This window comes from Trachypithecus francoisi, unplaced genomic scaffold (genome assembly GCF_009764315.1).
Source record: "Trachypithecus francoisi isolate TF-2019V2 unplaced genomic scaffold, Tfra_2.0 Lachesis_group19, whole genome shotgun sequence".
NCBI classification, from domain to species: domain Eukaryota; kingdom Metazoa; phylum Chordata; class Mammalia; order Primates; family Cercopithecidae; genus Trachypithecus; species Trachypithecus francoisi.
Window position 1 is genome coordinate 16657571 of NW_022681464.1, and position 72089 is coordinate 16729659.

General features: G+C 36.7%; 1 long non-coding RNA gene across 2 annotated transcripts; it reads right to left on the minus strand.

The window, feature by feature from the left end:
- Positions 1-28768: 28768 nt before the first annotated feature.
- On the minus strand, positions 28769-40357 carry LOC117063961. Of its 2 annotated transcripts, XR_004429183.1 has the most exons (8): positions 40255-40357; positions 38472-38609; positions 37235-37305; positions 36305-36427; positions 36032-36152; positions 31742-31820; positions 31008-31064; positions 28769-29044 (listed from the first exon to the last, which is right to left on the minus strand). It is a non-coding gene; the product is annotated as an uncharacterized LOC117063961 (long non-coding RNA). The 2 variants fall into 2 exon arrangements; XR_004429184.1 differs by lacking the exon at positions 38472-38609 and having other exon boundaries at positions 40255-40348.
- Positions 40358-72089: the final 31732 nt, after the last annotated feature.

The window sequence follows — 72089 nt, forward strand, 5'->3', positions numbered from 1 at the left end:
AGACTTTAAAAGTTTACTATAATGTGCCATGAAAAACATCTTTTTGAATTGTATCTACTTGGAGATTTTTGAACTTCCTGTATCTGGCTGTCTAAATCTCTTGCTAGACTTGAAAATGTTTTAGCTATTATTTTGTTCAATAAAGTTTCAGTCTTTTTATTTTCTCTTTACCATTTGGAAAACTGGTAATTGTTTCAAAATACCTGTCTTAAAGTTCTGAAAATCTTTTTTCTGTTTGTTCTAGTTTACTGTTGAAGCTTTTGAATGTATTTGTATTTAAAGTAATTAATTTTTCAGTTACAGGATTTCGGTTTGGCTCTTCTTAATGATGTATATCTAATAAATTTCTTATTCATATCCTGAATTGTTTTCCTGATGTCTTTCTATTATTTATCTGTGTTCTCTTATATATCATTTAGTTTCTTTGATATCATCATTTTAAATTATTTTTCTGGGATTTCACAAATTTAATTTTCCTTTGAATCTGTTGCTGGAGAATTATTGTGTTCCTTTGCAGTATCATATTTCCTTGCCTTTTTATATTTCCTGAGTTTTTACATTGACATCAGTGCATCTGGTGTAATAGTTACTTGTTCCAATTTAATGTATTTACTTTTAAGGGGAGGAGTTTTTTCTGAAAATATATTTTGTATTGGTTTGGTGGAGTACTTTGGCTTTGATTTTGGATACATGGAGTAATATAGTCTCTATATAATTTCTTTGGCTGAAAACAGTGTTATTGGTGTTTAATTTCCTCAGCGGTATAGGGCGTGGTTGTTAGTAGAGGCTGTGGCATACTTTTGGTGGGGATAGGAATGCTAAGTGGACCAGTCCTTAAGCCTCAGTGGTGGCAATGTCAAGCTGAGTGTGTCTGGCCTTGGGCTTTAGGAAGGTATATGCTGGCACTGGTGTTAGCAGGACAGGCAGGCCAATTCTTGAGTGTTTAGTTGGCTTGCTTGTGTGCCAGTAGTGATAGCATTTGGCTGGGCGAGCATGTTCTTGGGCTCCTTGGAAGCAGGCATGTTGTGGCAATGACAGGAGCAGTGGAAGGACAAACTTCTGACTCCCAAGTGGTTCTTGCTAGCATTGGAAGTGGCTGTGATAGGTTGGAGAAGGTGGGGAGTGGTGGGAGACAAGTCCATTGGCCTACAGGTGGCACATGAGGGTGAGTACCAGCTGTGGTGGTAGCAGCAGGTCACGTGGGCCCAACCCTTTCCCTCCAGGCAGAGTGCTCAAGTGCCAATTGTGGTTGGGGCTAGGGAATCCCCAGACCTGCAGATGGCATGCTCAGGCACTAGAGACATAGAAGCCAGGACAGGTAATCATGTTCCCCAGCCTCTTTATGGTGCATGCAGTCACTGATAGGCAGGAGGAGTGTGATCCCCAGGCTCCCAGAGAAATGTTTGAATGGAGGGGCAACCACTCTGCTTCTTCCCAGCTAATTAGGTGGGTAGGGTTGTTTCAGTGGCAGCAGCTGTAGAAAGATATCTTGGGAGCACATGCTTTGATCCCAGAGAGTGGCTGTGGCAGTTTAGCCTGTCCTCACTGTGCTTGTAAATATATGGTAGCTCCACTGCTGGGAGCAGCAGGATTGTTGCCAGGGTCTTGTGCTTTGACTTACTTTTCAGGGCTGCATTTTTCTCTATGTCTATAAGCATGAATGGGAGAAAGAAACTTCTTTCAATTACTTCTTGGTGACTGCTGTGGGTAGGAAAGCTTATCTTCAGGGCACAAGAAATATGCAGCAGGGCTCCACTGCTGGGGTAGTGGACTTGCTGCTAATGGTAACACTTTGACCTTGGCAGTATCAATTAGCTGTAAGTGGAGAATGCCAATTGGAGATGCAGGAGCTGCTGGGTCTCATAGAAGGATGTAGTCTGATGGGGGCTGAACTTTCAAAATTGTGCCTTGCTGTAGCTACTTAGGACTTGGAGGGAGTGTGGGACACAGCATGAGCTCCCTCTCTGAGTAAGTCTCCAGGCAGCTCTCTCTGTTAGTCTCAGGGTCCACAGGGGTTGAGAGGTGCTTTTGTGGCTAGAATTACAGGAGTCTCTGGTGGGAATGTGAACCAGTGGATCTCTCACTTACCTTTTTCTCAAATTAGGGAGCCTCTCCAAAGGTCCCTGCTGATCCCAGCCAAGCAGGCTGCCTCACTTCCCTCTCCTTCCTTGCTTTAGATAGTTTCTGTCACTGTTCTTTTGAATGCTATTGTTCTCTCATAGATAATCTATTCAAAATGGAATTATCTTCTCAAAATTTTGGTTTTTCTTTGTGGAAGAGGAAAGTAGAAGACATCAGATACTTCCAGTCAACCATCTTGAGCTAAGCCTATTTACATCATTCTGCTTTTCGTTTGGTTGGTTGGTTTTCCTTTTTCTTCCCCCACTTCTCTCTGTCTCTCTCTTTATTTTATTTTATTTTATTTTAGGTGACATGGTCTTGCTCTGTCTCGCAGGCTGGACTGTAGTGGTGTGATCATGGTTCACTGTAACCTCAAACTACTTGGCTCAAGTGATCCTCCCACTTCAGCCTCCCAAGTAGCTGGGACCACAAGTGTGCTCCATCATACCTGGCTAATTTTTAAATTCTTTCGTAAAGACAGAGTTTCAATATGTCACTCAGGCTGGTCTCAAATTTCTGGCCTTAAGTGATCCACCCATATAGGCCTCCCAAAGTGCTGAGGTTACAAGTATGAGCCACCATGCCCAGCCCCTCTTTACATTCTTATTATTGAGTTATAATAGTTCTGTAGAAGTTCTTTGTTTAAAAGTTCTTTATCAGGGATATACTTTGCAAGTATTTTCTTTCAAGAGAAAATTGAATTTGTCTTTATGTTGTCAGTAGTGTCTGTCAAAGAGTGTAAGTTTTTCATTTTGATCAAGTTTAATTTATCAATTTTTCTTCTATATGTGGTTCTTTTGGTATTAAATCATAAAATTTTTATGTTGCCTAATCTCAAACTATAAGAATTTTGCATTTAACTCTGTAATTAATTGTGAGTTAATTTTTGTGTATGGTATGAGATAGGATTAAAATTAATTTGTTTGCATGTAACAACCAAATTTTTCAGCACCACTCTTTGAAAAGACTCTACTTCCTCTGCTAAATTGCCTTTATGCTTTTGGTGACAGTCAATTCTGCATATATTTATGGGTCTAGTTGTGGATTATATTTTGATCATTAAACCTGTCTATCTACCAATACCACAATCTCTTAGTTGTATAAGTCTTAAATTCATTTTGTGTTAGCCCTCTCACTTTATTTATTTTTTTTTTGAAAGTTGTTTTGGCTATTCTAAGGTCTCTGAATTTTTAAGATTTTGATTTAGCTTGCCAATTACTGCTAAGATTCTAATTCGAATTGTATTGAACCTACAAATTAATTCATAGAAAATTGATTTTGAAACAATATTAAGTTTTATGAACTATGAGTGAAACATACCTATCTTTTATTTAGGTGTTCTTTAATTTTGCTCAGCAATATTTTGTAGCTTTCAATTTGCAGTTCTTACATATCTTTTGTTAGATTTACCTGTAAGTATTTCACATTTTTTGATGATATGGTAAGTGGTAATTTTTAAAATTTAAATTACCACATCTTCATTGTAGGTATATAAAATAAAGTTGATTTTGGGGTATTAATGTTGTGCATAACAGCCGTATTAAACATACCCATTAGTTCTAGTGACATTTTATAGATTTCATCAGAATTTCTTCATATTTATTAAATAAAGTTTTTGCTTTTTAAATCTGGATTAATTTTATTCCCCTTTCTTGCTTGATTGCACCGGCTATAACCTCCAATACAATGTACAATAGATGTTAAGAGGTTACATTTCTGTCTTGTTCTTTATCCTAAAAGAAAAGCAGTCCATCTTTTACCTGTAAATATGAGATTGTTCATAGATGTCTTATATCAGGATAAAGAAGATTTATTCCATTTCCAATCTCGACAGTTTTTATAAGAACCTGAAGTTGGATTTTGTCAACTTAATTTGTTAAATACGCATATGAGCTTTTATTTAATTTATTAATTTGGTGAATTAAATGGTTGATTTCCAAATATTAAACCAACCATTAATTATTGGTAAAAACACCCACTTTATCATGATGTATTGTCATTTTTATATATTGTAACCTTTGCTATAATTTTGTCTTAAGTCTTTACATTTATAAGGGATTTTTATGTGGTTTTTATTTATTTATTTGTGATGTCTTAACTTATTTTAGCTTTAAAGTACTACTGAAAATATTGTCACTCTCAATTTTCTGAAAGATGTGTAAAATTGTTATTAATTCTTCCTTAAATGTTACAGAATTCACCAATGCGGTCATCTGGGCCTATAGCATTTTTTGTGAGAAATGTTCAACCTGCAGGTTTAATTTTTATTAGAAATGGGATTATTTACTTTTTCTCTTTGATTTTCAAAATCTTTTGTACTCTGTGTCTTTCTAGGAATTTTTGCACTTCATCTAAGTTTATAGGCATTAAGTTGTTTATAATAGCCTCTTACTATTTTTAAAATAACTATAAACTCTGTATTGATGTTCTTATTTCTCCGATTGGTAATTTGTATCTCTTTGTCTTTCTTTCTTCCTCTTTCTCTATCTCCTAATACGTCTCAATAGAATTTAATTCATTTTATTGATATTCCCAGAGAAACAGCTCTGGTTTGTTGTTATTGCTGTTGATTTTTTCCACTTTCTCAGATTTGTAAGTTCATGGCTATTGTTTTATTTTTCTGCTTATTTTAAAAATAATTTCTCTTTTCCTATGTTTTTAAGGTAGAAGCTGAGATCATGAATGTAAGAGCTTTCTTTCTATTAATATGATTTTTTAGTACTCTAAATTTCCCCTAAAATACTGTACTAGTGACATCATGCAAATTTTGATATGCTGTAATTTATCATTTCGATAAAATTACTTAATGATTTTCATTTTTTTTCTTTATTCTCAAAAACTAGTTTTGGGTTTAAGAGAAGAAGACTACAGAAGTAAAGTGCCATTTTCATCACATCATATCAGCGATACAAAAACTGTCACCAGTACTCACGGTTGTTGATGCTAACCTTGATCGTTGGCTGAAATAATGTTGTTTATTCAATATAAAGTTATTATTTTTTTCTATACTGTACTCTTTGGAAGGAAATCACTATGCATAACCAACACTTATATGGAGTGCGAAGTTATACTCCACCTCTTTGGAGGTAATCTACCTAAACTATTTAGAGTTATGTTTGACAAAAGATATTTCTGTGCCCTGATCACAAATTTATTTATTAAATTATTAATTTATACCAGTATGGACTTATGGATAATTATTGTATTCCCTGAGGTATAACCAAATATATTTGATTTTTTTTTCACTCAATCATTTTGAATTCTGCCAGTTTTTTTTTTTTTTTCACTTTGTTATTCTGGTCTGACAGATTCTGCTACTGAAAACTCTTTTTAGTTTGTTCCTGTGTCTCTTTGACATAGCCCACTGCCAAAATGATTACTTTTTAATTTGCATGCTTAAGATTCACTCTTTGTGCTATAAAGGATTGTGGGTTTAGAAAAATGTATAGTGTCATCCACAATTACAATATCACAGAAGATACTTTTACAACCTAAAATATCACCTGTACTACACCTATTCAAGCTTACATACCTTCCCACATCTTCCTGGCAACCACTAATCTTGGAATCCTGTAACCTTTTACATAACAATAGGTATTTAAGATTTAGTCACGTGTTTTCATAGCTTGATAGTTCATGGCTTTTTATCATTAGATAATATTCTATTTTATGGGTATATCATAGTTTTCTTATTCATCACTTACTGAAAGACATCTTGGCTGCTTCCAGATTATGGTGGGGATGAATAAAGCTACTACGAACTCTCACATGCAGGTTTTTGTGAGGATATATGTTTTCACTTCAGTTGGTTAAATACTTAGAAGAGCATCAACTGGATGGCATAATAAGACAATGTTTAGTTCTGTAAGAAATTGCCAAATTGTCTTTGAAAATGGCTATGAATTTTTACATTTCCACCAGCAATAATTGAGAATTTCTGTTGCTCTGCATCCTCACAAGAAATTAGTATTGTGAGTTTGTGTGTGTGTGTGTGTGTTGTGTGCATGTGTTTTCGTGTTTTGGCTATTCCGAAAGATGGGTAGTGGCATCTCATTGTTGTTCTGATACCCAATTTTCCAATTACAAACAACTTTGAGCATCTTTTAATAAGTTTATGTACTATCTGTGTATTTTGTTTGGTGAGGTCTCTGTTCTAATTTTTGTCCATATCTTATGGGGTTGTATGTCTTCTCATTGTTGAGTTTAAGGAGTTTGGATATAAATCCTTACTCACATGTACAATCCAAAAATATTGTCTCCCAGTATGTGGCTTGTCTATTTATTCTGTTAGTAATCTCTTTCACAGAGCAAAAGTTTTTATTTGTAGTGAAGTCCAAATCTACATTTTAAAATTTTATAGATCATACTTTTGGTTTTCTTTCTAAAAACTATCGCCACATGCAAGATCATGTAGATTTTCTACTAAGTTTTCTTTTAAGTATTTCATAATTTTGCATTTACATTTATGTCTACAATCTATTTTTGGTTAATTTTTTGAAAGATGCAAGATTTGTGTCTAGGTTCATTTTTTTCACATAAACATATAGTGATTCCAGTTCTATTTGTTGGAAACACTGTATCCTTTCTCCATTGAATTACTATTTCGTGTGTGTGTGTGTCAAACATCAGTTGACTATATTTGTGTGGGTTTATTTCTGGGCACTCTATTCCATTCCACTGACATATGAGTCAATTCTTTTATCAATAAGGTGGTGTTTTGATTACTATGGCTTTACAATAAATAATGAAATTGGGTAGTGTGAGTCTTTTATGTTTGTTTCCTTCAGTATTGTGTTGGCTATTCTAACGTCTTTTTGACTCTTCATTCAAACTTCGTAATCAGTTTACAAAAATTCACAAAATATCCGATTTGGATGTTGATTGTGATTACATTGAAACTATGGATCAAGTAGGAAAAACTCATATGTTAACAATATTGTCATCTAATTCATGAACATGGAATATATCTCTAGCTTATGTCTTTGATTTTTTTCATCACAATTTTGTATTATTCACATGTAGATATTATACATATTTTGTTAGTCTTATATCTAAGTATTTCCTTTATTTGGTATTGTAAATGACATGTTTCAATTTAATTGTTTATTACTACAATTTAGAAAAGCAATTAAATTTTGTATATTAATTTTGTATCCTGTGACCTTGCTATAATTGCTTAAAAGTTACAGAACTTTTGTGTTCATTTGCATCAAATATCAGTTAACTAAAATTGTTTGTTTGTGTTTTTTCTTTGTCAATTCTGTAGAATTTTCTATATAGATGAGTATGTCATTTGTAAACAAGATAGTTTTATTTTTCCTTCCCAGTGTGCATACCTTTATTTTTTCTTATTTGTTGCACTACCTAGTACTTCCCATATGTTGTTAAACATGAATGATAATATGTGCATTTTGCCTTCTTTCCAGTCCTAAGGAGAAAGATTCTAGTTTCTCACCATTAAATATAATGTTGGCTATAGTTTTTATGTAGGTTTTTTTTTATTAAGCTAATGAAGTTCTTCAGTATTCCTAGTTTTCTAAGATTTTTTTTTAGAACAGGAAAGTATGTCAGATTTGCCAAATGCTGTTACTCATCTATTGACATAATTATTTCATTGTTCTTCTTAATCTGTTGATGTGGTAAATTACATTGATTGTCTTTTGATATCATTGATGTATTCAAAAATATCTTTCTTATGATTCATCCAGGACCTTGGTGTTTTCCAGTCACAAGTTTTTAATATATCAAGTCTCCTATATTCTCTGAAGTAGATTGTTTTAATAACAGGTATTTGTCTATTTTCTTCACTTCGATTATTTCACTGTGCTTGAATTCTTACATTTTGGTATTTCAGTATTATTCTCTCTGGCTTATGAACTTCTTCAGATGGGCAAATATTTAGATCTGTTGGATTACTGGAGATTACATCTAGAGATTGCAGTGGAGATTCTGCAGATGATGAAAAGCCAACTGAAGAAAATTTCTCTTAGAGGTCACATATACAGAAACTGAAAATAAATATATTATTTACCCATGAATAAATTATAGTATAATAGGAGAGACCAATAGGTAAGAAAATTATTATAATACAGTCTATAAGAAATCTTAAACCTGAGTCGCTGACCACTTTATAATTTATTTATTGTTCTTACAAGAGTGTATATTGAAGAACATAAATTTATATTTCTACTACCAGGAAAATAAAGACTTAAAACATATCTTTTACTCATGAAACTATTCATTTAGTAAATCTTTCCAGATCATCTACATGGCACAATCAACGTCCCATGGAAAACAGATTGTAGTATGTAAGACTCTGGATAGAAAATCAAAGGAGTTACCAGAGACCCAGTATTTACTGTATAAAATGAGGTAGTCTGAAGTCATATTCACTAAAGTATACTTTACCTTTAGTACATAAGAATAGCAACATTCAAAGGCATTTCTAGCTGTAACATGATTAACTGCAGTTCAAAGACTAATGCTAGACCATACACATATTAATAAATAGTCTTTCTGTATATAAACTGGGAAATGTGTGACCTAAGTAAACAATTCTATTGCTTTCAGCATTATAAACAAACCAATAAACAAACAGATCAAAGCAGCACATAGCTGGTACTGTTCTATACCTGGCCAATCCTTTGCTCACATTCTGGGCGACACCATCGCTATTACAGAAAGAGGATGCCAAGAATCACCTTTTCTCATTGTATCCTATTGAAAGAGTGTATTCGTGAACAAAGACATAAAACTCTTCTGAGAGGGTATGCCTTGGGGAATTTTTTACCTACTAGGTGGACTTAATACCATAAGAAGCATTGATAATATATTCAGGATAGAAGTTAAAAAGTGAATAAAATACTCTAAAAACCATTGAATATTAATCAGGAGGCCACAATTAATCTTGGTCTGTCTTTAACTGGTTTGAGGACTTTGAACAATCATTAAATTTTCTGGGTCTCAGTTTCTTCATCTGTAAAATGATATGCTTGTGTTAGATCATTAAAATCCCTCTACACTTATTCTATTATTTCATGAAAATTAGTCCAATAGGCCAACATTTATTTTGATCAAAGGAAAGATGACCTTAGAAAAGCAGAGTGATAAGGGAGAGGTCGGGGCTTAGTTCTAGATGTGTTAATCTACAGCAGAACAGGCTCAGGCTGCAACTATTGTCAGGGAGGTAGAACTGGGAGCGTATGTGGCATGTCCTTGTTGTGTAACAAGTGCTGATGTTAACAGTAAGCAAAAAGCCTGAATGAGAGATTTCTAATTGAGTTCCAATATTTTATTTTAAAAAAGGTGACATGAAAACGGTATCAGAAATGGTCAATTTAGGAAATTGTATACTCACAAAACTGTAGAGCTGGGATTTAGAGACTAGTGTTCAAATTATTTTATGTCTATGAGTTAACTGAAGCTCAAAGAAGTAAAATAGCTTGCCCAAATTTACTAGGCTAACAGTGGGCGATTAAATGGGCTACCATGTAAAGTTTCAGGATTTTCTCATTTAAAAGTGGGGTGTTAATTCCTAGGAGAAGGGAAATCTCAGAAATTAATATACAATTTACATTTCATACACATGCAGATAATCTCATGAAATCAGCAATGAATTATGGTGCCTCTGTAGGTCTACCCGATGTGTGTTTTGTGCTGCTGATGCAATAAGATTGAAAACAAAATCAGAGAAATAGTATTTCATATCTGCTCCTTTGTATCTTGTAATATCCTTTCTGGTCAAGCACCCTATCTCAGGAGCAGGTATTGATTTTTTTCCAGCTTTAGTACAATGCTTCACCCTTACCACCTCATTCCAATAGCTTCTAGCTTGTAATTATAAAATGTTAAAGGCACAGTAAGTTATGTAGTTTCTTGTACCTGTTTAGTATATTGAAAAGCTACCCACAGTTTATTAGGAAAATCACATTACTAATAATAATGCATTTGGGGAGAGAAGCAGTACCACTTGCTTGTATAAACCATGTCATGCCTGCCACAAAGAAAAAGGTGTTTGTTTTTTTTTTTTTTTTAAAGACAGGAGCTGGGCATTACTCACCACTCAATGCATAAAATCCCATTTCTTCTGCTCTCAGTTCTGTGCTGCTAAGATTCTTTGAACCTGTGTCTCAAGGTGGGAAATCTAAAAATTCACCCTATGGAACACCCTGTTTTTTATGTCAAATTTTCTATTTCCTACTCCTAGGTCTGTAACCAAGTGGTACAGTTACTATTTTTCCTATCTGTGAAATGGGAAAAAATTTTTTCTCTAATCATCTCTAAAAGCTTTTATCAGGGGAAAATTTGAATGCCTGGAAAGAATGCAGAATTTGGTATTGTTTTTTCTAAGACATGATTTACAAACGTATGTTGTATTACATGGAGGGACATTTTACAAATAACTTTAAAAAAAACATGAATATTATTCCTGCTGCTTTGTCTGAATAAGAGAAATAGACTGATGTTTTTGTATTTTTGTAAGAGGTAATTCTATGGTTAAGAAAATGGAAGCATGATTCAGAAATTATGAGCTGGTCTTTCCTAACTAAAAACTCTGCTAACTTCTCTATGTGGGCTTTCTGTGAGTAGGTTTCCATTCTATCGAGAACACAGGGAACTAAATCTCAAGGATGGTTTTATCTATTAATAGTGCTCATTTACATTCTAGGGAAACCTGGATTCTTGACATTTTGTTGGGGAATCACACCATTTACAAATAATAGCAAGCTAAGAGAAAATAAATGTACAATCTCACTACGGCAAAAAAAGAGAAGCTTTGCCTATGTTGTGAAAGCATCTGAACAAAAAAGTTAAAAAAATACATTTGATTATCCAGATATTTACTGTACATTTCAATGTGTGTGTGAAAATCAGAAATATGTAGATGACATTCTGTTTTCTTTTTTTCATCCAGGCTGTGTTTCAGGACTTTCTGCCATGATGGAAATGATCTGTATCCATGCTTTCTAATATGCCAGCCACTAGCCAAAGGTGACCATATGACACTTGAAATGTGGCTACTGCAGCTTAGGAACTGAGTGTGTAGTTTCAGTATTTTATTTATTTTATTTTTAAAAATTTTGATTATTTTATTATTTTTTGTTGTGATAAGACCACCACCTTAGATCTATCCTCAACAAATGTTTATGTATGCAATGCAGCATTGTTAACTATAGGCACAGTGTTTTACAGATCTCAAGAACCTATTCCTCTTGCAAAATAAATACTTTGTACCCATTGAATAGCAACTCTCCATTTCTCCCTCCACCCAGCCCCTGACAGTCATCATTCTGCTCTCTGCTTCTATGAGTTTGCCCATTTTAAATAGTGCATATATGTGGAATCCTACACTCTTTGTCTTTTTGTTACTGACTCATTTCACCTAGTGTAGTATTCTCAGGGTTCATCTGTGTTGTAAAATATTACAAGATTTTTTTAAGGCTAAATAATATTCCATTGTGTAAGTTTATGCCAATTTTCTTTATTCATACATCTTTTGATAGACATTGAATTTGTTTTTCTATTCTATGTTGGCTATTGTGAATAGTACAGCAATGAACATGGGAGTGCTAGTATCTCTTTAAGATCCTAGTTTCAATTCTTTTGCATAAATACTCAGAAGTGGGATTCCTGGATCATCAGGTAATTTTATTTTCAATTGTAGGAGAACCTACATATTATTTTCCATAGCAGTTACACCATTTTTCATTCCTACCAAGGATTCAAGAGTTCCAATTTCTATACATCCTCATCAAATGTAGTTGTCTTTTTTCATAACCATCCTAACAGATGTTAGATGATATCTTGTGGCTTCAATTTGAATTTCTCTGATAATTAGCAACGTTGAGAATTTTTTTCATAGACCTGTTGGCCATTTGTATGCTTTTTTAGAGAAATGTTTAAGTTCTTGACCCATTTATAAATTAAATTTAATAACCCAGCTTCACTCTGTTTTTGTGTTTTTTTTCTATTGAGTTGTACAAGTTTCTTATATATTTTGGAAATTAACCTCATATCAAATATATGATTTGCAAATGTATTTTCCAATTTTATAAGCTGTCAATTCACTCTCTTTGTGATTCCCTTTACTATACAGAATATTTTGGTTTGATGTAGTCCCACTTGTTCATTTTTGCTTTTATTCCCTGAAAGCATTGCCAAGACCACTGCAGTCTTTCCCTATATTTTCTTCTAGAATTTTTAAAGTATTAGTTCTTATTCTTGTCTTTAATTCATGCTTAGTTGACTTTTGTGCAAGTTGTAAGATAAGGGCCCAATTCCATTCTTTTGCATGTTGATATCCAGTTTCAGAACTATTCACTGAAGAGACTGTCTTTTCCCAAGTATGTATTCTTGGCACCTTTGTTGAAAATTAGGTGACCTTATATGGCCCGGATTGATTTACTTTTAAATAGCCTCATGTGATTAGTGGCAACCATATTGTTCAGGTCACATCTAGATGCTTGGTTTCAGCCTGTATTAAAACTTCAAAAAACTTCTTGAAAATAATCCTACCTAATGGCTGATTAGACAGTTGTTGCTTTCTCTTAATGATCTTTCTAATTTCAAATTCAGGAAACAAATTACTGTAAGAATGAACCCCTCTCTGATGTTAGTTTTGTCATCTAATCTGATTATGAAACACTAATCCCTTTGAAAGTAGCTACTTTTATTTACTTAATGATTATAATATTTATTATTTTCAGGATAAAATTACTATTATGCTTCACCAATGAAAATAAAATGAAACTTGACAGAAAGACTCTCTCAGCATGTACATAATCTTACCATTAAATATTTGTGATATGCAATGGGAAATTCATCCATGACTTCACAGACATGTAGCACACTAGAAGTCCCTACTTCCCACACCAGACGCCTTTCAAAGCGAGCCTCTCTTCGGAATGCAATTTATCACAGTTATCCCAGGTCACCTCATGTTCCTCTGTGTCATTTCACAGGGGAACACGACATGACATGGTGTAATTAAAGGAACGCAACGTGGTGGCTCCCATTAGAAAGAAAGGACGTATTTTCCAGATCAGCTCATAGGTCTTCACTCCAGCTGCCACGGAGAGGCTCAGAAGCTTTTGCGATGAAAGCTGGCCAATCTTGTGTGTTCAAATGCACAAGGTCTCTACATTTCTGCCCATTTCTATTAAAAGTCAAGTCAACCACTGTCAGAGAGTGTTACAGACCTTCTCCCTCAAGCTGTGATCTTGTCAGATCTCATAAGCCAAACAGGGTTGGGGCTGGGTGCATACTTAGATAAGAGACCTATTAGGGGAAAATAAAGGTATTCTGGGTTGAGGACAGGGAGCTGTTTTACCTTACCGGTCCAAGCAGGATTACCCTGTGGCTAATTCACTCCTGTTCTAGTACCTTGGCCTGTGAGCCTAGACTAGAAATGTGCTCATGTATCACACATTGCACTCTCCTTCCCAAAGTTGGAGAGAATCTTGCCTTGCTTTCCTGGCTCTGTTCCAGTTCAGCTAATTGCTTCCTCTCGCTTTAAATTCCCCCTGCAGTGTCTATTGAAGGCTGTCTTCTTCATTTATGATTCTGAACTGTTGTGCCATGTTGCCGTGTGCTGGCAAGCAGCTGTTGCTCTCTACTCCAGCTGTGGTAGAATTTTTGTAGTGGCCAGAGTGAATTGTACACATGCCATACTCAATTGAGTAGAGGGAAGTCGTAAAGTCCTGGAGCTCATCCCAATGATGCATGCCATTTCAGTGAAAAATTATTCTATATAATCATATAGATGCAAATGCAGATATATACTCCTACAGTCTAGACTTGTTAACTCACTACCATCTGTCTGAGACGAATTCTCAAATGGAAGCCAGGGTGATGAGGCAAAGCGTGGGTTGGAAGTTGTGAAGTTGGAAATCCTTATTTTCATGAGTTTTATTCTTATTTTTTGGTTTAGCAAGAAGACTCTAATTTAAATCAGTCATTGAAAAAACTTACCCATGTTGGTTTGTAGAATTTTCTTTAAACATCATTTCTCTATTTATTGATTTTAAAAAGGAGGCACTGCTTTGCCATTGATGAAAATAACTTTTAACACACAAAGGACTGCAGAGAATAAAATGTTTTAATCGGACACATACATGAAGACCTGGGAAATCATTTGAAATGATTCTGTTTTGGACATGGGTTTTCTTTAGCCCCTTCCCATTCCCTTTTATACCCCATTCCCCAAATAATCATACAATATTTGGATCATTGGAAATTTCCCACTCTGTTACCCCCTTATTCTAATCTGCACTTCCTTGCCCCACCACAGCACCACATGCCCTGAAGTAATTTGTTTATCCATAAACTTTTCCTATTTTTAAAACCTCCATTTTCTCATTGACAGACAGTTTAAGAAGAAACAGTCTACTTAAAATAATTTTTACTAAAATGAGTATAATTGTGTTTGTCTTCCTAGTCTGTGGTCTTTAATTCAGTTTAACACCACCAGGCAAGGACTTGGGGCCACTATTGCAGTTACTTCATTACCCTCTTCTTTGTTCCAGATCTGTTCTCTGTCAAATCAAATGCAATGTTCACCAGACTCTGAAATCCAGGTGCAGGATGCCTCACTGTAATTACATCTCAGGCAGTTTAGACTTGTGTTTCAGCTCCTTGGCTGTTGAGTCTTGGGTTTCCACTTGTTAAGGCTGGACTTGGTTAACTCCTCTGATTCTCCTCACATCAAGAAGACAGTTTCTTTCTGTAGAAAGCTGCCCTTACCATGAGCCACGTGGGAAGGGCTGAGAAAGGCCACTTTTGAAAGCCTCCTATTGAAGTACGCAGCAAAGGGAGAGAGAGAGGAATAGATTCAGATGGAATTGCTTTAAACTCCTCCATGCATATTTACATTTGAAAAAAAGTGCTTGGAACTAAAAGTCAAGAAATCTATTTTCTACTACAAAATTTTATTTATTTTCTGTGACTTTAGGTAAGTCAGCAATCCCTTTAAATGAAAAATTTTTAATTGATTTAAAAACTAAAATTTGGCATTACTAGAAGTTATTTGATAGTTCTTACTACATGCAGAAATTTGGGGGCCATAACAGAGACAGATGCTTATCCAGATATGAATGTTTATGAGAAGTCAGAAACTTAATGAGCTCCATGTCCTCTATTTTTAAGACACTCACTCAATTGCTCAATTCCTTCTTTGGAATTAACCAATTCCAAAGCAGGGAGCCTGGTAATATTTACGAAACATCTAGTATTGATAGGTTCTTTGTATATGTTATATCACTTTATCTCACCACAATCTGTTACAGTAAATATCATTTGTTGATGCTGAAGCTGAGGCAGAGATTTTAAGTAACTTGCTCATGGGAGTTCGTAAGTGTGAGGAGAATGTTTGAATCTCAGTCTGTGAGTCTAATGTCCTTTCTCATTCAGGTATGCCACACCACATCTTGGAAATTTCTCTTCCTCTTCAGACATGAATCTACAAGGAACACTGTACTTGTTTATATTGATACTTATTTGACTAGTGTCATTCACATATTAGAGAATCATAGAATTCTAGGATTGCAAAGTTCTTTAAATGCCATTTGGTTCTGCATTCTTTCAAGGTTTACATACTTTATATAATCATGCTACATAAAATGAACTTATAAGTCTAAATAAGAGTATTCTTTATCAATAAATAATGTCTTCTTTGCCAAGTTACCTGACCAGCAGGAAACAGAGAACATGTGGCTACCATGCTCCCTGAAACTCACATAGAACTTTTTGCAAGATCCATTATTTTTTTCTTTCTAAAAATAGAGAATCTGCCGGGTGCGGTGGCTCACGCCTGTAATCCCAGCACTTTGGGAGGCAGAGGCGGGCGGATCACCTGAGGTCAGGAGTTCAAGACCAACCTGGTCAACATGTTGAAACCCCATCTCTACTAAAAATGCAAAAATTAGCTGGGCATTGTGGCAGGCACCTGTAATCCCAGCTACTCGGGAGGCTGAGGCAGGAGAATCACTTGAACCCGGGAGGCAGAGGTTGGGGTGAGCTGAGATTGTGCCATTGCACTCCAGCCTGGGTGACAAGAGCGAGACTTCATCTCAAAAAAAAAAAAAAGAATCATTAGGAATATAAATTACAAGTGCTATAAAAGAAATAATTCTGAGGTAGTGTTTTCATTTCACAACAGGAATGTGTGCATATGAATAAGACCAGATTGGAAAAGAAGTTTGAGAGTTTTGGTTTGCACTTCCCTAGTCTGAGGAAGCCATGATGTTGTGGCTTCATTATCATTCAGCTGAACCAGAGTGGAGGTATGTGACCCAAGCTCACTGCACTTTTGGTGGGTTAAACCTAATTATCCAAACTCTTCAGACTATTCAGCTTTGTGATTTGTGCCTGAATTTGGATGTCCACTTTCGGAGTTAGTATGAAAATCTCCCACCCTCTCTTTGAATGGAGTCATCTTCGTGGCCTCTCAATGACATTGCCTTACTTTCAGGCTGGTCAACAGGGTTGAGAAATCCACCTTTTGTTTCTGCCTATGAATTCTGTTGGTTCTTTTTTTTTTTTTTATTATACTTTAAGTTCTAGGGTACATGTGCATAACGTGCAGGTTTGTTATATATGTATACTTGTGCCATGTGGGTGTGCTGCACCCATCAACTCGTCAGCACCCATCAATTCATCATTTATATCAGGTATAACCCCCAATGCAATCCCTCCCCCCTCCCCCCTCCCCATGATAGGCCCCGGTGTGCGATGTTTCCCTTCCCGAGTCCAAGTGATCTCATTGTTCAGTTCCCACCTATGAGTGAGAACATGCGGTGTTTGGTTTTCTCTTCTTGTGATAGTTTGCTAAGAATGATGGTTTCCAGCTGGGAGTCTTGCTCTGTCGTCTGGGCTGGAGTGCAGTGGCCGGATCTCAGCTCACTGCAAGCTCCGCCTCCCGGGTTCACGTCATTCTCCTGCCTCAGCCTCCCGAGTAGCTGGGACTACAGGCGCCCGCCACCTCTCCCGGCTAGTTTTTTGTATTTTTAGTAGAGACGGGCTTTCACCATGTTAGCCAGGATGGTCTCGATCTCCTGACCTCGTAATCCGCCCGTCTCGGCCTCCCAAAGTGCTGGGATTACAGGCTGTTGGTTCTTTAAGACCTAGTTTCTTTCATGAATTCCTGTCTAACCTCACCTGCACAGGCTGCTGTCTCTTACTTCTGAAGTCCTATCTAGACTTATATAGACACTTAAACTCATAGTTTTAGTTCTCTGATGTGCTATTTTATTTTCAGCATATGTTCTTCAAGGATAATTTCTACTTGGTGTGAGTGTGAATCCTTACTACCATGGTAAACATTATTGCCATGGTAAACATGCAGAAGGTACGCAACACATGGTTGCCAAATAAAAGATACTTTTTTTTTTTTTTTTTGAGACAGAGTTTCCCTCTTGTCACCCAGACTGGAGTGCAGTGGCTTGATCTCAGCTCACTGCAACCCCCGCCTCCCAGGTTCAAGCAATCCTCCCACCTCAGCCTCCCAAGTAGCCACTGTGCTTGGCCAAAAGCTACACATTTTACTTACATGTCTGTAATCTCTGAATACAAAGGAAGACTTAAAATGGGAAATCTGGCTGGGCATGGTGGCTGACGCCTGTAATCTCAGCACTTTGGGAGGCCAAGGTGGGCAGATTACCTGAGGTCAGGAGTTTGAGACCAGCTTGGCCAACATGGCAAAACCCCATCACTACTAAAAATACAAAAATTAGCCAGGCGTGGTGGCAGGTGCCTGTAATCCCAGCTACTCAGGAGGCTGAGGCAGGAGAGTCACTTGAACCTGGGAAGCAGATGTTGCAGTGAGCCGAGATTGTGCCATTGCTCTCCAGACTGGGTGACAAGAGCAAAACTCCATCTCAAAAATAAAATAAAATAAAATAAAATAAAATAAAATAAAATAAAAGACAGAAAACCAATTTAAATAGGAGAGATATTTTAAACACAAACCCCCCTTGTTTTGTTCAATGTGAGTGCATCCTACTGATAGTGACAGAAGGCACAGAAATTCTAGGCAGACAGTGGCATGTCCCTGGCAAAACCCCACCTTCGAATCATAAAGCCTGGAATTCACAGTCCAAAGTGAAAACTTCCATCCCTGTGTTCCCACTCTTTCCCAATTGGTTCTTTCCGAATGTCTTTTTACGAGTTAAATGTTGCCTTTTCCAAAACCACCTATGGCCTGCCCTGTCCCCCATACTGTGCCCATATAGACCCCAGACTCAGCTGGCAGAGGGAATAAGCAGCTGGACATTGGAGCGAGGTGACTTTGAGATAGCAGCTGAATGAAGCAAGATGATCTCAGAAGAAAGAGGCAGAGGTGGCTTGACTTCAGGTAAGAGTGACCTGCTCTTCCCATTCCCTTTCCAGCTCCCCTCTCCACTGAGGGCTGATTTCATGGCTCAATAAAGTTCTTCGCATTCACCATCCTTCAATTCATCTGCATGACCTCATTCCTCTTGGGCATTGGATGAGAATTTGGGATGCACTAAGTACAAGTACCCAAATAGGTTTTCACACTGGCCTTTTGCCCTTGCTGGCAGAGGACAGCCATCTCACAATGAGGCAAAGGGTCCGCTGAGCTGATAACACGCTGCAACTGTGGATGGCAGAGCTAAGAGGGCAATGTAACAAGTCCTCTGGGGCCTTGGCATCACAGGCACCCACCCCCACTGGATGCTGCTGTGGGGCCTGCACAGAGTTTGCTCCTGCTGGCGCTAAAACTGCCAGCCCTGTTCCTGCACTCGCCTACACACTCCCTCCAGTGGTGGATCAAGGCAGACCGAGAGAATGGAGTTTGCTCCTGCAGGCACTGAAGCTGCTGGCCGGTTCCTTCCATTGCTTGCTCTGGTTCCTGCACTCGTTTGCTCGCGTGCTCCCTCCTGGGAGAGGTTGAATGGGGTGGGTTGAGTAAATTGGGCACCCCTGTCCTGAGTCCCACGAAGTGGTCAAGAAAATATCTTGCATCACTATGTTCAATGAATTCAAGAAAGGTGTTGCCTGGTGCTTCAAATCTTTGGTGAACATCTAACCAATAACTGCCCCAGTCACTGAGAGAAATGATCCTTGGTATCTGAGTGGTATATTTCTTTCCGGATCAGGCTGTCTATTTAATCACTTTCCAACAGGCTGTTCTATTCACATGTCCACTTGATCTACATTAATTATTTTAACCGACATCCTTGTTAAGTGAAATTGTTTTTCCTAGCCAGACTATAAATAGCCTCCACCTCATTCATCATTTATCTCTTTAGAGATCACACTGGCTGCATTTATAAAGAAAGAAAGGCACAACTTGGCCAAGATACATGAAGCAGCCCACTCTAAGGGGCAAAGGAATTTCACAGTTATTGGAGAGACACAGCTTATGCTTTTTGTTTGTTTGTTTTGACAACAATGCCCAAACAGGGCACTGGCTTTCCTTTAAGTGTGAAAGATTGCTTTTTGTAGTGTTATTTTACTGCTTTCCAAGAAGGAGGGAAAGGAGAAACACCAGTAATATTGAAAAGCATCAGAAATAACTAAAATTAATAAAACCTCATCTTCTATCACCTCTTCTTATCCACACAGTCCCACACACAAAGTAATTAAAGGTTGAAATGTATTTTAAAAGAAAAGAACTAAAGGGAATAAGTTTACTGTGACTATGTAAAAGGGTTAGCATTAGTCAACTTCTCATTATCTTCGAAAGAACCAACAGCTGAAAAGGAGACGAAATTCGCTATAAAATATGCCTGAGATCCTAGCACATATTATTGCTATTTCAGCTGATGTATTAAGATCCCTTATGTCAGTCAGAGCTCAATTATACTACAGGAGCAAACAATCCCACAATTCAGTGGCTTCAAAAGGTGCTTATTCTATATCTCCACCTATGGTCAGCAGGGTGTTCTGTCCCATGTCATCCTCAGGCAGACACCAGGGGAGACTTCACTTTTGAACACTGCTGGTCATCTGCTAGGGTACAGGTTAGGTAGCAAGTTGCATAAAGATTTGTAAGACTTTTGTTTGAAAGTAGCATCACTTCTGTTAACGTTTGATTAGCCAATGTAAGTCACCTAACCTCAACTAAACTCAGGGATGCAAGAAATGCAGCCTTTCCATGTTCTTGGAGGAAGAGTAACAATAGCAAACATGTTGGCTGAATAACATGAATGAGTTCCACAAATCATTTCTCCCAGTATTGAATTTGCATTTGTAGTTTTCTTTCTGCATGTCTTTATTCCACAGGAGAGAACATCCGAAAGTCCCTTATGGTCAAGCTCTAAGTCCAGCATTTCTTGGGAATGCAGAGTGGCTCTTATGTTAGGCCTGGATATGGTTCCTTTTGACCTGGACACTTATGAATTTAAAAAAATGGCACTTTCTATGGGCATCATATTAACTATGCAGAGGCTGGCCACCAAAAAAAATCAATGAGGTTATCACTTTCTCTTGTTAAAACAATTTTGCTGTCAAAATTGTTTTTTCACTGATCTTAATTAACAATTGAATTCCATGGACCAAGTATCAGTCTCCTTGGTTATGTGGCAATTATGTATTATGACTTTTGGGAAGATGCGTCAAATAAAATAAAGGCAAAAGTACTCTATTTGACCAAAAGAGCTTTACAGACCTGAATATTATTCTAGTTTTTCTCCTGAGTAGTTTTTTCAAATGGTTTTAACGTTTCATTCTTGTTTTTCATATATATTGGTCTACAACATGTGTGTGTGTGTGTATGTGTGTGTGTGTGAGAGATGGATGGAGAATAGGTAGAGTGGATGAAAACTTAGTTGGATCATTTCTAACATTATGCAAGTTAATAATGTGAGTTTTAGAAATTTGAAGTCAGTAGCTAGAATTATTGTGACTACTCTCCATCATTTGATATTACTCCCATTTATTTGTATTTTCTCAGCTTCTTGTGGTCTCAGATTTTATTCCTCAGCTTTTCTTATATCCCTCCTATCTATTGCATGTAAAATTTCAGAGTGAAATGGATGCTAGAATTTTCCCATTAATAAAAGCTCAGACTATTATTTCACAGGTTTATTTCAAAAAAATGAAAGTTTGCATATTAGTCAAAATTCTTTCAGTAGCATGCAACTGATTCCTGACTCAAACTAGGTTACATTTTAAAAAGGCATATATCAGCTATTGGTCTGTATCAAACCACATCCAAAACTCAGTGGCTTAAAATAACAATAATTTATTTTCATTCAAGAATGTGTGGGTCAGCTGGTCTCAGTTGAACAGCTCAGCTTGAAGCTGCAGATATAGCTGAGCTTGGCTTCTTACTGTGGGTTGGGCTTATGTCTGTTCCATGTATATAAATTATGAAGCTCAGGCTGAAAGGATAAGTAATGCTTTTCATGGTGACAAAAGAAGCAGCAGAGGACAAACCCAATGGAGCAAATATCTTTTAAGCCATTGTTTACCTCACATTTTTTAACATCTTATTGGCAAAGCAAGTCATAGGGATTAACTCAGCATCAAAGTAGAGGGAAAGCATATCCCTCCCATGAAGGTGGTAGAAGGGGAAAATGTACTTTTGAGCAGCAATCTCATCTTCCACAAAGGGCGTTATATTGGTTCATGTATCAGGGCAGTCCAAGGGCAGTAAATCAGACTGTGTGCACAGCCAGATCCAGGTCAGATCATTGCCTTTCTCTTTATTGCTCTCCCTCTGTCCATGTCCCATCTCTGATGCCTCAGTATGATGATTTTATTCTCTAGTGAGTATTCTAACATGGCTAAAAATACAACCTCTGGTAGTTTGGGGGTTATTTTCTATGTGCTATTTTCTAAATGCATAGAAAAGACCTTTCCCCACCTCAGAATTCATCTATCAAACCTCAGAGAAGATTCTGATTGATGTAGCTGAAGGTCAATACCTAGTCTATATCAGTCACTAAGGTCAGACGAATGACATGTAGGATTAGCAAACCTAGACCAACCCATTTGTTGAGAGAATGGGGCATAAGATTTGACAGTCTCAATAAAGTCACTTGGAGTTGTGGTTGGATGGTATCATATAGGCAAATTGGGTGGTTGTCACGTGCAAAATATGATTGATATTGAGTAAGCAGAAACATTAGATGCTCACTGCAGTAATAGTGTATAATTAATATGCACACATTTTACATAAAATATTAAGTAGATGGTTTCACAAAAACACATAGACATGGAATGAAATTTAGTGGAATTTACCCATTTACAAACACTCAGATTAACCCTTTATCTGTGTTTTCAGAGAGGGAAACCATTCTCTAGGTTCAGAGCTCAAAGCTCACTTAGTTCTTATGTGAGTCTTAAGATTATTTCTATTTTACTTTTAGATATTCAAAGAGAATAATATCAGCCTTTTAATTAATATATTTCCAGTAAGATTCTGATAAAAACTACTTAGTTTCCAGAGATTTTAGACATTATATAATATAGCACCTTCATTTAAAGAGAAGGAAACAAGGGCTTCAAGATAAGAAGTCAATTTCCTAAAATTGTAGTTACATATTGACAGAACCCACCAGACCAGATCACGTCAGTCAAAATAAACAAGCAAAAAAGAGAATAAAAAAGAAACTAATTTGGAATTAGATTCATCCAGACCCATTACCTAAATGGATCACTTTACCAGGAGATTAGGGAGTCTCCTCTGCATTCCTTAATTTATAGAAGCAAACTATTCCTTTTGTATGAGTCTGTTTCCACACTATTGATAAAGACATACTTGAGACCGGGAAGAAAAAGAGGTTTAATTGGACTTACAGTTCCACATGGCTGGGGAGGCCTGAGAATCATGGTGAGAGGTGAAAGGCACTTCTTAAATGGCAGTGGCAAGAGAAAATGAGGAGGAAGAAAAAGCAAAAACCTCTGATAAAACCATCAGATTTTGTGAGACTTATTCATTATCATGAGAATAATATGGGAAAGACCAGACCCCATGATTTAATTACCTCCCTGTGGGTCCCTCCCACAACTCAGGAGAATCCTGGAAGATACAATTCAAACTGAGATTTGTGTGGGGACACAGTCAAACCACATCATTTTGCCCCTGGCCCCTCCAAATCTCATGTCCTCACATTTCAAAACCGATCATGCCTTCCCAGCAGTACCCGAAAGTCTTAACATTTCAGCATTAACCCAAAAGTACACAGTCCAAAACCTCATCTGAGACAAGGCAAGTCCCTTCCACCTATGAGCCTGTAAAATCAAAAGCAAGCTAGTTACTTCCTAAATACAATGGGGGTACAGGTATTGGGTAAACACAGCCATTCCAAATGGGACAAGTTGGCCAAAACAAAGGGGCTACAGGGCCCATGCAAGTCTGAAATCCAGTGGGGCAGTCAAATTTCAAAGCTCCAAAATCATCTCTTTTGACTCCAGGTCTCACATCGAGGTCACACTGATGCAAAATGTAGGTCCCCATGGTCTTGGGCAGCTCTGCCCCTGTGACTTTGCAGGGTACAATCTCCCTACTGGCTGACTTCATGGGCTGGCATTGAGTGTCTGAGGCTTTTCCAGGTACACGGTGCAAGCTGTCAGTGGATCTACCATTCTGGGGTCTGGAGGACAGTGGCCCTCTTCTCATAGCTCCACTAGACAGTGTCCCAGTAGGGACTCTTTATGGGAGGCTCTGAACCCACATTTCCCTTCCATACTGCCCTAGCAGAGATTCTCCATGATGGCCCTGCCCCTGCAGCAAACTTTTGCCTAGGCAACAAAGCATTTCCATATATCTTCTGAAATCTACGCGGAGGTTCTCAAACCTAATTTCTTGACTTCTGTTCACCCGCACACTCGACACCACATGGAAGTTGCCAAGGCTTGGGGCTTCCACTCTCTGAAGCCACAGCTGGAACTCTCTGTTGGCCCGTTTCTGCCATGGCTGGAGCAGCTGGGACACAGGAACCAAGTCCCTAGACTGCACACTGCATGGGGACCCTGGGCCCAGCCCACAAATTCACGTTTTCCTCTTGGGCCTCCAGGCCTGTGATGAGAGTGGCTGCTGTGAAGGTCTCTGACACGACCTGGAGACATTTTCCCCATAGTGTTGGGGATTAAGATTAGCCTCCTTGCTACTTATGCGAATTTCTGCAGCTGGCTTGAATTTCTCCTCAGAAAATGGATTTTTATTTTCTATGGCATTGGCGAGATGCAAATTTTCTAAACTTTTATGCTCTGTTTCCCTTTTAAAATGGAATGATTTTAACAGCACCCAAGTCACCTTTTGAATGCTTTGCTGCTTATAAATTTCTTCCCCCGGATACCCTAAATCATCTCTCTCAAGTTCAAAGTTCCATAAATCACTAGGGCAGGCGCAAAATGCTGCCGGTATCTTTGCTAAAACGTAACAAGAGTCACCTTTGCTGAAGTTCCCAACAAGTTCCTCACCTCCATCTGAGACCACCTCTGCCTAGACCTTATTTTTGATATCACTATCAGCATTTTTGTCAAAGCCATTCAACAATTCTTGAGGAAATTCCAAACTTTTCCACATTTTCCTATCTTCTCTTGAGCCCTCCAAAGTGTTCCAACCTCTGCCTGTTACCCAGTTCCAAAGTCACTTCCACATTTTCGGGTATCTTTTCAGCAACGCCCCACTCTACTGGTACCAATTTACTGTACTAGTCCATTTTCATGCTGCTGATGAATACATACCCAAGACTGAGAAGTAAAACTTACAGTTCCTCATGGCGGGGGAGGTCCTCAGAACCACGGTGGGAGGTGAAAGACACTTCTTACATGGTGGCAGCAAGAGAAAATGAGGAAGAAGCAAAAGCAGAAACCCCTGATAAACCCATCAGATTTTGTGAGACTTATTCACTACCACGAGAATAGCATGGGAAAGACTGGCCCCCACAATTAAATTACTGCCCCCCCCAGGTCCCTCCCACAACCACAAGGGAGTTCTGGGAGATACCATTCAAGTTGAGATTTGGGTGGGGACACAGCCAAACCATATCACCTTTCTAGACCATGTTCCAACTAGAGAAGAATGGAAAGTCTGGTCATCCCAATTTTCCACAATTCAGAGATTAGCAGAGATACTCAAATGAGTACCCTGCTGCTCCATGCCCAGAGTTGTAAATAAGTGCCTACCCCTCAAGCTCTTCAGACTCCATCAGGCACTTCTAGGTAGAGCCATGCCTAGAGTTGGGATTTGACAAAATTAACCTCAATCTTTACTTTCATGATTTAGTTCTTGTAGGATGTTTTAGGATGAATGGAAGGTATGCAAAATAGAGGATCAAATTGAAGAATAAATAAGTTTAGTCAAATAAGGAGTATATGTGTTTGAGTGAGAAAATCACATTGTAGGCATCACAGTGGAATCTGTTTCCTCTCTGGGAGGGCAGGCATAATACCATATGTGTGGTATACATATACCTACCTGACAACTTTAAGAGAATAAGAGGGAAAACAAAGACTTTTAGTTCAGCAAGAGTGTTAGCTGAATTGTATTCTGTTCCTTCTCACTTTGGTCAGAGCCAATTTAAGTAGATCTTCATTTTCTTCTCATGCTCCATTTCCACCAAATGTCTTTTCAGTTCAGATAAAGCCTCTCTCAGCCAGACTTTACTTCTGTCTTGCACTGGCATAATTACAGAAAATTGCACTGTTTGCTCAATTTTTGCAAATTGAGCTAATGCAAAACTATGTAAATTATTTACCAAAAAGAAGCAAAATCAAACAAGTAAATGGGTTTGTGCTACGCATTAAGGGAGCACAGTGGCACAGCCGGCATCTTGATTCCAGAGCCAGCTTGATGAGCTCAGCCCTGGGCTATAGAGTGGGACTACTATTGCCTGGCTCTGGTGAGCATTAGAAGGGGCGTTCCTTTCCTGCCACTTCAAAATCTTAATCAATTTTTTTTTTCAAACTCTTGAGTCAGCTGAAGGATTTGGAGAAGTCAGTATTTTGCAGTCTGATTAAGGCAAAGTTCTACTACTGTTTCAATTCCTTCTCATTCTTTCCACTTCCTGCTTTGTCCTGCCTTTCTGTTTTCCCTTTCCTTGTCTCCTCCTCTGTTATACAACACCTGGTGCTCTATAATAATGATTAAGAGTGCAACTTTTAATTCCACAGTTTTGTTTTGATTTCATTTGTTTTTGTTGTTTTCTGAAAGATATGTGTACTTGAGTGGATTCCATTACATTTGAAATACTAGTTTTCTAGTTGTGTGGTCAGTACAAGCCTCAAAAGGGTACGTGTGGCAGTGTTTTATTCACACGTAACCTCTCAGACCCACATACCACACAGCCTGTCTACCTAAATCAGCATTTATTGTTTCCATAGCTGTCTTCTGTTCTTGATGACTGTTGGTCTCTCTCCCACACTTTAACAAGGGAGTGTAGAATTATGAAAGAATGAATTTGCAGCTGACATTGAAAACAGATGTTTGATCATAGATTTTACATTCATGTTGGTGCTGGGAAGAGAAGCTTATCTTTTTATTTCAATTCATGTTAATTCAATTGTCCACATCTTTCAAATTCTTCTAAATGTCATGTGAAGAAAGAAATTATATGTAAGAGAAACAAGCCCAAACCAAATAAATATGGTCCATAGTAATAATATAATGGATCTAGTTTTCATGTGGTCTAGGAGTTCAGAAAAGGAATGAGTTGGTATAGACTTACGAATTCTAGTAATTTAAAAAGGTACAATCATAACAGTAGTTATTCAGCATGTACTCTGCAATGCATACAGTGGTGAAAAAGACAAACATGGCCCTTTCATGAGACAAATACAGAAGAAAGTGACCTGAATTAGATTTGAATAACAGGTAAGGTTGAATAATTATACCAGAGATTTAAGGGTATTACTAATATAGACAATGGTAGGATAAAAGATATTGGAATGTGAGGGAATTTTTCAGGGTCTCTGGGTAGGAAGATCTGTCTGGAAAAATAAAAGTTAACTGTGTATATGTGGGTCACACACACATTCACATTCTAATTTGCACACATACATTTATATATGTGTGTTTATGCTTGTGCTTCAATATGTAAAAGGCTTAACATTTTACATAAGAAGGCAATTTATCTGATTAATTAGTAGGTTAGGAAAACTAATCTTGAGAAATCTTCACTTGATTTTAGTGTTTTCTTCAGTGTCTGGTTGCTTATGATTTTTTTCTATTGCTACAACATTAGCAGCTTTAAGATTCCTTTTTGAAGCTAATGACCTATATGTACACAAAAATCATACAACCTAAGATGCCTTGCTATGTTTTATGGACCAGAGATTGTTTTCCTTCTCTCTCTTCTGCCTATCATGTTTGTAGAAATCAAAATAAAGGAAAAAAATATAAGCTCTCCTAGGTTACTTATCACATGTTGTCAAGGATTTGGAATTTTGTTCTGATGTACATTGTCAATCTGAGAAGCACAGTTGAGGCAAAAACTTCAATGACTGTATTATATTTCATTCAAATTCAATTTGAAAGCTCTTCTAGAAATGGTTGATCCCTTAAGTAGTTACCGTGATTATTTTAATAAAAAGTTGATATTTAAGATCTAATATTTTGGGATTGGTTTTAATTAGTTTAGAAGTGACATTCATTTATGGGACATTAAGAATTTAACCCTCCAAGGTTAAATTCTACCACTTTACAAAATTCAGAAAATCTCCAATAAAAAAAAAAAGCAGTGATTTTGTTGAACCTGGTCATCTCAATTTCAGCATTCTCCTCTTACAGATAATCTCTTTGTTTTGATTATTATTGCTTCATTTGTGCTATTTTTATATTGGTGGTCTTTCTTTAAATTCTTCTCTAGGTCTTTTGCTAACCCGTGATTCCTTGAGGTTTGTGTTCTCCATTTTCCTCTTCTCTCCTGAAACAGTTCCTTCAAACAGTCACATGGATTGTCACGGCTTCAACTCTGAACTCCAAGGAGATGACTAACAAATGTGACAACTTGTTATAATCTGACTAATTCTCTGCATCCCATTTTCTCTCTCAATCTGCCTGCTGTTACTATCTAGATGTGTGACCATCTACACAACTTCAAATAAAATTTTCTTGCAAACATTTTTCTTCCTATTTTCCAACTTTTTACTAATGAAAACTCCACTCTTTTAGTTACCTGGACTCATAGTCTCAGAGTCATATTTGATTCTCTCGTCTTTTTTGTCAAGATAAATCAATGTTATTTAAAAATCTTTCTTTTTTATATTGTTTGTTGTTGTTGTGATGTTCACATCCAATAGATTTCATTTCCTTATTTGTACTTCTACTTTAAGCCCCTAGCATCCTTTATAAAGTGATGCTACAAAGTTTGACTGATCTCTGTACTATACTCATTGGCCGTTTCACTCATGACCTTGTAAGAGATAATTCTCTTTTACATAAGACTCTACCCCAATTCTTGGTCAGGCCTGATTATGCAATAAATCGAAGTGTCTATGACTGTGAGAAAGTTTAGAATCACACTGGGAAACATCTTTGACAAATTTAGGGGATTTGCCTCATTTTACCTTTCTTTTAGTTTCCTGTTTAAATTTTCTCCACCCACTTTTGAATTTTTAAATTGTATTTAATCATGTCTTTAAAATTTCTGAAAGATTTCACAGCTCCAGATACTCCAATCATCTAACGCCTTACAACAGACCACATCAAATATTGTGGCAATAAACAAAACCTGCCATTTATTATTATGTGTCATGGTTTTGAGCGGTGAATGACTGGAACCAGTTAGGTAGTTCTTTGTCAGGGTGTCTCATGTAGTTGTAGTTAGATGATGGCTGGGGCTGCAGTTGTCTCTGAGTCGTCCTTATCACATTTTTAGCATCTGAGCTGGGAAGATGCCCATGGCTGATGGAGGAACAGCTGGAAGTCCTCAAGCATTTCTCTTTACCTCCATGTGTTTTCTCCAGCATGACAGTTTCAGGGTAGTTGGACTTCTTATGGGATGAATCAGGGCTCCAAAATTGCATATATTGAGAGAAAGTCAGGCAGAATCTGTATCACCTTTTATGACCTAAACTCATCAGTTACATAACTCAACTTCTGTACCATCCTATCAGTTGAGGCAGCCGTAAAGGCTGACTCAATTTAAAGATGAACCAATGTAGACTCCACCACTTGATGGTGGAATGGCAAGGTTCTGGAAGTTCATGTGTGATGTTAATGTTGGAAAATGCAATCTGCTATACTGGGTTAAAGTGTAACATACGTAAAAAAATTTTTTAAAATAATGTATCTTGCCACCTCCATTGTTTGTTCCTACTAACACAGCCTGCTAAAGTTTAATTTTCCTATAGCATAACATTTATCCTATAGTAATCTTCCAGTTAATAGACAAACATTCCTACTTTTATGATGTCTTTGCATCTTGTGATGAAAAGATTTCTGTGGTTAAAAATTGTTAAAACATTTAAATAGCCTTCTACACTACAGGACTTGTACATGTGCATTGTGAATGTTCAAGAAGGACAGATATCACATAAATGATTTTCACAAAAGTTTATAGAAACCTTTTTTCAGTGTCCCTATTAACATTTTTCAGTGTCTTTATTCTGTAGGATGTACTGTGGAAAGCACTGATCTATACTACCATGTCACAGTTCTGTATGTACAGAATAATCACATAATCTGCTAGTTAAGCCACACACTTTTGAGAGACTGGAGGTTGCTATTAATGATAATAGACATTAGCCATTCCAGATACCCGTGTAAGGGTCACTCTACTTAGGTGGCATTACAGGCTCTCCATGCTGGTGCCTAGCTAGCTTTACAACCTCTTTCTCTTGTCCTTAGCAGCCCATTTTTAATCTCTTGCTACTCATAGGCTTTTGGACACAGTACATACTTTTTATTCTCTGTGCCTTTGTATTTGCTTACCTCTAAAACATTTCCACTCCCATTTAGAACTTTAAGAAGTTCTCCAGTGAAAGGTAAAAACCTTTCAATGAAAAATCATACCACTTCCCCAAGGCAAACTCTGTTCCATCCTATATTACAGCCAACTATAATCTAGGCTTCCTCTTCCTTTACATTGTGAAATACATGTGTTTAGGGATAATTTTTTACAGTATTGAATTGCTAAGCATTATGCTATATCATATCCAAACTAAAGAAAGTTATGTATTTCTCCCATATTCAATACATGCAGATATGTATTGAAATGTTAGAAGTTATTTGTACTCTAACATAACTATTTAACAATGGTTTTATGGATCAACTATCAGCCTTTTCTAGTACTGGATGTCAAGGGAGATTTGAATGAAGATGTTTAAATCTTCAAAAGGGGTAGAGACACACACATGTTCTATGTTGAGTTTATGCAAGTGTTCAAAGCAACCAATCAGGTTAATAAAAATATACTGACATTACGACAATTGGCATAAAATATAGACAAATATATTGGTATTATCATAGTTTTGATTTATAGGAAGGGTAAGAAGAGAAAGGGCAAATAAGAAGGGATGGGTTAGACCATTTAGAAGTGTGACAAGAAGGAGAGGATGGACATTCATTAGACAGCAGTGACATTTCCTACCTCTCCTTCATTATCTTGATTATAGTACCTTTCATAAAGACAGTTGCTTATTTTCAAGTTGGAAAAGAGAAATATTTTCCAATGTCCTATACTCAACCTTAACTATAAGAAAACTGAAGAACAAGAATATTTATGGATGTCCACTTTCCCATTTTCCCACAAAGCTTTGGACAACCACTGTGTTTAGTTCACATATGGCTCACAAGTTTATCTTTATAATGTTGGGTCTATCTCTGAACCCCTGAATGCTGAAAAAGAGCTCACCTTTGAAAAAGAATAACGAGAATGGGAAGATTTGAGCTGCTGGAGAGCCCAATGGCAATAATGGGAGAGGATACAGGCAAGTGATAGAATCTAGAAAAGGGATAGAAAAGAAAGACTCACATAATTAAGTTGGTTTGAAGGCAGCAAAGATACTGTGGTTGCTGGGAGCCTAGAAACCTGGCAGAAATAAATACAAACATGAACAAAGTAGGAAGAGATGCAGAAAGCTAAAGAAATGAAGTTTGCGTTTTAAAAAGGATATGAGATGTTTAGTTTGAGGGAAAGAATGACCTGACTATTAGAAAGCAGGGTGAGTTTCCTTGTCAGAAACATTCAGAATTCAGTGCAAAAAAGAAAAAGCTATGAGAAATATTTGTTATAGGAGTCTTTCTATAAGGGACGTTGAGCAATATTGTTAATAATACATTGACCAGCTTTATTTATAAACAAAAGAAGTATAAAATTAACACATGATCAGTGATTATCCTGATTGTCAGAAAAAGTCAAGAGTTAAATTTCAAAGTTTCAGTCTATAGAGACAAATCTATAGGGAAAATAAACAAATTTAGTTACAAGAAAAACTATTGTTCAAATTCTCATGCACCTTTTACCCAGTCATCTGGATTCTATTTTTAATTCAGTATTAGGCCATCCTAGACACTGGATCCATAGTTTAATGGCGAAGCCTGGGACTCATAGTCCAAAAGTTTTTCAAATTCTGAAAGCTGAATCCTCTTCCTGTTTCTCTTATCACTCATGGCTGCCTGTCTCAGCAAGTTAATCCATTCCTCTATTGAAATTAGTAGTTATTTTATAATATGGTAACTATAATTATGAATTATAAGATAACTCACATATATATTTTCAAGTGAAGACAAATATCTCTGTAACCCCAGATGTGTGTCCAATGGTCTTCTCACCTGCCATCTCCTCCTAAATAATTCAAAGACATTTTAAACTCATTATGGTTAAAACTAAATTCGATAAAAATCATATGATTTCTTACCTCTCCAAATTTATATAATCTTGAAACTAGGAGTAACCCTGACACTAATAAGAAATGTTTGATACCCATATCACTTTTATCCCCTTATTTCTCTTCATACATACACCTACCACTTTTGCCCAGGTTGCATCTTTTTTTCTTTCTTTTTTTTTTTTTTTGTCTGAGACTTTTATATTAGCCACTTTACTGTTCTACCTGTATTTTTCTCTTTTCCACTTTGACTTCTCCATATTCTAGATAATTGTATTTTCAAAATGAAAATTTGAATCATATTCTTTTTCTGTTTAAAATCACTCTAATCTCATTGTTCTTAAACTCTATGTGGCATCCTGCAACTTGGCCTTCAAGACCTGGTATAACGATATCCACTTTAGGAGTTCCTCTTCAGCTTTATTGTACAGTTTAATCTACCCCACTTTTTCTGTTTCAGAGTCTGTAGTCTTCTCCTGCTCCTTTCAAGCTCCATGCCTAAACCTGCCATGCATCTCAATGTTGGCACATCTTATACCACCAACATGAAATGTTTTTCTCTGTCATCAGTCATTGTTTTCTTAACTGTTCAATTGCCATTTCTTCGAAAAAGTGTCCCTAATTTTCCAGATTGCGATCAAACAAATACTCCTGAAACTTATGAAATTAAGCACTTCAACTTTAGAGTATTGTCAATGTTACAGTCTTACATTGGTTTGTGTGGTTGATAGCATTTGTCTATTTTACTGGCATAAACATTCTATAAGACCAAGAACTCTGTTTGCTTTTGTTCATCATTGTACTCCCACTACCTCAGACTGTACTTGGCATATACTAAGCATTTTGTGAAGACTTGTTACATGGATAATTGTATTAAACAATGAATCAAAAGGTATGTCATAGCCCAGATAAACACAAGTATTGTATCTTTTTGCTCTTGCTAGAAATATGGTGAGAGCTCAGTCAATATGCATGATATTAATATAAAAAGTAATTAATTGTTGAGGTTCTTTTTCAGTAAACTTCAAAGGAATGCATTATTCCAGTGAGGATCTTCTGGACGGTCAAAGTTGATATGCAGTCAAGGGTGTCAGACTGTTTTCAAGTTATGCTATACAAATGTAGAGTGAGGAAGCAATAGAAGAAAGAAATGCAGCAGGCCAGAGTCAGTTGGCAGTAATGAGGAAAAGAGCGATTGCCAACAACTGCACTTTTCAGGGAGACAAAAATGTGATCAAAAGCATCAAAACCTCAGGGATCAAGTCAGTGTGCTTGCCAGTCAGCAGTCAAATCTTTATCCAGTGTACCGGAAACACCCCTGGCAAGGTACCAGATCCAAAGTGTATTTGGTTATGAAGTGTCTTCATTGTTATCAACCTTAGGAATGTAATGTTTCACCTGCCAATTGTCTACAAAAGTTGTTCAACAGAACATCCAAACGAAAGTCCCTGCCATCAGTCCTGAGACAGATAATGCAAACACAGATTAGGAACCCCAGAACACATATATCACTGAACTCTCTTAAGTCCCAGTTTTGTGTTAGACACTGAAATATTTTCTGGGATGTGTGTATTTGTCAGGAGGAGGGGGCAGTTGAAGGAGGGAGAATTAAAGTCCTTGTCTTTAAAGAGCTTTTTAAATCTGAGCATTAAATAATCTCGGCTTCCTTCTGAAATCTGAAGTTGACTAAGAAATTTACAAAGGGTTTACCATGCCCTATGCATTGTTATAAGTGTTTCATGTAAATTACTTAAGTTAACCTTCATGACAAATCCGTATGATAGATATCACTATCTCCTTTGAGAAAATTAGGAAACAGGGGCATTGGGAGTTTATAAAACTTGTCTGAGGTAGGAATTGAACACAATCTGTGTTACTACAAAACCTGTGTGTCAGTCACCACAGGATTTAGCCTCCAACCTCTTTGCCAACTGCAAATATAAGCTATACTATACATTTGGTGGAAATCTTGGGGAACATAATCCAAAAATAGTGGTTCTGATATATCATGTGATGCCTTACATTTATGTATTAATTCAATGGTATGCACAGAGAAAAAAAGCAAACTAAATATTTGAGTCTCATAAGATTTATCTCTGTTGATTTTCATAAACACAAGTGAAACAGATACAAACACCTTAGCTATCTATATTATTTTGCTCATGGTGGAATCTTAAGTGAAGTTTTCACAATTACCTTAGTTGATCTTGTAACTTGGCAAGCACGCATGCTATCTCAGTTTGTCTCTGAAGCAGAAATCAAACTACAGTGTAGTTAAAAAGCTATGACTACTTTCTACCAGGTTGATCTTTTTTGGACTATTTTAGTTTGAAAGTAAAAGGTGGCATGTCCCTCCTGGTCACCAACACATAGTTATTATGGGAACGGACTAGAAACCAGGTATTAGTACGTGAGATATGATAGTATAGCATTGTAGAGCTAGAGAAATAGTAATGACAAAATGATCCCATTTTGAATGATTCAGGAGGTTCACCAAGAGAAGTTTGGATACCCTATAAAATCATTATTATTTCTGGGTAACAGTGTTAGGTACCCGAAGTCTTCATTAGCTCACTGTCAATAGCCCCTGAATATGGGTCTCTAGTGAAGAACTAGAGGAGACTAGAAAAGCCATGTTTACTGAATTATCATCATCATCATCATCATCCTGCTTGATATAATTTTTTTTATCTTTTGTTAAACAAGGATCTCATGACTCAGTAAAGTGAGCTATAAGTTGTATATTAACTATGGGACCTGAATGTCCATTTGATATATTCTTCAGACACAGGGGAGTCTTTTAACTTCTTTGGTTGTCTTCATCAACGGTATTCATCACCTCAAAAGCCTTACATGCTTATTTAAATAGTTTGAATGACAAGTGATAGTGAGTCAACAATAGCTTTATTTAGGGCCTTCAGGAGTGAATTTAAAAAAATATATTCTTATCTCTCCCCACCCACTTTAGCTGCCCCATTTCTTTAATGATACATAGCCCACAATGCATTTTTCTTTGAGAAGCAGAATACCCATGATTTATAATGATATTTGTATAAGGAAGATTTAAGTCAGCGTGTGTCCTCTGCAGTGTTTGCGTTTTATACATTGTTTTTCAGTTTTGAATTTTTTTATTTTTTTGGCAGATGTTTAAGGAACATCAGACATCTGTAAGACAATAGGTAGATATTTTGTGTGTCGGGAGGGATGGGGTAGTGAAAGGGCTTCCAGTGTCCCTGAAATCACACAGCAGAGACACCCACTTATCTGCCAATGACTGACTAGCTGGCACTGTAGAGGGGGGACAGGCAGAGAGAGATAAAGTGGCTCTCACTCGATGCACTTGTACCTAAGCCTCCAAATGACACCCACAACATCCTTTCCATGCAGCAGGCTCCCTTGACATTAGAGAAAATATCACCGATACCAGCTTGCCATATGGGCATCTCCAGGCAGGGCATCTGCTGTGTGCTGTGGCGGCACATGGTGGAGACAAGAAAGGTTTAACATTTTTTATTAGTGTATGCCATAGACAGTTGAACTCCATTATAATGTCTGCAGGAAGACTCTGATCCATTCCATTATCACAGTGACAAAGAGAAAGGATGGCTCATGATTCCAGAAAGGTCAGAGAGAACTAGTATTCAGCTGTAAGCACTCAGGGTATGATGATAATAATGGGAGAAAGGCTTTAAAAGATGAAGTTTACAGTCAGATGAAAATTAACATTTAAAAAGAAAGCCTGATCTATGAGATATCCCTATTTCTCTCTATTTCTTTCTCCTAGAAATTGCTGGTTGTTAGTGCATTTATATAAAAATATGTTCTTTCTCCTTCAGAAATCCATATCTGCTCTCTGATTCTTCCCACACTGACGTATTAGAAGGAGATGCCTGTTGCTATGGGAGTGATTTCGATGTCACAAATGGAAGATAATTGTTTCATTGTGTGATTAAACAAAGGAAGGAAATGAATTGGGAAGGGAAAGCAGGTGGCTTATCTGTGTTTCTGGCTATAGGTAGCTAATTATTAATCCTTTGGCAATCCTGGGAATAACATTAATCATAAGAAAACTCCTGGGGTACAGAAGTGAATGGGGTGTGATGTGTACTTGAACCAGAATTCACATTTTACAGTGACATGTCTAAAATAGTGACTAAAAATTACTTACTTGTTTCAGAACATTATCTGCATGACTGACAATAAATTCGGACAACTGGTTGCTCCCTCCTGAAAACTTCTCTGATGAATAAAAACCTCTGTGATATGTGTTTACTCTCACTCATCTGCTTCTTTTTTTTTAACAAAAAGGGGTAAAAGGGTTATCTGAATTCATAAAGTACTTCCCCCATCATTACATGGGCTGAAGGAATAAGCGTCAGAATTACTTAGACAAATATTTCCCATCTCTTCACTTGAAGCCCTCACCCTCATCCCAGGATACCTCTTTTCATCTTTTTAATTTAATAGTCAGGAGGTACTGTGTGAAGTGAATCTAATGTTAGGTGTTTGACAGTCTGCAGCTTTAAGATGGCTGAATCAAGTCTATGTAGACTGCAGTTTCCACCTAATCAAAATAAACAAAAACATGTTAACACTCTTTGTTGCAAACAAATTAAATCTTAACATGAAGATCTCACCCTAAATCTCACCCTCATTATTTCATCTTAAATTGAACTTTCAGTATCAACCCTAATGTTACCAGCCTTTCTGGCCAGTAACCAGTTTATCTGAGTTCATCATAACCAAGGGTGCTATGCTGAACCTGACAGATATACAACTGCTGTATCCCTTTGACTTTTGTCCCATTTACTCAATAAATTCTTGATCTTACAATCCTTCTCCTCCACTCCTATAATGAGATGTCCATCCAGATAAGATGATGCTCTTACTGCTAAGATAACTGCTCAGTCCAAAGATATTAGTCCTTATTGCTCTAGAGCAATATTTAATACTATGGACCAATATCTTCTTTTCCATTTTTTTCTCCCTTATATTTGCATTAGTAGTCTCTCCTTTTACCTTTCTAGACATCTCTTGATATATTTTTTCACCATTCGTTTATTCTAACCATACTCAAAATATATGTAGGACTTTAAGTCCTTCTGTTTTTTTCTACTCTTCTCTCTACATATTTTGCAAAGAAGATGGCATTTATATGTTGCCCATCCATAGTTACATCTACCATGTATTTCCTCAAACCATGTGGACCCTCAAATCAAAATATCAAGCTCAGACATCTTGGTTATACTCTAACTTCATATATCCATCACTACCTGAGTATCACATAGGCAGGTCTGATGAAATTCAACTCCAATATGAGTTCATTAATTGAATAAGAACTTGACTTTCTCCAAGTTCAAAGCTTTCTTACCTTAGCAATCCCTTGTTTCAATGCACGGCCAACTTATGTCATGATTTGCAAAGTCCAGTTAATTTCATATTCTGCAGGGAAAAAAAAGGAAGCAAAAATAAAAAAAAGCAGAACATAACAAAAGCAGATGGCAAAAGGGCCAATTTTAAAAAGTATATTCGTAATTACATTAAATGTAAGTGGTCTAAAGTAATGGCAGAGATTGTAATACTGAATAAAAAATGTAAATTAAAGTTAATTGAAAGACACTGTAAGTAAAAGGACCTAAATAGCTTAAAAGTAAAAGGATAGAAATACATATGTCATGATAAGATTAATCAAAGGGAATTGAAGAGGCATGGTTAATATTTTGTATTTTATTTTTGAATAACATTTATATTTTATAAATATTTTATAACATATTTTCATTGGTGTTTATTTAATAGTTTAAAATTTGTCTCCTCTTTCCTTTACATATGCTCTCCTGGTGCAAAGGTATTACTAACAAAGGAAAGACTGCTTCTGTTATACAACAATAAATTTATTGAACTAAAAGTTGAGATTGACACCTGGACATTTTGGGCTCCTCATATCTCTGAATAAACAGGCAAATAAATGAGTTACTCTACTGCAGAGGTAGTTGATCCTGATTATCAGAGGAAAATTGAGTTGCTATCTATCACAAAGTAAGTTTAAGGTACAGTATGTCCAGAATATAGAAGATTCTTCAGAGCATCTTTTGGTACTGTCATTTCCTGTAATTAAAAGCAATGGAAAACTACAGTCATACAGTTTAAGCAGAATGTATAACGGCCGTAATCTTCCAGTACTAAAGATTTGGGTAACACCACCAGGCCAAGAACAAGGTACAATCATATGACCTGGTGCAGAAATAAAGGCAGTAATGATAACGAACATTTCGACTTTATTTTTTTATATCAGTATTTTTCTATTTCTTGCCCATTTGAGATAAACTTGGGAAAATAATTATTTCTTTAAAAAAAAATGCTACACTCTAAGTTTCTTTTGAAATTGTATACCCAAGTATTTTCTACATTTTTTTTAACTTTTGAATTGGGTCCATGCTATTATTGGCCTTTTCACTGTGCACTGCAATTTTTTGTGTCAATTTTTCTCTCCTACTATTGTGTTTGCTCTGGTGCAAAGGTAAATCTAACATAAAGAGTAACACAGTTACTCTTTTATTGAAGTGAGGTTTTACTAATAAAATTATGATTCATGGTCACCCTTCTGATACCTGAGCTCTTGTCTGCAATTGTTCATAATTTCTTAGGCACATCTTGCTGCCAGAGACATCAGCTCATTTCTTGAGCACAATTTCTGTTTTTGGTGTCTTAGTGTAGAGTCTTGCAAGAGGTTTTATCTGGTTCATTTTCTGCATGACAATTTTAGGAGAAAAGCACTGGGAAATAAAAGGTGAGAGGGGGATGGGACAAATAGTGTTCAATTTTCTTATCAACCTGCAATACCACAGTTAGTCCCAATCTAAATATTCCATCTCTCCTCTGGAGTTGCTGTGTGTCAGATCTTTGATATTGAAATACCAATTGTGTGACCCAAGAAAGTGAAACATCTGTGGTTAAGGACAACAATTAAAGGAGGTGTTGTGAATAGTCAGTCTAAATACTACAGTGTGAAATGGAGAAACAACAGAATCGCAACACATTGATGTGAGGAGTTGTTGGCTGCATATCTCTAAATGTAGCACTTGCCTACTCATAACCAACTTAAAAAATGGTTGCTTGTAGTAGTTTGCTAAGCAAGTTTGAAATACTTAACATTCACATACACAGGTGTGAGCACATGCACTCATACACTCACCCATACCCACCTACCCCCACACATATATATACATACACATATATGTTACATGTCATTTTCCAACATAAATTACTAAATATGAAGGTCTGTTCATAAATTACTGAATTTTTGAAGTACTATCCTTCTCTTACATTGACTCAATTGATCTTTTTAGCTAAAGGTATAAAGATCTTCCTTTTAGCCTAAGAATATTCAGGAAAAATTAAGAATAGATATAAACCTAAGTGGTTATTTAACATTAGAATTATCTGGGGAACTTCGAAAAAATATCTTTGCCTGAGCTTCACTTCTAAAGGTATAATCCAGGAATGAGTGTAGGCCTCTCAGATTATAAACCCTATTTCCTGTTCCTTTAATTTCTGGTAAAATTTAGGATAGATCTGATTCCTTCATCTCTAAGTTAAGAGGCTGGATTATGTTAAATACAGAAAAGAAATAGTTTTCACAAAGGTTAACTGTATGATTTGGAGCTCTAAATAAAACAGAACAAAACCATAAAGCATGAGGAAAAAAAACATACAGAATCCTTTCAGTGATTTTAATGGGACAAACTATCTGGAAAGAAGGATTTGACAGCCAGTATCTTAGGCAATGCACCAAAAGATGAGTTCATCAATTTTGCAATAAAATCAAGGTTATTAAGATAGAAAAATTATTAATAGAGATGAAGAAGATGTAGAGAGTATTTACATTAATGAACTGGAGGGTAAGGACATTTATGAACTGGAGGGTAAGGACATTTGAATCACATGGACTTAGGTAAAGGAAAAAAGGAGCAGACATACTATTGTTAAACTTGTATAGGCTGTCCATGCAGAAAATGGATGTTTCATGTTTTATAATCATCTCACATTTGTGATATAAAGTATGATTAGAAAGCATTAGTTTCTGCTTTCCTTTTTGAGCTAATTGAATGTCAGACAACTGCTTATACTTTCTGTCATGATTTCATACTCTAGAAGGTAGAAGATAAATATTAGAAAATTCCCAGTGGGTCTACTAAATCCTATCATTTATGCTTCTTCTCTTCCAAACACCAAGGCTGATACTGACATGAGACATGACATATCCAAGCCCTTTTGGGATCATTATATGGTTCCATCATGCCTCCCCGACTGACTGTTCATCTAAACTTATTGATGTTTTCCTGTCCTAAACACCAGTCTTCCTCATTCACATACCTTAATTCCCTCTCTTACCTCCATGAGTAAGACTGCTGGTAACAGAGTTTTGCACTACAACCCAGCGCCAAACACTACACCTCTCTGCCAATTTGGCAGCACGCATTTTTAGAATCCTCTAGAACTGTAGTTCTGCTATGATCATAATCACCTGACTTGTTGTCATAGCAATAAAGCTTAGCCTGATTGCTGGATCCCATTTCCTGTTGACATATTATCCCTAATCAAGATTGTCTGCCTGCTTGTATTTGTCCATTTCCTCATATATGTGTTCCGTTGACTTTGGGGTAACATCTCTTTGCTCAATATGTGACTTCTCTTTTACCTTCCATCTTCAGCCTAGTAGTTATTTAATCTAGGTGGTGAAATGTGCTGTGATGATCTCTGTTTGTACCTTAAAAACTCGTCAGCCTTTTTTTCTATCCATGTCTCCTAGGGGTACAACCAATTTTCCAATCTTGACCCCTTATCTGTTGACCAAGCTAAGGCAGAAACCAGCTAAATACTGGATTTAATCTTGAGCAACATAAAAGATCAGCTTTTGAAGTGAATCTGCTTTCATTCTTGGCAAAAGTTCGGAGGAGACCAACCAGAGTGGTGACAAAGTTCTTCAACATCAAGCCAAATGTAATACAAGGAATTATGGATAGTGCTTAATCTAAAATAAAGAAATTCCACATCTCCCTAAAAAGTTATTGGCTTCAAGAATGAAAACAAAAGAAGCATATTTGTCTCAATCCAAACATAGACACCAGAAAGACAAACCAGGACTATATAGCAAAGTAGCTTGCAGGATAATACATTGAAAAATGTAATTGTGCATAAATCATGCACAAAGTAGAAACCACAAATTCTGTATTTGGCAAGGCTTCCATTCCTTTGCATAATTCTTTCATTTTCATCTTGCTGCTTCCATTCTCTTTTCATCAAATAAAGCTACATAAAAGAAAGACATAAACTGTATGCAATTAAAATGAGAAAATAGCTGAAAGGAATGTATTGATAATTATGTTAAAATCTATAACATAATTTTTCTTGCATTGTTAGGCATCTACTTTGTCATGTGTTGACGTCAGCATCTCAGTTCTCTCCAACATCTGAAAGCCTTTTTTTTTTTTAAGGCAACTTCTTTTAGAGTGAACAAACTTATGTACCACTGAGTTGACAAAGGTATATCTATATCCTACAGAAAGAGACCTCAAGTAAACCTCCAGCAGCCATCTGGACTTCCATGAAAACAGAGCAATCAGTGAGAGGCAGAGCTTGGAGGAGACGGTTTCCATAGACTGAAGCAGGTGCTGAAGCAAAACTCACACTTGCAGGATTGCAAGAAGTTGACCAAAAGAAGGAAGGACATTGACAGCTATGTTTTTGTGGAGTCCTGTTTTATAGTTACAACCTTGAGTCAAGTGGGTTTGTCTGGACAGAGTGTGTTGCCTTTACTTATAGGGAAGGCACCAGACACAGATAGTCTCAGGGACATTTGTTCTAGCCTTTCAGTATCCTTTCTCTTAATTATCTCACCTCATCCATGAAGCTGGTACGTATGATTTTTCCTTTCTTTCTCAAACCTTTACAAAATTAAAGCCCTAAATCTCATTTCCACTGAGGTTTTAATGTTTCATTGTAACTTAAGATAAAACCTTTCTCTGATGTTAAAAATATTAAAGTAAGAAGCAATATGGCATGGTGCTTATGAGCAGGACTACATAGTTCTTTCTGAAGACAAATCTCAGACAAAACATTATCTCAGTGATCAGCCAGGTTAAGCAACCTTTTTAGTACCTCAATTATTCCATTTATAAAATTGCAATAATGATAGCACTAACTTATAAGATTGTGGTGAGGATTAAGTCAGATAATACAAAAGAAGCGTTTAGAGAATTACCTGGCATTATCTACCATTTATTGAATTTTTACAATTAAGAAGAATAAGGAAAAGCAGAAGAAAAGAAAAAGTGAAAAAATAGGAAGAAGGAAGACTGGTAAGTTCTAATAAATTACAACAAATGGTAATGTAGAAAACATTTGTTAGCCCTTAATACAGGCCAGGCACTGTGTTCAATGCTTTTAAACTTCATTACTGTTCTTTGAAGTGGATAACATTATTCCTTCCATTTTAAAGATAGGAATCCTAAAGACTACTTTGTCGATGTTATTCATGTTATAAATGACAGAATTTGACCAATACAATAGAGAATGAACTCTTAATCACTGTATTGTTTTATTTTTTGAAAATAGATGTTAAGTTCTTATTAAGTGTTAATGAATCACATCAAAATAAAGCCAATCAAAATTGACAAATTGACAGCAATTTATTTGTATTTCGTGCTTCCCCCCCCTCCTCTAGTGGGATATAGTGGGAAAACATTCGAATAGGCAATTAAGATACTTGTGTTTGGGCTGGGCATGGTGGCTCACACCTGTAATCCCAGAACTTTGGGGGGCTGAGGTGGGTGGAACACCTGAGGTAAGGAGTTCGAGACCAGTCTGGTCAACATGGTGAAACCTTGTGTCTACTAAAAACACAAAAATCAGCCAGGCATGGTGGCACATGCCTGTAATCCCAGCTACTCTGGAGCCTGAGGCAGGAGAATCGCTTGAAGGCAGAGGTTTCAGTGAGCCGAGATCGCGCCATTGCACCTCAGTCTCGGCAACAGAGCAAGACTCCATCTCAAAAATAAATACATAAATAAATTAAAATAAAAAGATACTTGGGTCAGTTGTTAATTTGTTGAGAGATCTGTGTGTGACACATGAAAGTGGATTGAAAAACATGTAGAATACCATACACATGAAAGATATAACACAACATTTTGCAGGGACTGTTGGGGAATTTGGTACGCTAATGGTATCCAATCCTAGTTACTTTGCACAAATCTGCTGCTTGAATCTTACACGGCGTAGACTTGAAAAGATAAAGCAGAGATTGAAAATGTTATATTCCAAACATTCCAGATACTAGGTTCATTAAAAGTATATCCTCTCTGCTTCTCTCCCGTTAACTATTTTTTGGCTGCTTACGTTCCTCAGTGTTTCTCACTCAGGTGAAGCTTCCTGTTGTCTTTGCTTCCAACTATATTGTCACATTTTCTCCTGAATGAGCAGCATCCAGAAGAGTACAGGCACCTAAGGAGACAGAAAATCTACCTCAAGGAGCTCCTGCGTATAACTGTTAAAGTTCATTATGGTGGCAATGGAGAGAAATAGAGCATTCATAATTTGGTTAAAGAGGAACTTGAACATCAAAGCCGACTGCTATGGTGAAAGCAGTGTCAGAGCAACGAGGTTTGCTCTGCTGTGGAGTGGCTTGTGCACCCATCAGCACACCCTTATGCAAGCACCGCATAGAGCATGTCCAGGGCAGAAAGCAGCAATTAGATCAAGGTTTTGTCCCCCCAAGGAGCTAAGTCACAGAGTCAGAATTGAGTCAGAATTGGTGAAATTAGGAAGTAGACACAGTTTTTACACCTCATCATCTCCTTGTTTTTTTTTTCTACTTATTTTTCCCCATGTTCCTGAAACTAGTGTCTCACATTGACCTCACAATCCACAGTCCTCCACTGAGTCTGGTTTCACAACCTTAGACCAGTAGCTCATTTGTCTGGCCTTTGTCATTTAACTTGCTTTGTGTCATGTACTATCATTAAAGGCAGCAGCCCGCCCCCCACCCCCAGTCAGGAGAGGTGGCCTTCTTCTCTGATGCTCCTACATAGAAATTGCTATTTATTAAGCACTAAAAAATGTGTATATTTATGGTTTATTAATGATATTTTACAAATAAGAAAACTGAGATTCTCATTAACAAAGTGACTGGCCCTATATTACATAATCAGTAAAGTCAAAATTCAGAATCACACCGAACCAAATGCAAAACCTAAGCATTTTTTTCTGACATCATGTTTGTTTGCTGTAAATAGGCTGTGTAGACACAATAATGCCCTCTTTCTCCAAACGTTTTAGGAAAAGTGCAAAGTTCATTATTCTGTAGGTGTAGATTGGTTTCTGGAATTCATCATTAGTATAAGAAATACAGGAAAAAGAGAAAAGAAGAAAAAACAAAAACAAAAACAAAAAAAAACAAAGAAGGAACCAGCATGGGAAACAACCTATTCTCATATTTTAAGTAACAAGTTTTGATGTTTCAGAGTAGTTTTGTTTTGTTTTGTTTTGAAAGTCATAACCTCTTCACTGAGACGTACTATTTATTTGCAGTGATGTAAGCCAGAAAATCTCTGTTCTATACATCGTAAAAGCATGAGTTAATTTGGTAAAACTCGTGCAAGTGTTCTGCCCTTTCTTGTTCCTGGTGTTTTATTTCTGCTGTCATATTCCTGTTTTTTTTCCACTGAATTTCCTAAAATGCTGCTTCAAACCCCTCCTATGATTCTGAAAATAAGTGGCATTTAAAACCTATAACTGATTAATCAATTCTTTTTTTTATATCAGGAATGGGTTTGGGACAAAAACGTTTCCATCAAAAGAAGTTGCTTGTTTCTGCCTTTTCCCTTCTTGAAGGTGTGTGTGGTGATGGTATATTCTGGAGCCTTGAGATGGCATTGAAACGGATAGACGGTCACACAATACTTGGGTGCAATGTACAGGGGAGGTAAGTACCTCACTGTATTGTGTCAGCATTGCAAACAAAGAAGGGAATCATCTTACGTTCTACCAAACTTGAACTTCTTGAATAAGTAACTTTTAGAGAAAATAAAGAACTTCACAAGTTTTGCAGCATTTTTATTGAAAAAAAAATCCATTTTAATACTGAAATAATTCCTCTGCAATTAAATGGAAGACTCTTTAAAGGATGTTTATGCTAGGGGTTTTATTGTGCTAGCAAAATAGTTTCCCTTTTATGGCTTATCACACCAGAACAAGGAAAACCCTGCCTAGCAGAATGCTTCCACATGCCAAATGACAGAGTCTAAGGAGCTTTCAGGAAACCAAGAAATCGGATCGCTCCTGGGGGTGTTTTAATACTTTAAATACAAACATCATTTAAGCTTTGCTTTCTCACTACTGATTGTCTACTAGAATGAGACCTCAAAATGTATTTTGATGGTCATTATTTTTCTCAGCCCATATTAGCAGTCAAAGAATTTTTGCTATTAAGTACTATCTCAATAAATATTTATACTTATTTTGTACAAAGCTCTTAGCAGGATATGAGGAGAATACATAAATGTAAGCATATTTGCCTTTTAGAATTGTGAAAATCAACAAGGTATAAATAATACTGTTTTTAAAATGGAAGCAATAAGGAGAGTGTCCAGAAATTGGTCCAGGGAAGACACGTTATAAGAATGCAACCCAGGGTGGACACACATAGCCCATCTCCCAAATGGGAACTTCGTAGCAGAGAAACCTGATGCAGTTGGAATCATGAGCATTTGGAATAGTGTCATTTGGACCATGTAACATAAAAGAAAGGCTGCAGTGACTTTTTAAAATTTAAACATTATGTCTGTGTTCCCTATTCTAAGAGATGAAGTGGTTTGCCCAAGCTCCCAAGCAGGATTAGAGATCGGGTCTTCTGACTCTGAGGGCTATGCTTTTTGTGGGTCCTCCATTTTTCCTCTTGTTCACATTGCAGCAATATGTAAGGAAGATTTTGGCTGATCCTCAGCATGGAGAATAGCACAAGCCTAAGCTTCAAAATAACTCAACTTGAGTTGGATTTTAGCTCTGAATTGGAACCACTGTGGCAATGTGCAAGTTGAAAGGAAATGAGAGCAATCCTCTTACCGGGGACCAGATAGACAGCACAATGAAAGCATCTAGAACAATCCTTGGCATAGACTTACTATTCATGTCTATTTTTTGTTGTTGTTATGTGAGCTAAACCGTACTTACCTGTTTTAATGGGATTTTTTTGTTTAGGTATATAGGGATGGGAGACTACCTTTTGTCTCAAGAGTATCAGTTCTCTCAGGACCCATGAAAAGAGTAAACATAAAGTGTTTAAAGGATATTAAGATTATTTATTAATAATTATAATAATACATTATTATTTATACAATATATATTTGAGAAATACCTACTTTGTGTCAAGTATTTGGGCAATAGGAGCGAATAAGACAGCGAGATCTTTATACTAACTGATAAAAAGTGATACGAGAATTAATAAATGAGTATGATAAGAGAAACTCCTGGACTCTATAAATACATAAAAGGGGAAGCTACCCCAGATATGGAGTAAAGTGGGGCAATAGGGAATGTTTTTCTGGAAAAGAATCTTTAATCTGAAGTCTGAAGTAGGTAAAGCAGAGGAGTTGCAAAGACAGAGAATGCTCCAGTCAGTAGAAACCCTAGGCATAAATGTTAGGGGGACAAAGAGGGACAAGAACATGAAGAGGAAGAAGAGGCTCTGTGGCCTGCACACAGATCAGGCGCTACCATTCTGCCTGCAGAATCTCTATTCTAGGTCTTTCCATGCCAAAATCAAAGTCTGACTTCAGCAGAAGAGGTCAGAAGCCAAGACTCGACTATCTCTGTGCCACTTACTCTTAAACACATACAATTGTATTTTAGCTCAGTGATGTAGAGTTCCACTTGCTGCCCCCTCAAGCTGAATGGAGCCAAAAGTTTGCATCTAGAAACCCCTGGAGGGGGTCTCTACTTATTACTCTCAGCCTCTGCTACCTGCACCAGTCGTTCTGCTAAAGGTTAGCTTTCCTATTTGACCTTTTGCCTCCCATCCAAAACCATGTGGCTGACTTTACTTTTTAATGTGTTGCCCAGAAGATAAAGTGGTTATCTTTACCAACTGTCTTTCAAACATGAAGAACAAGGGTACTTTTAAACAATGAGATACAATGTGATTGCAGTGGTATAACATGTACCAGCCAGAGATATGATCGCCTCATTGATGAGTAACAAAGTTGGTTTCACACCCGGTCTCCAGAATGCCTCCATCAAAGGGAAATTGGAAAATGGTCTTGAAGAGGAAAGAACCAGCTCCAGTCAGGATTATCTTCTGCACAACTAAGGACTGTCCCTCAAAATGTTTCCTTTTTCACCTGGACAGTCCAACACCAGGGAGCAAAAGAGGAAAAAGTGGAGAAGACTATTGCTGCTGGGCTCCAGGAACCAGAGTGAGTTGTAATCTTGCTTTGTTAGCATCACAGAGAAGTAAATGTAGATACAAGTGGTTGAGATAATGTGTGTCATAGCGGAATACACCATGGAAGGAATTACTATATCATGCTTCTCTATATCCTGTTCAATGGGTAGGACTCTGACCCTAAACTGAGTCCATGTCATTGATTCTTTGGTAGAGTGGGGTCTACTTTAATGGTTACTGAGTTTTACCAGTGGAGGCAAAGAGTTGGGAGGTCAACTACCCTAGCATTCAAAAGCGCTAGCCATAAAGTCTATGTATAAGTGCATGTATGAGAATGTATATGTGAAACGTTTGCTATAAACCTTGTTAATAACAATGTGAATCTTTAGAAAAATCCTGTGCATATAAAAATCGCATAGCCTATATCTTTGTTGATCAGCATCATGACCAAGAGATTAAATGGTACTCTTGGTACAATACATCTTAACTCTCTCACAGTGAAGATGCATCATGTATGCCTCAACTCAAGCAGCAGAACACACAGGGGTGTTTCCCTGTGACATTCATATCCAGGTTAGGATAATGTACTTAGGAGGAAAGAAAGAAAACAAATAACAATGATTTCACTAGTACAGGAAAAATAACAACAGCAACAAAGAAAGCCCTGAAGTCAACGACACAAAAACCAAATCAAAATCTACCTAACTCACCAACTCTGTTTTCTTTATCTGTGTGATTAATTTTCTCCATGTACATTGTGTAGTTAACTTTATCCACAGTAGCTACATTCGTGTTTAAAGTAATGGCAGTATTTAAGGACAAAAAAATACACACTGATTATCGCATTCCCCTTCATAAAGGTTACTTACTGAGTGGAGCGGCACGTAGACCTGTAGACCCATTTTATGTGGCAAACCTTAATTATTCTACTCCCTCGCAAGATACCACTAGTACTTAAAGCATATTATTTTAGAATAAAGGTTTCACTTTGCCTAAGCATTAAGACTTAAAAAAAACATTTAACTTTGACATTTCATTTATAGGCATTTTAATTATCTGGATGGTTTCCTTTAAATGCTAGATGTAGGCAGATAAATTTTATACTTATATAGAAGAAAGTGCTTCCAGGACTCCCTAATTTTCATGTGTTATGAATTTTAATGCCTTATGCGGGTCAGGCTTTCATAGCCATGAAGAGGGAATACATTGACCTTAAACTATTGTACAGTCGTAACAGTGTTTTTAGTCTGTGTTTGTTATGAGCAGATAGGAAATATATTTTGTTTATGTTTTCTTTTTCAAAAGTTCTTGCAGCAGAAGTAACAGAGCCCCAGGCATCTAAGAAAGGTCTCACATTTTTGCTATTTTCTCTTTTCATTTATTTATTTATTTGATGATGAGGTAGCAACAAGACAGACTGGATCTGCATCATTTAAAATCAATGGAGTACTGCCTAGCAAGTAAGTGTGGCTAGGCTGGCAGCGGGCCTTCCCTGCAGAAAGGACTACGGTGCAGATCGTTTCTCTCAGGTGTCCAGAGTCCCTCTTGCTCCTCGACACTCAGGAATTTTACTTGGCTACCCTACTCAGGCCTTTCTTCCCAGGGTGTCAATCCTGGCTATGCGTTTCTTGTGTCTTCTCCTACCTTATTACAACTTAACCATCTTCTCTACTATTATCTCTCTAAAGTCTTGACCAGTGATATAGCCTATGGAATCAGAATAAGCTAATTAGGCATGTATATTATCTCAACTACTTTGTCGGTTATTGCAGATAGGGACAAGTGAATGTATGGATGGATGAAAAGAAAGATGCCAGAATATTGTTTCATTTGTCATTATTTCCAGACAATACATGCCCTTCAAGTTTGGGTACCTGGAGGCACAACAGTTCTGCTATAGTAAGTGATTCACCAATGGTGTATTTTCCAGTTTTTAGCAAGGATATGTAGGGCATCATCTGTGCAGATAATCAAATGTTCTTAAAATAATAGCCTGGCCTGGCTACAGTCAGGTTGACAAAGTGACAATTTTGGTTATTAAGACAATGGAAGCCAAATTTGTGATTGTGCACAAATAGCTTAAAAAATGGGCAATCAAAATTTTTTAGTATGATAATACAATATTTTCCTTTCTTTACTCCCAGAGTGCATATATCCTGTACCATAGAATTTGGTTCATGGTAAACACCTGAGATTTATTATTCTCCAACAATTTGGGCATGTAAATATTGTCTCTTCCAGGTGATCTCTTAAATTACATCTTTTGTGTCCCCAAAGTATCCAGGACAGGGCTGAGCATGTGGCAAACCATTAATAAATACTCGCTATAAATACTGTTGGACTCCCCTTGTGTTTCAAAGTCCCTGTATGTCATGTAGGCCACTGCCAACAAGCTTACCATGGCCCTGCAACTGCACATTTGCATCATCCCAGGGAATCCATCTAAATGAAGTCTTCTGTATCTTAAAATAAAACTGTGCCAGGTTCTTTTATGATGAAGTTAAACCACAACCCACAAACTTTAGTAAAATGGAATATTTTTCAAGGTCAGAAAAATCCAGGAAGGCTCTGTCCCCCACCTCCTGAACCCCCTCCCTGGACCTGGAATGGCCATCTGTTGCTCTGGCAGATTTACAGTTCATTCACACTGTGAGTGATAGGAGGAGGAAGTGAGCAGAGCTAATCAGAGCTAAGTAGTTAACGAGCAGAGGGCTAACGAGCTGGTGAGTTTACGAGCTAAGCAGAGAGTTAATGAGCTGCTGTTTCCCACTACATGCAAGCAAATATATCTTTCAGGTGATTGTTTACATTTAGCATTCTTAGCCGATGTCCATAATGACATAGCTATGTCTTTGACAGTTCCCCAAACGTCTCAATTTAAAGCAAATTCAGCCATACCTTCAGCCTAGTCTTACGTACCTTCCATACTACCTGTGTGACCTTGAAATGAAGCCACCTTACTTTTTGACTCAGGGTGATGACCATTCCATCATGTTTTTTTGCATATATACTATGGTCATTTACATAAAATTAATGACCATTATCTACAGGGCATCCATTCTGTACTAATTAATAGGTATAGTACTAATGATGTAGGAGAATAGCAAAATTTAAAACATTAGTTTCCGTCCCTCAAGAATAGGCGATCTAATTGGGAAGAGACATGAAGGACAGTTGAACAAATAAAGTAGAGTACTGGGTATAGGTGATGATTGTTACTAGGAATTCACAGAGATCACATTGTATGGGGGAGCCCAGAGACGGCCTGAGGGGTCAGGGAAGGCTGTGCTTTTTCTGGGCCTTGAGACTGAGGTAAGTGATATATTCTAGAAATGATATTCTAGAAGAGCGAAAGGGTAAAATCATGGCCTGAGTTGAAAGTGGCTAATTATGCAACAATTACCCCAAATGTAATTTTGCATTAATTAACTGTGAAGTGCTCCTATTGCCACCTGTGTCTGAGTCAGCTTGGCAGAATTGCTAGCAGAGGGGGCTCACCCGAGGCTGCAGGAGAGCAGGCCAGGTTAGATGAGGGCTCGATGACTCACCCTGCTATGCATGTGGAAAAACATGTACAGTATGGATTAGTGCATTTTAACTTTCTACTGTGGTTGAAATGGTGATTCAAAGTCTTCCTCAGCTATGTGATTGGCAAAGAAGAGCTAGGTGCTGTGTTGCTTCTTATCCTCTAAGTTGGTGGTTGTCAAATAGGGATGATTTTTGCCTCCCAGGATTACATTTGAGAATATCTGGAAACATTTTTGATTGTTACAAATGAGAGTGAAGGCTATAACCCCCACAAGGAAGACTTATCTAACCCAGGTACTAATAGTGTCAAGGCTAGGAAACTCCACCTAAATTTACACCTTGGAAAAGGACTATCTTTTTTTCTCACATAGTTCGAGTCTCACAATGGTTCCTTTGTCGTTTTTGGACACTTCTTCATTTTGTTTGCTACTTACTTGTATCCTCCAAATTTGTCATCATATCCAATTTTTAACCATTTATTTAATTAATAAACATTTCTGTACACAAAGGGTGCAAGTCTTGTGTTTGAAGTTGTAGAGAGGAAAAACTGTAAGTTGGTTGTGCTATTCCTAGAGTTAGAGACATAAAATCTGCACTCTCAAAGATCAAATAGCAAGAGTTAGTTACCAATGCAGATTGGCAATGCAGTTGCACACCATGATATTTACTTATATACTAAATGAATAACAAAATTGCATTTAGATGTAACAGTTCCAGATTTTTGCAAGAGACTCCTAAATGACCTTTTTGTCTTCTGATTTTTCTTCTGCAATCTTTCTTCATTAAAGAAAAATGTAATTGAACCTATTCTAAGGCAATGACTGTTCTCAACACCAAAAATAAAAGCGGTGAACAAGGAAAGCAGATGGGCTCATAGAGTTGATCTTAAATGTGAGCAGCAAGAAACAAACAAATACAAAATAAAGAATGTTTTTAAAATAAGTGCTAGGACAATAAACAAAGCAGAGTGAGAGGAAAGAGAAAGGGATTATGGGGTGGAGGGAGAAGGCTGTTTTAGAGAAGTGGTTAGGTCAGGTCAGGGAAGCTCTCATTAAGCGGGAGATATTTCAGTAGAGACCTGACTGGGGACAGACATAAAAGCTTAAAATGATCTGAGAGAAAAGAATTTCGGTTGATAAAACCTCAAGGGTGAAGGATTAGACAGGATACTAAACAGGACTGAAGTGTTCACCAATGGCAAGAAGGCCAGTGTGGGTGAGTAAGGGATAGGAGATGATCATGATCAAAGAGAGTGAGCAAGGGTTGCCATAGCGGAGGGGTCCACAACTCCCTGGGACACAGACCAGTACCAATTGTCCTGTTAGGAACTGGGCCTCAGCAAAATGTGACTGGCTGCAAGTAAGCTAAGCTTCATCTGTGCTTTCAGCCGCTCCCCATCACTGGCATTATCACCTGAGCTCCATCTCCAGTCAGGTCAGCAGCGGCATGAGATTCTCATAGGAGTGCAAACCCTACTGTGAACTGTGCTTGTGAGGGACCTAGGTTGCAGGCTCCTTATAGAATCTAATGCCTGATGATCGGTCACTGTCTTCCATTACCCCCAGATGGGATCATCTAGTTGCCCAAAAACAAGCTCAGGGATCCCACTAATTCTATATTCCTGTGAGTTGTATACTTAGTTCATTATACATTATAACATAATAATAACGGAAATAAAGTGCACAATTAATGTAATGCACTTGAATCATCTGCCTCCCCGCAGCCACAGGTAGAAAAATTGTCTTCCACAAAATCAGTCCCTGGTGCCAAAAAGATTGAAGACCATTGCCATAGAGGATTTTGTGAGTCAAAGAAGAAAGGTTAGAATTCATTTAAAATGGAATAGCCAGTTATTGAAGAATTTGTGCTAGAAGAGTTTCATTAAAGACTTTACATTTTAGAACACTTATTCCAGTTAATCCATGTTTAAAAATGTGTTGAAATTTAAGCGTTACCAAGATGAAAGAGAATGGGGGAAGAGCAAGTCTCTTGGCTGGTGAAGTACAAGGTGAGATAACAAAGTTTTTTTTTTTTTTTTTTTCCAGATTTGTTAACTTTGAGAAACTTACAGAACTTTAGACTGCATGCACATGCCGTTGGATTCCTCTTCCATTCCATCCTGTTGTCACTTAACTCCGCTGAAAACAGATTTTTTTCTATATCATCTTATTCACTATAGTTTTAAAAAATTACTGTCTCCTCATTTATTGTCAACTGAATAAATTTCAAGTTATTTAGAATGGCATTAATGTTACCCCATTGCTTTTGTCAACCTGATTACCTTTTTTGTGATGCTTTTTTAAAATAATTATTAAATAACTCATCAAATCAAATGAATTGTAGTTGTTCATATGCTGCCTGTGACTTTTATTTGTTCAGGAAGTATGTTTTTCTTGATATCTCTCTCTTCAACAATTTTTCTATTTTTCCCAACTTTGCTCAAGAATGGCCTCTACTGGCAAGCATTACACAACCTTTCCTTCTTCTAAATTCTCCACAATTTTGAGTCAGTGGGGCTCTTCTTACTTATTCCTTCTTCTGCGCTCCAAGTCTCTTGAAGACAGAGACCATGCCTGTTTTATCACCACTACTTAAGGAGAGCTGGGCTTGGTGCCTCGGAAGTCTTTTTTTTAAAAAATATAATATTTGTCAAATGACTAGTCAGGAAAATCATAGAGAAAAGAGAAATTGATGTGCTGCTGAAAGATAATATAAGATTTGGATGTGTAGGGAAAAGAGGGAGATATGATTACGAGGGAAACAAAGAGAAACTTAGATTTGTGAAAGTGAGGTGTACTTGCAGAATGGCCAGGAAGAACACAGAACATTTCTAGACAGACAGTTTTGGTTCAGATTGTATAGGATATTAAACAGTAAGCTGAAGAGTACTGAATTTTTATACTCCTATTTTTCCACCTTCTTTTACTTTAAAATAGGCTGTCATAAAATGTCACATTGCAGCCAGATGGAAGCTGAAACTGAGCACCTTCAAGAAGCTAAATAGATAGTTGTCATTCAAGATGATGTCAGAGAGCATGGATCCCAAAATCTTACATACAAGAAAATTCTATAGGGCTCACAATAATCTGAAGCCAGTGAACATGACATTGTCGTAAAGGAAACCCTGAATGCACTCTGGTATGCAAAGGACAGATAGAATAATGACTTGAAAATAAGAGTTGGCGTGTAGGCCTGCATTAGATGTGAATATATAGGGATGGGTTTAGAGAGCATAGCCTGGATGTGTGAATTACCAAAAAAGGCGGGAGACCAACTCTCTAAATTAAAATATTATTTACAACCAGTAAATACCCATCTATTCTGTGCTATATCAATTCAATCATTCATTTCAAACTTATGTATTATTTCCATGTGTTAGGCACTGTTATAGCCATTGGGAATGTGGTAGTAAAAACAAAAAATAAATTAGAGACAAAAGTCTTTGAGCCCATGGAACTTATACTCTGGGCAAATGGGTCTGATCCAGTGAAATAATTCTCATCAATAGTCAATAAATCTCCACAGAGGTTTTCTTAGTTTGCAATTGAATCCAGGCCATTGCTAGCATCACTAGAAGTGTAGTTCAATCTCTAGGGAAAACAAAACAAAACAAAACAAAAAAACAAAAACCTGGATTGGAGGTTAGTCTCTACTGTAGAAAACCCTGTAAGTGTGACTCTTAAATACCTACGGGGCATAAATATCAAGAAGTAGGAGAGAATGTAGTAGCAACTCAAGTATTTAGGTATATACCCATACTGAGCCTGGGGCAGTCAGATTTATTTTATATCATACCTCCAGCTGGGAATGAATCTCCCATCTGATTAAGAATTTCTATAGGGATGAAATGAGTTGGTTGAAGACTCCTGTTTTCATGTGATAACTGGTGAAGTGGCAGTATTGGGTGGTGGTCTCATACATGGATTTTACCAGTACCTACATCTGGTTTTAATTACTAATTTCTTGATGTTAAACAATTTACGTAAAACTCCTAAATTTTAATTATCTCTTTTGTACAATGTCCTTGCTTCACAGAAGTGTATGTACATGTGTATGTGTGCGTTCATACTCATGTGAAAGAGAATGACATAAGATGATTTATTTAAAATGTAATAGGCCAGGCACAGTGGCTCACACCTGTAATCCCAGCATTTTGGGAGGCCAAGGCAGGTGGATTACCTGAGGTCAGGAGTTCGAGACCATCCTGGCCAACACGGAGGAGCCCACTTTCTACTAAAAACACAAAAAAATTGGCCAGACGTGGTGGTGTATGCCTGTAATCCCAGCTACTCAGGAGGCCCATCACTTGAACCTGAGATGCGGAGGTTGCAGTGAGGCGAGAGTGCACCATTGCACTCCAGTCCAGGCAACAAGAGTGAAACTCCATCTCAAAAAATAATAATAATAAACGAAACAAAACAAAACATAGTAATGACATGGTGTCTGACACATAACAAAACTCAAAATTGACAGCTCTTTATTCTATTTTAGTAGAGACAATTAATAACAATAGAAACAACTGTAATATAACGAGATTGGCCTTGAAGCAGTGAGAGATTTAGAAGATGAGAAAGATGTTAAGGTTAAGGGAAGTAAAAAGGGAAGTTTGATGGATTGTGGACTGCACACAATGTAGTCTTTCCTGACTGGGGAAGAAGGTACCTAGACCTTGTGTCATGACACAGAGTTCCATTCATAGAAATACATAAAAAGACAGTCCCCTGGGAGAGTTGTGACCTGGATATTTGATTTGCATATAATCAATTAAACCAACTGCCTTCAATTTTCTTATATGTAAAATGAAGATAATATTAAAATTTCTCCCACAAGATTGTCTTGCGCATCTTTAAAACCTTGAGGGTTTTTTGTTTGTTTGTTTGTTTGTTTTTTGAGGCGGAGTCTCGCTCTGTCGCCCAGGCTGGAGTGCAGTGAGGCAATCTCGGCTCACTGCAAGCTCCGCCTCCCGGGTTCACGCCATTGTCCTGCCTCAGCCTCCTGAGTAGCTGGGACTACAGGCACCTGCCACCGCGCCCGGCTAATTCTTTGTATTTTTAATAGAGACGGGGTTTCACCGTGGTTTCGGTCTCCTGACCTTGTGATTCGCTCGCCTCGGCCTCCCAAAGTGCTGGGATTACAGGCATGAGCCACCGCACACGGCCAACCTTGAGGGTTAAAGTGCCTATCCTGATGCTTAATCTGTGATAAGTACTCAATAATATTTATTCATCGAAACCTGTTCGGAGTTGGATAAAAAGAAAGATAATTAAGGGGAGTATCAGTTTTTGACATAAAGCAACTGTGATGGTAAATTTTATGTGTAACCTTTGCTGGACCACAATGCCCAGATATTCAGTCAAATGTTGTTCAAAGGTTGTTCTGGATGTTTCTTGGAAGATGTATTTTTGGATGAGATTAACATTTAAATTGGTGGACATTTAGTCAAGCTGATTGCCCTCCAGAATGTGGGTGGCCATAGTGCAATCTGCTGAAGATCTGAATAGAACAAAAGACTGACCTCCCCTGAGCAAGAAGGAATTCTGCCAGCCATACTGCCTTCATACTGAAACTGCAATTCTTTCCTCGGCCTCCAGCCTGGAGATTTAGGATTTACCATGCAAGCCTTCATGATGGTGAGTCAATTCCCCAAGGTAATTTATCTGTCTCTTCACATATATATATACATAGTCACTATGTATGTATATATGTGGGTTGGTTCCCTTTCTCTAGAGAACCCTGAGTAACACAGTAACTTGAGTGTTACAGTCTGAGAGACAGAATTTCCAGCAGCCAGCAGATTGTCTTCTTTCTTTGTAGACCGGGGAGGCAGTAATGTGGCAAAAGACTGACAAAAGTAAGAACAGATGTTGATGAGTACTGGGATAAAGATACCTCCCTAGCCAAAGGGTTTCCCTGAAGAGGCATTGGTAGATAGCAAATGACAGGGCCCTACTGGGAGAATAATTATGTGTTGTTTGAATATGTGCTGAAAGTTTTTATAACTCATAGTAAATTATTTGTTCATTCCATAGTTAAATTTTGCTCTTCTTAATTAAAGTTCATAGTTAAGATAACTATTTCAGATAAATATTTTTAATTTAAATGCTTGAATTGAGTGTGAGTGGAACTTAATGGCATTTTAAAACTTTTTATGGTATTTTTATTTTAAAGAATTCTAAAGTGTTATTATGGACTGAATATTTGTGCCCCCCTAACATTAATGTTGAAGCCAAAACCCCCAATGTGATGACATTTGGAGGCAGGGTTTTTGGGAGTTAATTAGGGTTAGATGAGGTCATCAGGGTGGTGCCTTCCAAAGGGATCAGTACCCTTATAAGAAGAGACCAGAGAACTAGCTCTCTCCCCACCTCATAATGGCACAGAAAGAAGGCAGAGCTCCTCAAGTTAGGAAGAGAGCCCTCTGCAGAAATGGACCTTGCTGGAACCCTTATTTCAAACTCTCAGCCTCCGAAACTGTGAGAAAATAACTTTCTATTGTTTAAACCATCTAGTTTAGGGTACTTTGTTATGGCCGTCCAAGTCAACTAGGACAAGCATATCATCATTTTAAAAAATGACATTTTAAACTAGAGCAATGAAAAATTCCTATAAAATCACTCTTCCATCTTTTCGTATTATAGTGTAATATTTGTCCATATACATGGACATTTTAAACATAGCTGTTGATCATAAAATTGCCCACATTTGAAGTCATTATCCCTCTGATAACACTAGGTAAATCAAGTAAGTGCATGACTTACAATTATGCAACAATCTTTTTAAGCAGAATTTTATGAACATGTGGGACCCAATTGATATACGGTTACTTAAAAATTTAATTTATCTTAACCCAGTAAAATTTTATGATCACAGATAATGATATGATGAATAATAAAAAAACCACCATATATGCCCTGGATGGTATCATATGCTAACATTTGCATAAATGATGTATGTTAACTCCATTTACATAAATGGTTTAGATAAATTGTGACTATTACTATAATTAGGTGTATTAATAATGTGTGTCTGGTGGCAATTTTAATGGAGTCTGTTTGCAATTGGTGACCCTCAATTTCATCCTCTTTTTACTTTTCCTTCAAAGCAGGATTAAGCATCTATCTACCCTTAGAACAGAATGAAACACACTGACTTTCAAAACTCTTTTCAAAAAATATAGTCATTAGAAGCTCCTCTTTTATGGCAGGGACATAGAATTGGAAAATGTAACAACTTACTTCCCACAGGTTTTAGGGAAGTGAGAAAGAGCCTTGGGCATGGCTCACGGGAAGTCATTGTGAACCAGCAGAGCCAGGTAGTATTGCCTGAAAAGTCATGAATCCCATGACCAGTCAAGACTATTCCTCCAGGTGTATGCTGCAAGGATGCTGCAACTAGACGTGGGCTGGTCTCTCCTTAAGCTCGACTAAGGTCTTGGTCAGGCTGCGAGTTCTACCCTCGGCTTTGATCTGTGGTCATGGATTCCCTGTCATTTCACATTTGCATAATGAGTGAATTATCCATTAGTAATAAACCTGAGAATATGAAACAAACACAGTTGCACAGGAAGCATTCACACTTTGTGGATATAACATCTTAGTGTTAAAAAGGTTAGGCCTTGGTGTTTCTGAGAGGATCTGGGAAGGAAGGGGTTTGAGGTAGAAATTAGTCATCAAATCAAGGTGCTAGAACAGAGTCTCTCTCTCTCTTTCTCTCTCTTCCTCTCTCTCCCCTCGCCGTGTGTGTGTGTGTGTGTGTATGTGTGTGTTTGTGAGAGAGAGAGAGAAAGAGAGATTACACAGTAGAGAGGGTCTTTTTTGTTTAGTCTATTCTTCTCTTTCTGGCTAGGAAGACAATAGCAAATCATGAATAGTAAATATTTATTTCATTTGCGATGCCTTCCTAGAAAGATATCAGTCTCTTCATATGATACATAAAAAACAATCACCCCTCAACTGCCCCACATGCATTTTGACACTTGTTTACAATGATTAAGACCCTTGACTATCTAGTTGTGTTTTCTAACTTTATCATGAAGTTACACAGTGTTGGAAGATAGCTGGAAACTCAAATTAGATGTTTTTGGGGAAGGAGCTGCTATATATCCAGAAGAGTGTGAAATAATTTCTCTTCTCTCTCTTACCTTTTCTGTATTTTTCTTAACTTCTGGTTATAAAATAATTAATAGTTATTAATCTCTGAATCCTCAGCCCTTGGAATACCCTTGGTCCTTGGAACTTGGTCAAGTGTAAAAGAAGACACATAAAAGAAGCAATCAAAATATGGTTCCTGCAAGATAGGAAAAGCCATATATATACATGATTGTAATTATTATACATATATGTATGCTTGTGTGTGGGGGGGTGTATACACACACACACACGCACACACACACACATCTATAAAACGGGAAAAAAAAATTGTGCCTGGTGTGCCTACATTACATTTTGGTTAAAAAAAATCAAGTAGAAGGATATGTGAGAAAGCTTTTAAAAACTCTGAGACACTATAGGGATGCAAGGGACTATTATTTACACTAGAGTTTATGTATATACATACACACACGCATATAGTATGTATAATAATTATGGAACAAAACAAAGTGCAACTTGTTCTTGCCTTATGCAACAGGAGATATTACAGAATTATGCTGGAAAAAGTTGGTAATTATATAGCATAGTCTATAAATGCAAGAAGGAATGGGGAATGAATGTTATACAGGCAGGGTTGCTGCAGTTTAAACATGCTTTTGTTTATTCTAAAATTAACTCTAGTGTAAATAATAGTCCCTTGCATCTTTACAGTGTTTCAGGACTTTTAAAAGCTTTCTCACACATCCTTCTACTTGATTTTTTTAACCAGAATGTAATGTAGGCACTGCAGGCACTATTTTCCCCCAGAACAGTTTAGTAATCTGTACAAGGTAAACGGCTAAGACAGGATAGAGCTACCTCCCTGTAAGCCAGTATCAGTATTTATTCAACTGTCCAGTGTATTCCAGTTGGAAATAATCAAACCTGTCTGACTGCCTCACAAAATTTGGTCATTAGGAAGAGATTAACTTTGGTGGTTCATATTAAAGCATGGAGTTTGAATAGTTAGGTTGTACACTAGATTTAATAATTCTTCAATTTTGGAGATATGGACCCTTTGAGGATCATGTGATATTTAATTATTTATCGTACAGGTCCACCAGTAAAAAGCTAAAGAAAGGAAACCCCTTTTAAAAAAGTAAAGAATATGAAAAAGGTAATAAAGGTTAAGTATGTGGAGAACACAGAACACAAATATACACACATGTACACTACTAGTTTATGAAAGCTGGTACTTTCTCCCTCAACATACGCTGTTCTCCCAGCTCTCAGTTGAATGCCTTATTTTTAAAGGTTTCAGAATAATTGCTGAGGCTTTCTCCCAACATGAAGGACACAGTTGGCAGCACTTGTTGGAACACCTGTTCAGAGCACATTCAGGTTCTAAGAGCCTCTCTGCTGGGAAGTGATTTCAGGTTGTGCTTCTCAGTGGGAGGTTTCCTGCTGAGAACTCGTTGAAAAATCTCTGACATTCAATTGCAAAGCACTTGTTTACTGATGATGTTGTTGTTATTGTTGTTGTTTCAGTAACATCTTCCTCCATTAGTGTTTCATAAAGTCGAGAAAAGGATTCATATCCATGTCTTCAGCTCAACCCAACTGAAGCAACTTAAGTTATATCAAAGACTCTGAAACTGCTTGGGAAGAAAAGACAGCAGAATATATAGCCATTTTACAGTCACTTCACCTTTTTAAGGAAAACATTTACATTTTAAAGAGATAATTTAATTCAATAATACTCAAAAGTTCCTTTGGACTTTACATTTTTTTCCTGAGAACAGTCACCACCTTCTGTCCTTGCCTCGGTTTAACCTGTGGTTCATCTCTTATTTGTTGAGTAAGAGCACAGCCTTTCTTGCACATGTACTCTTGTGGCCTTCACGTGTTACGTGTTTCTTGCCCTTTTATCCTGAAGCTAAAATTGTGGATTCTTCTTATTCTCTAATCAACACAAAAGTTCTTTGTTTTAAAGCCCATTTTGATCATATTGTGAAAGGTAATTTACTCTCTTCCTGGATGATGATGATGATAATGATGATACATCTAAAACTTCAGTGGTATGTGACAGGCTATCAATTGAACAATTTATAAATATTACCACACTTAGTTTATAAGACAGACCCATGAAATAGATTGTTGTCTGGTCCACAACATCGGTGAGGAAACTGAAGCGTAAAGGGTTGATTATCCATGTTCACCCAGTTATGAAGTGGCAGAAACAGGCATTAAAGGACAAATCTCTCTAGAGCCAAAATTAAGCTCTTGATACTTGCATTGTTTGAACTCTGAGCCTGTTTCATGAAGGCAAAATTTTAATGGTTCCTGTATAAATCAGAAAAAGCTAGACGCTACACATGATACTCACTCAATGACCCAGTGGACAGAGGCTTCCTCACAACACATGACTATCCATGGAAAATGCAGGAAAAGAGGAGGAGGCAAGATCTGCACAACCTCTGAGAGCATCTGGCCAGGTGTGACTCATGTTACTATATTTTATAGGCAGGAGCAAGTCCCACAGGCAATCCTATCTTTAGTGGCATGGGGAATAGTAATTTGACATGTACCTACAGGGAAAATAGACCTGAATATCTGTAAACAACCCTCTGGGTATCCACCATGCTTTGTGTAACTCTTTTCTCAAAATAGACTTCTTTCTGAAACTCTTTTATAATAGTTGCCTTATAAGTTCTATTATTTTAATCTCTAAGTTCCTGAAGTTCACTTATTTAGGAAACCTCTTTTCATACTAATCGGAAAAGCAGAGGTTTATGTTAGATGGTGTTGAGTCCTGACCTAATTATTTCTTCATTTGGATAATGGTGATAATGGGACTTATAGATATGAGATGAGAATAAAATCACATAAAAACATAAAAGTGTCTAATGTGAGCCTGAAACACAGTAGACACATGGTAAATATTAGAATATATCTTGACATTAACTCATTTTTTTCCTTTTCATTCTGTATTATATCCCACAAAAGTTAAAGAACATGATTTTCTTTTTTTTTTTTTTTTTTTTTTTTGAAGGGAGTCTCGCTCTGTCGCCCAGGCTGGAGTGCAGTGGCCGGATCTCAGCTCACTGCAAGCTCCGCCTCCCGGGTTCACGCCATTCTTCTGCCTCAGCCTCCCGAGTAGCTGGGACTACAGGCGCCGCCACCTCGCCCGGCTAGTTTTTTGCATTTTTTAGTAGAGACGGAGTTTCACCATGAAGAACATGATTTTCTAAAGTCCTTTCTAACATATTATTTTTATGAATTTAAGAATATTTACATCACTGGAAAAAATAGTGATGCAGACGGTTCAATATTTAAAACTCTAGTAAGGGACATCTGTAATTCTAGTCTTCATTAAAGTCCTTTTAACTACAATAATTCTCTATAGAAATAAGAATAGGAAATTATAAAATAGAGGTCTTATGTTTACTGAGTTGTCACTTCTAAGACAAGCCACTGATCCTCACTAACAGCACAGTTTTCTCTTCCCATGGGGCATAAAATAGAAAAAAGCTTGAACACCAGTTGTAAAAAGTCAATTAACTGTCTTCAATTTCTGGGAAATACAGTGTGAAATTAATGCTCAAACATGAGGTTGAGCAGCCAAATGAAGATAGATTTTACATACTTAGAGGAAAGGGGAGACGTTCTTTCACATACTCCCTCATTCAGGATCTTCTCATTTCACTTTAGTTCAAAAATTTCCACGTCATGTATGTTCATATCAGAAGAGTGAAACCTACTACGACCATGATAAAAATTGTGCAGATGTAAAATAATGTGACTACAAATCTATTATTTGCATAGCTTATTTATTAAAAAGTCTGAGTCATTCTAACCACCGTGTAGTAACTTTGCAGGTACTTATTATTAGAAAGCTGTTATTTTACAGTGAGTGACTCAAGACTCTTCGGAGTTGGACACTGCAGTTACTAGATCTAGAGCTTTGAAATTTGTACCATGTGCATTTGTTTAACATTCAATAAACAACCAGTGACTTGGCAGCTGCTTTGAAAGCACCAACTAAGTAAAAAGTACTGAGTTAATAACTACAGGATACAGTCTAATTGGGAATATAAAGGTGATACATGGCAAAGAAATCCTATTAATACCAACACGAAGAAATCTTGGTTCGCCTCAGAGGTTGTTTCTGGCTATGGCTCAGGGCATGGAGTCATCTGCTCTGCATTTTGTTTCCTCAGAATCTCTCTAACATATATGCATTCATACCTGGGTCTCAGGATACTATCTCTCCACAGCCCCAACTTACCCTCAATATGAATGTCCCAGATGTTTTTCAAGGGTTTATTTGTTTTGTTTGATATATTTCCATTAGCATGCTATTGGGGTAGTTATCCACTTAACCACAACATCTAAGCCTCCATTTTGGACATTTCTCTCCTTTTGGCAAAATAGATTATTGTTTTTCTAACCCATGTAAACTTCCATTACTTAGGGGCATTTGTAGCACTCAATGCAGAGTCTGTGCTTAATCAACCGTTGTTAAATAACTGGTAGGAAAAAATTGAACAACAATAGGTCTTGACTCCCAGAATGACCCAGTTTTCTATTCTACAAGTAACCACCTCTGTTCCTTGTTCAGAATTTCTCTTAATGAGTTACTATTGAGATTTTTTCCCATGGGAGCTTTTTTATTTAGAATATTGTCACTATCATTTCGCTCATTTTTTAAAAAATGCATGTAAAATATAGGAAATATAGCAAAAGCAATTCCTACAAGGGAGAGAAGACAAATAGCCTAGTATATAAAGTCTTGCAGATCTTCCAAAGTAAGTTGCATTTGTAGAGGCAGATCCACCAGAGTATAGAATCCCTTTCTACAGCAATATTAGAGGAAGTAACAGTTTTCCCAACAGTTTAGAAGCCAATAAATTCAGGCTCACTAGTTATAAACTCCCAGAGACAGGGAGTATATCTTCTTTTCCTTCTGACATACTTAGTAGTGCATCTCAAAGGACAATAAACACACTATAAGAGATCAGAAAAAAAAAACCAAAAAACAAAAAACAAAACAACAACAACAAAAAAACAAAGAAACAGGATAGAGGGGGTCGAAAAAAACTATATTATTTCTAAAATGTATCCTCAATGGGAAGTTACAGGAGGAAAAGGATACTCTTTATGCACTGTGATGGAGGTTTCTTTATCATTTTCCCCCTTTGTTCTACCACAAGACTCCAGTCAATGCTGGTTAAGTCAGTGGTTATGCTATTAATTAAATTCCTGTTTGCCATAAACCACTGGTGTCTCAGATAGCACTGCGATGGAAAATGCATATAAATACATAATGGAAAAAAAGAATGCTCTCTAAAATCTAAAATAATTAGTTAATATATTCTGATATATTTAATGAAATTTTATTTTCTTTTGGAATAGCAGCTAATATTTTAGAAAACTCAAATACTCAAGAATCAAAATTTTCCAATCAGCTGTTCACCCATATCTGGGTACATGAATATACTATATTGTAAAAAATACAACTTTCTTGTATTTATTAGAAAATGAAAAAAGGAATTACATGATATCCAGGATATGAGAGATTCCCTGAGAGATGTCCCTGTCCTTAATGAGAAATCACAGAGAAGGCTGCCATCGCTTGCCTGGACGCCTGGGCTTATCAGCAGGTCTCAGAGTTTAGGCTTCTGCGATATTGAGTGAAGATTATAAGCCAGATGGGCCACAAATTCTGTCAAGCCTTCTTGGCAGCTGTTCTCATTACAAAAGGCAGCCAGCCTTTTCCAAAAATAAGAATGTGAAGCAAATTGGGCTTATAGATCCTTATAATGCAATTGCACGCAGAGATAGGGGCCTGAGCGGGCAGGCAGAAATATTATTGATGGCTGGCGAAAACAGGGAATAAGATGTTATTAAGGCAACTCAGAGATAGATATCGATAGCTAATATAAAGCCTTTATTGGTTTACAGGCTCTAGGAAAAAGAGTTCATAGCTTCAACCCTTTACTTTGCTTTTAATTTCACTGGAGGTGCAAAGTTTATGAATAAAACATATCTTCACTCATGATTCTGATATTAGTCGCTACTTTCTCTGTCCCTTGTTCACCAGGAGCAAGAAAAGTACATTAACAACATGAACCTTAGAGGCTTTTTCTGGGAAAGGGACTTCTATGTATGTGTTGGAATGAGGAAGGACCATTTTCTAGAAACATTGAAACTCAAAAAAAATAATAAATTGCATTTTTAAAAAATTTCCAGAACAAGATACCAAGGTATAATATAACACCCCAATCAACTACATGATAAAAGAGAAAGTAACTTTCATGACACAATATCCCAAATTGGGAGACTTCAGGAGAATCATCAAAGGTCCCCATGAGTCATACTTCTAATGCTTAAAAAAACATGGTTCTGAAATGATATTGACTTGAGAATAGGGGATCAGATGGAAGAATTAATTATTAGTTTCTTCAGACTTCGCATATTACAAGTGAGACAGCTCCTTGGTTCCCATCTGCCAGGCATTACCATGATGGTGACAATTTTGTTCAGTTTCTTCCGTTCTAATAGAAAATAATAGCTAAAGTGCATGCAAAACTAACTAAGCTAATCAACCACCCATTTGATGTGCTGTTATGCAATCACTACATTTTGTTTCAAAGTATTTATAAAAATCAAGGGTGATGCAACCAGTCTGTATTACAATTAGAAATAGAGCTCAATTTGCACTAATCCTTTCTCTCTTTCCTTCTTGCACTCCCAAAGAAATGTAGAAAGCATAAAGATAATATTCTTAGCTTGTACCTGTAAACAACTCATTGGATCAGGCTCTGCAATTTGAGAGAATGTGCTTATCTGTTGTATATCTCAGACTGGGTCAGGAATATATTTTTAACTAGAAAGCCCCTTGGGTATTGCTTATAGTCCTCCATGAAACTATTGGGACACTTTATAATTGTCACTTGAGACATGTTCTTCACATACATCACAGTTAAATTATTGCCATGTGTGTGCTTATGAGCACTTGACTAATACATCACATATCAACTCCAAGAATATCTATACCACGTTAAATTATCTGAAGAAAACATGAGAACTTCAGGCAATTTTTTTTTCTCATTACTATTTAAGTTTGGTTGAAATTTTACAAGAATTTTATTTTTCTTTTAATTTCATCAGAAAAAAATATATTGTTCTTTCAAACTAATCTCAATGCTTTGCATTTTTAAATTTTTTTTTTTTTACAAATTGTTTTATAATGACTGCCAGTTTTTAGATTTTCAATGAGTTTGGAACTTCTGTTTCTATTTTTGTATGTGCAAACTCCTAACTGGTGTGGTTGTGGTTGTGTGTGTGTGTGTGTGTGTGTGCAGATGGGAATTTCTTTAATGGTTGCTGCACTTATGTCATTTCCAACAACTAAACTATAAAAAAATCCAAATATCTGGTACCTTTTTCTTTCCAGCTTTACTGAGGTATGATGGGCAAATAAAGATTGTATATATTTGAAGTGTACAACATGACTTGATATACATATACAATGCAAAATGATTGCCACAGTCAAGCTAATTAATTATCTATTACCTCACATAGTTATCCCTTTTTCTGTATGTATGGTGAGAACACATAAGATATACTCTTAAAGCAAATGTCAAATATACATCATTATTTACTATAGTCATCATACTCTATATTAGATCTCCAGAACTTTCTCATCTTATAATTGAAAGTTTTTACCCTTTGACCAACATTTTCCCCATTATCCCAACTTTCACTATGTGGTAATCATTATTCTACTCTGTGTCAGTAAGTTCAATTTGTATTGATTCCGCATATAAGTGACATCAGCCAGTTTTGTCTTTCTGTGCCTAGCTTATTTCATTTAACATAATGTCCTCCAGGTTCATCCATCCTGTTGCAAATGGAAGGATTTTATTTCTTTTTTAAGACTGAATAGTATTTCAATATATGTACCAAATTCCTTTTACCAATTCATCTGTTGGTAGACACTTAGGTTGTTTCTATATATTAGTTATTGTGAATAATACTGCAAAGAACATAGCGGCGCAGGTATCTCTTCAAGCTAGTGATTTTAGTTCTTTTGGCTCTACACCTGGAAGTTGAATGGCTGGATCATAGGTAGTTCTATTTTTAATTTTTAAAGAAATGTCCATAGTATTTTCAATAATGACTATACCTATTTATATTTTCATAAACAGAGTACAAGGGTTTCCTTGTATCCACATTCTTGATACATGCCATCTTTTGACTTTTTAGTCATAGCCTTCTTAACAGGTGTAAGATGATGTCTCATTGTGGTTTTTTATTTGTACCTATCTGATAATTAGTGATGTTGAAGACTTTTTTATATATCTTTTTATATTGACCACTTGTATGTCTTTTTATATTGACCACTAATACGTCTTCTTTGGAAAAATGCCTATACAGGTCCTCTGTCAATTTCTTAATCATGTTTTTCTATTATTATTATTTGCAATAATATTATTTTATTTGTTTGATTGGTTTTTGTACTATTGAGTTGTATGAGTTGTGTATTTTGAATATTAACCCTGAGCCAACATAGAGCTTGCAAATATTTTCTCCCATTCTATAGGTTGCCTTTTTATTTTGATAATTGTTTCCTTTGCTGTGAAGAAACTTAAGTTGATGTAATGTCATTTTTTAAAATTTTTGCTTTTGTTGCCTGTGTTTTTGGAATCGTATTCAAAAATCATTGTCAAGCCAATTTCAAGAAGCTTTTCTCCTATGCTTTCCTCTAGGATTTTTATAATTTTAAGTACTATACTTAAGCATTTCATCCATTTTGAGCTGCTTTCTTTGTACTATGGTAGGAGATAAGAGTCTTTGAGTTTATTCTTTTGCATATGGATATTCAATTTTCCCAACATCATTTATTGAAGAGACTATTCTTTACTCACTGTGTATTCTTGGCATTTTTTGTGGAAGATTAGTTGACCATATATTGTGGATTTATTTCTGGGCTTTCTATTCTGTTCTGTTGGTTTATGTATCTTATCTGTTTGTGCCAAATGCATAGAGTTTTGACTACTATAGCTTTGTAATAAAATTTGAAATTAGGTAGTGTGATGCTCAAGCTTTGTTTTTCTTACATAAGATTGCTTTAGCTATGTGAAGTCTTTTCTGCTTTCATATCAATTTAAGGATGGTGTTTTACTATTTTTTTGAAAAGTGACATTGGAATTTTATCAGGAATTACAGTGAATCTGTTGATCACTTTGGGTAATATGGATGTGTTAACAATACTAATTCTTTCAATTCATAAACATGGGATATCTTTTCATTTATTTTTGTCTTCAATTTCTTTCTTTTTTTTAAGTTTTCAGAGTACAGAGTTTTCAACTTCTTGGTTAAATTTATTTCTACTTTTTTTTATTTTGTTATAAATGAAATTATTTTCCTAACTGATATTCAGAGAGCTCATTGTGACTGTTTAGACTCACAACTGATTTTTGTATTTTGTATGTTAATTTTGTGTCCTGCAACTTTACTGAATTCATCTATTAGTTCAAACAGTATTTTTGGTGGTGTCTTTAGGGATTTATACATATAACATCATGTCATGTGCAAATGGAGACAATTTAGTTATTACTTCGTGATTTGGATGCCTTTTATTTCTTGTTCTTGCCTTTCATTTCTAGTTTCTTGTATGTGTTCCTTGATGTTTTGTGTTGCTATCTTTATATTTGAAGATACAGTTACCTCCTTCAGTCTTTACTGACTGGTTTTGGGAAGGAAAAACCTTTACCAGTCAGCCTGTCTAGGGATTATGTGACTCTCTTTGTCCTTTTCTGTGAATCTTCTCACTCCACTCTCCTTATTCCTTCTGGGAGAAAGAGGAGAGTTCTTGAGATTGTATGTCTTTTCTGAATCCCACAAATCAGGCATGGTTTTGAGAATCTTTCATTTATTTTCCTTAGCCAGTGCCCTAAAATGTTTGTTTTTCTACCTTCTCCTAATCTCGTATTATTTAGCTGAGTGACTGCATGTGCTTATAAGGCCATCTGCAAAAGCTTGTACTTACCATTTGGGAGCATGTGAGAAAACTCCACCATCCATGAGTGGGAGGAACACAGTGTGTCAGGAGGGTCTGTGGCCATTTAAGGGGTCCACAGGCAAGCCAACTCAAATGGATCATGTGTGGGCCTCCTGGTACAACTTATGAAGTAGTCGGTAAGATATGCAGCCCTTTTTTGAGTTCCATGACCTGATGGCTGTAAGTCCCTTCTTCATATCCCTGATTCAATCTCTAGTGGCCATTCAGTCATGAAGATTTCCTTAATATTCTGGATAGATTGAGAAAGAGGTAGTCCTCTTGGGTAGCATCTGCAAAGCTGTGGAAGACAGGAGCTCACCCTCAAGGCTTGTATCTTCTCCCATGGAGGAAATTACAGGTTAGAGGGTTATCTCTTGGCATTGGGTTGTGCCACTTGAGGAGACAGGTGACATGGGGAAAGCGAAACCGCTATTCTTACTCTTTTCAATGGGTCTATTCTTAGATTTTTTTCATTCCAGTGGTGTACTGGAACTTCTCTGCTGAACTCCTAGACTCCCAAAAAGGCACTTTCTTCAGTGAGTGGCTGTCAAAATCTGTGTACTTTGGAAAGATAATGGTAGAAAGGTTCTATTTTGCCATCTTGCTGATGTGACTTCTGTTTTAAACTATTTAGATAATAATAGTCACTGCATTGGTTGGACTGGCAGAGATGAAATCTATATACATAGCATATTATCATTACTTTTATTCCATCTAGGTCATTTAACTTATATTAGCAAAAATCTGTAATATTTAATTGACTCATTGTTCTTTAAAAGTTCTAATAATTCTGGGTTATTAAGGTTACTGCATCCAAATAACTAAACTACTTAGAAGTCCTTTATTCTCTGATGATATAACACTGGTCATTAAAAGTGTCATCAAATAGTCAAATGCAATGTGTATATTAATTTTAAACTCACTTCAATAATTACTTCACTTATGTGTGTTTGACTGACTATCAAAGAATTCTGAGAAATAGTTACCCAACATAGTTTAGAGTATTTTAGCCTAGACCCTCCAGATAGATTGAAAACTCATGGAACAGAAGATTAATAATTTTAAATTTTAAATTTTTTATTTTTTGTTCTTTTTATGATGAAAAACCTAATGGTAAACTGTATAATTACCAAGTACAGAATATGTATTATAGTGATTGCTCATTTTCACCTGCATTTCTTTAATGGAAACTCCTCAGACCTTGACCTTCCCCTGTTGAGTGTTATCTGGCACTGAAAGAGACTTGTATTTCTTCTTTCATCTAACTATTGGTCCTGCTCACACAGACTCAGTCTTTTGTAAAACACATCCAATAAAATAATTGGAACTGAGTAAGTGTCTTTTATAAGAGAACAGGGTTGTAGTGGAAAAGAAGGGAGTATATCAGATAAAAAAGGGAAACATATCTATTATGCAAAGGCACATCCTTTTTTCTTTGCAATGTGAGCTTAGGAATGGTATAAAATTATAATAAAAATTATCATGTCATCACATGTAAGCCAAAAGAGAAGCACCTTTTGTTCTGATAGTTGCTTTATTTCGTCTCCCAGTGACTCCAGGGAAACTGCTCTTGCTTCCTTGCTCTATGCTTCCTTGCTCTTTGACCTCATTTTTGTACCTTGTACTGTCTATGTCCAGAGGGGCACTCAGGGGAATAGGATTCCTTTCATACTTTTCTGCTCTGTGCTGTCAGGTCTTCTTAGCATCAAACCTCATGTTGCCTATGAATTGGCAATTGTTATACAGGAAGGAGATCTTAGAGATTTGGAACAGACAGATTATTTAAGTATTGACTATGAAAGAAAAAGCAGAAAATATGTTGAGTATGGGAGAAAAAACAGAAAACACATTTTCATCTTCCCTATTCTTGCTGATTTTACAGATTTACTTAATTACATTGAAGCCTAATAATTTATAGACAATATCACATAATTCTTGCATTTTTCATTCTCACTACTACCCTCCAGGATAAAAGTTTGGTCCAAGCTTCATTGAGTGGGAATACTGTAAGTCACATACTGTTCTAGGTATGTTTTGCATGTAAATGTTAAATAAATGAATATCAGATTTCCTATGCCACATATCTAAACACTTATTTTTAAATTGAGTATTGGAGATTCCTCAGAAATGTTTGAAATCTTCATTGTTCTTGCTCAGCAAAGATATTATTGAATTTGAATATAGAATAACAGTTCTGAGAGTTTCTTAATGTTGCTTGTTTTAAACTGAAAAAAATATTTTTCATATTTAACTAAAATTAAACAGTTTTTCATGTACAAAAAGTTATCTGATTTTTTAGAAAGATCTTAATAAGAATTAAAATGTGTAAGTAGAACATAAAAGAGTATGAAAAATGGACATTCTAGATTACTTTAGACCCACAGTAATACTGCCAAAAGAAAAAATAAACCTCTAAAACTTTTTAATATTTTCTCAGCAGTCATTGCAAAATGAATGAGAAGATCAAGTGAATACTTGCTCTCAGATACATAGAATATAGGAGGGCATGGGTTTACCTATGAATATTGTTATAGAGAACAGTTTTTTGGTTGTTACTGAAAATAAATTATACTTAGATTTCTTAGAATTCTGGTTTTATTATGGCAGACAAATAATATTTCTGCCCCACCACAAATGAAAACAATAAAAATAAAAAATATATTTTTGCGATGAATCTAGGAGAAATCTGTAAATCCAAATCAAAATGTAGGAGAAATGATTATCATATACTTAGCAATGGGTGAGTTGAATGAGAACAGATATTGTCAAGGGCTCTCTATGACCATACATTATGAGGTGAGCTGAAGAACAGAGCATTCGCTCCAGAAATGGGACAATGATGACTGGAATAAAAGCTTTGTATTTGAAATAAGAGGTTTTGGAGTACACAGGCTGACTGCTGAAGATTCTTGGAGCCCCACTTGGCATTATAAAATAGTAGAGAGAGAAAGATATAGTTCACTGATGTGATATTTTTGAAAACTCTGCCTGTCACTGCAGCAAGGTCTAAGAGAGACTGGGCTTTTGTCAGCAACCTCATAGCTGCCCCACTTTGTTATTGAGGAAAAGTAGTAGATTAAGTCTTTTTCTCTGACTTTTTCATTCTCGATCAGTCTTTATG